Source organism: Canis aureus, chromosome 15, assembly GCF_053574225.1.
Source record: "Canis aureus isolate CA01 chromosome 15, VMU_Caureus_v.1.0, whole genome shotgun sequence".
NCBI classification, from domain to species: Eukaryota; Metazoa; Chordata; class Mammalia; order Carnivora; family Canidae; genus Canis; species Canis aureus.
In genome coordinates, this window is record NC_135625.1 from 53,289,042 (window position 1) to 53,349,989 (window position 60,948).

Below are 60,948 nucleotides of genomic sequence, written 5' to 3' on the forward strand. Positions count from 1 at the left end.
CCCCAAGCGCAGAGCCTGCCAGGGGCGGGATCTCAGGATGCTGAGACCATGACCTGAGCCACAACCCAGAGTCAGATGCCTAGTGACTGAGCCGCAGGCGTCAAGCCCCGTGTTCCTGCTGTGGGCACTCCTGCCACCGCACCCCCCCCCCGCCCCCCGTAGCCACTGAGAGCCCGGGCTTTGGTCTGCGCTCCAACTGCCAGGTGGTCTGGAGGCTACAGTGCAGGCTGCACGTCCCCTCTGTCCCACCTCAGGCTGAAAGGGCCTCAGCCCTGAGAAGGAATCGGATCTTCCCAACCACCCCTAGCCGGAGGGAGCTGCTGGAGCAGCAGGTAGAAGAACTGGTGCCCGCCTTGCTGTGCTTGGACGACCTTTCCATTGTTCAATTTATGGAAACGTATCCTGAATTTGGCACCACCGAAGAGATCCTGGACCTGCTGTTTGCAAAGTGAGCACCCTGACCCTCCACAGCCCAGGGGGATGGGCCACCTACTGGTTGGGAGTCTTGGGAATGTTCCTGAACTTCCCGGCCCCTGGGGCTGCTCCTCCGACTGGAGCAGAGTCACACGGGGCCTAGTGGGGTCCCGTAGGGCAGCCCCTAGGGCCTGGCCTGCGGCAGGTTGGCTAGAGGGGCTGTGATTGTGCTCATCAGTCGTCGTTCTCTCCCCATGACAAAGCCTGTGCCGCGTCCCCACCGTCACCAGGGTTTGAGCTGGCCTGTTTTCCCATGGAAAGGGAGGTTTGAGAGTCCATCTGGGGTCTGTGTCCTGGGGCAACCGGAGTAGGGGACCCCGGGGACACCGGGGCACCCTGGCCCACTCGGATGTTGGCCATGGGCCTGGCCGGAGCCCTTTCATTCCTCAAGCATTCAGGAGGACCCAGCAGGTGCAGGCGCTTCTCCAGGGGCTGCCTGTGGCCCCACGCACAGAGCGGATGGCCCCCCAGGGCTCCAGGCTAGTCAAGGGTCAGAGGGTGACAGCAGCTATGAGGAGAGGTCGGGTCCACAGGAACTTTCATGTGATGCCCCCATGCCCTCCTCTAGATATGGATGCAACAAATATCTGAATGATGACATCGTGGGATCCGTGGAGCAGTGCAAAGTGTGAGTGAGCTCTGGCTCATGCAGGAGGGCCTTCCTCTCCAAGAGGGCAGCGAGGGGGCTGTGGCCTGGAGGGGCTGCTGGACCCTCACCCCACACATCTGCAATTCCTGTGACAGGGTAAAGGTCTAATGGGTCCTTTGAGAAAAGAGGAAAAGAGAGCTGTGGATGGGGTGCGGGCTTTGTGGGAGAGCACTGGGAGCCCTAATGAAGTCCTTCTCCATGCCTGCCCCTTTCAAAGCCCTCTGTCTACCCCCCTCCTGGGACCCAGAGCAGAGGGTGTGGGGAGCATCGCACTCACCAAGCTGGTGGCACCTGGACCCAGGTGCACAGCAGGTGCTCAGGAGAGCCAGTGAGTGCTCACGGACCAGACGGCCCCTGCCCTTTGGGAGATTAGAGTCAGTGGAAGGACAACCCCTGGGGGCCCCTCGTGAGTGAGGCAGCGCTGAGCCACAGGAGGGAAGGCGGCAGTACCGGGCAGCTCCTGGCAAGGCCTGGCAAGACACAGAGCCCAAACCCTCCCCACTCGGACATTCCCAGAGCGACAGTGTGTGCAGTGAGGGCAATGAAAGGCCAGACACCCCCCTTCCCCGGATGCCTGCCAGTGGATTCAAGGGGCAAGTGGGCAGGGAGCCAGGCTGAGGAGGGAGTCATGCTTCCCCAGGGAAGACAGTGATGGTCACACCACTAGTCATGGGCTCCCATGCACAGAGGCTTCGTGCCAGCCCCTCCTCAGTGAGCAGGCTTGTGGCAGGCAGGACCACCAGGTGGCAGGTGGACAAGGAGCAGCACTGGCCTCCGACAGCCCTGAGCGGAAGGCCTGGGGCCCCATTCCTGCAGGGCTTCCCCGGGACACCTTGGTGTGAGGGAGCCCTGTCTTCTGACGCCTCTGCCCACCTGTCCCTCCCCAAGGCCATCTCCTGCATCCTGGACATCTGGCTGGAGTACTATCAGGAGGATTTTCATCAGCCACCAGAATTTCTCTTCCTGAGGAAGCTTCTGGCATTCATGGGGCTCAACATGCCAGGCTCAGACCTGGAAAACTGGGCCCAGCGTTACCTGGAACGATTCAGCTACCTGGAGCTCGTGGAATTAGACGATGAGGATGAGGAGGACTGGGGGTGGCCAAGCTTGGGACAGGGTGGGCCACACAGACCCAACCTCCATGCAGCTGGGCCGGGAGCAGTGGGTAGGCTCACACCCCATTCCCACGGGCTTCAGTCTGGGGAGACCTCCCAGGGCTCTTGTACTCACACACGTTGAGCAGTGGGAAGAGTGTCCTTGATTTGGGAGGGACGTGGAAAGTCCGTCCTGGTGATGATACTTTGTCTTCTTGGGGCTACAGCTTCGGCCCCGGAGCAACACCCTAACCCACCTCAGGAGCCCACCCCAGCTCCGACTGTGGGGCCTGTGGCACCTTCAGGGCCTGAGGTGACCGAGCCGGTCCCGGCTGCTGGAGGTGAGGGCTTGGCCCAAGCTGAGATGCTGGCTACTGAGTCCAAGTCAATGCACATGGTTTTGGCACCTATGATTCCCCACCCTGATGAGGAGCCACCTGCACCCTTGGCCACCCGGTGGAGGAGTAGGCCCTGGCGCCTGCAGTCAGGGTCCCCAAAGTGCCAGGGCCGCCACCTGCCTCTGGAGCAACTGGCTTCGACCCCTGAACAACCCCCTGAACCACCTCAGGAGCCACCCCAGCTCCTACCGCGGGGCTCGTGATGGCTGCAGCCCAATGGAGGCTTCCCTCCCCGTCATTGTGCTGTTTCCATATTTTGTTTTTCTTTAACCTCTATAATGGCTTATGAATTTTATTTGTAATAAAAGATAAGTTAACGGCAGAAAATTTACTCTGATGCTTTTAAATTATACATCGTGGTACTTTAGGTCCATTCACAGTGTCACAGGCCCCGGAGCCCAGGGCACTGGGGGACACAGCCTAAGATCGGCGCTCCCCCCAGGACAGGCAGAGGCCAGGAGGGTACAGGAAAGCAAGGACGCTCCTACCACTGGGCGGCCCCGAGCTGGGCCGATCGGCGCCCCCCAACCCCAGAGCATCCAGGCCCCTGTGGCCTGGGAGCTGCGGTAGTTACTGCGGGAGCTGACTCCAGGGCTGAACAGCTGGCCGCCACCAGTGTGGCTGTTCCTCCTCGTGTCACCCTGTGCCTGGGACTGGGCAGGGGCCTCACTGGATAAACAGCACCCACTAAGCCAGGCACCTGGCAGGGGGCGGGGCAGCTCCCCCAGCAGCACACACCTGAGAATCAGCACAGCAGGCCCCTACCCCAGAAGACCAGCTGGAAGGACAGGGGAAACCAAGTTATTGACCAAGCAGCACTGGAAACTTCTAGGGGAAGTTGAGGGATTTACAGTATATAGAATCAGAGGATACTCCCCCTTGTTTTTTCTTTTCTGTTTGTTTCTGTTGTTTCCCAACCCCCTTTTTTTATTTTTTTATTTCTTCTTTTTTTTCTCTTTTGCTCCTTTTTCCAGTATAACTTGTTTTTGTCCACTCCACACTGAGCAAAATGACTAGAAGGAACAATTCACCTCAAAAGAAAGAATCAGAAACTGTCCTCTCTCCCACAGAGTTACAAAATCTGGATTACAATTCAATGTCAGAAAGCCAATACAGAAGCACTATTATAAAGCTACTGGTGACTCTAGAAAAAAGCATAAAGGACTCAATAAAATCATGAATGAGAAAAGAGATATCACCACCAGCACTAAGGAAATACAAACGATTTTAAAAACTTATTATGAGCAGCTATACGCCAATAAATTAGGCAATCTAGAAGAAATGGACACATTTCTGGAAAACCACAAACTACCAAAACTGGAACAGAAAGAAATAGAAAACCGGAACAGGCCGATAACCCGGGAGGAAATTGAAGCAGTCATCATCAGAAACCTCCCAAGACACAAAAGTCCAGGGCCAGATGGCTTCCCAGGGGAATGCTATCAAACATTGAAAGAAGAAACCGTACCTATTCTACTAAAGCTGTTCTGAAAGACAGAAAGAGATGGAATACTTCCAAACTCGTTCTATGAGGCCAGCATCACCTTAAGTCCAAAACCGGACAAAGACCCCATCAAAAAGGAGAATTATAGACCAATGTCCCCGATGAACATGGATGCAAACATTCTCAACAAGGTACGAGCCAATAGGATCCAACGGTAAATTGAGAAGTTACTCACTGTGACCAGGTGGCCTTTACCCCGGGACGCAAGGCTGGTTCAACACTCGGCAAACACTCCGTGTGACTGATCAGATCTGCAAGAGAAAAAACAAGAACCAGATGATCCTCTCAAGAGACGCAGAGAAAGCATTTGACAAAATACGGCATCCACTCCTGATCCAAATGCTTCAGAGTATAGGGATAGAGGGAACGTTCCTCAGCATCTTCAAAGCCATCTACGAAAAGCCCACAGCAAATTATCATTCCCAAGGGGCAAACGCTGGGAGCCTTTCCCCGAAGAAGATCAGGAGAAGAAGATCAGGAACGAGACAGGGATGTCCACTCTCACCACTGCTATTCAACATAACACTAGACGTCGTAGCTTCAGGAATCAGGCAACAAAAAGAAATAGAAGGCATTCAAATTGGCCTAGAAGAAGTCAAACTCTCCTTCTTTGCAGATGACATGATACCGTACACCTAGAAAACCCAAAAGACTCCACCCCAAGACTGCTAGAACTCATACAGCAAATTCGGCAGTGTGGCAGGCTACAAAATCAATGCCCAGAAATCAGTGGCCTTTCTAGACGCTAACGATGAGACTGAAGAAAGAGAAATTAAGGAGTCAACCCCATTTACGATGGCACCCAAAAGCATGCACTACCTAGGAATAAACCTAACCAAAGAGGTAAAGGATCTCTACCCGAAAAACGACAGAACATGTCTGAAAGAGACTGAGGAAGACACAAAGAGATGGAAAAATATTCCATGCTCATGGATCCGAAGAATGAATATTGGGAAAATGTCAATGTGACCCAGGGCAATTTACACAATGAATGCAATCCCTATCAAAAATACCACGGACTCTCCTCAGAGAGCTGGAACAGATCATCTGAAGATTTGTGTGGAATCAGAAAGGACCCCGAATGGCCACGGGAATAGTAGCCAAGAAAACCAGAGCGGGGGGCAGCACAATGCCGGATTTCAGGTTGCGCTGCCAAGCTGTGCTCACCAAGACAGTGTGGTACAGGCAGAACTACAGACACATCCATCAATGGAACAGAAGAGGAATCCAGAAGTGGACCCTCAACTCGACGGTCAAGACCATATATTTGACCAAGCAGGAGAGACCATCCACTGGAAAAAAGACAAGTCTCTTCCATAAATGTCAGGGGAATACTGGACAGCCACATGCGGAGGAGGGAAACTGGACCACTGTCTCACACCAGACACAAAGATAAACTCAGAATGGATGAAAGATGTAAATGTGAGATGAGATTCCATCAAAACCCTGGGGGAGAACACAGGCAATGCCCTTCCCGAACTTGGCCACAGCAACTTCTTGCAAGATACACCCATGAAGGCAAGAGAAACAAAAGCAGAGATGAACTATTGGGACTTCACCAGGATGAGAAGCTTCCGCACAGCCAAAGAGACACTCAACAAAACCAACAGACAATCTCCAGAATGGGAGAACCGTTGTACAAATGACCCGTCGGATAAAGGGACAGCATCCAAGATCTCTAAAGAACCTATTCAACTCAACAGCAGAGAAACCAACAATCCAATCTGGAAATGGGCAAAAGACACGAACCGAAATGGCACAGAGCAAGACGTAGACGTGGCCAACAAGCCCATGAGAAAATGCTCTGCATCACTGTATTTCCATCAGGGAAATACAGATCAAAACCACAACGAGATCCCACCTCACAGCGGTGAGAATGGGCAACATTGGCCAGACAGGAAACAACAAATGTTGGACAGGATGTGCAGAAAGGGGAACCCTCCTGCACTGTTGGTGGGAATGTGGCCTGGTGCAGCCACTCTGGGAAACTGTGTGGAGGGTCCTCAAAGATTTAACAATGGATCTGCCCTATGACCCAGTAATTGCCCTGCTGGGGATTTACCCCAAAGATACAGATGCAGGGAAACCCCGGGACACCTGCACCCCGATGTTTCTAGCAGCAATGTCCACAAGATCCAAACTGTGAAAGGAGCCTCGGTGTCCACCGAAAGATGAATGGATAAAGATGTGGTCTCTGGATACAATGGAATATTCTGGGATCCCTGGGTGGCGCAGCGGTTTGGCGCCTGCCTTTGGCCCGGGGCGCGATCCTGGAGACCCGGGATCAAATCCCATGTCGGGCTCCCGGTGCATCGAGCCTGCTTCTCCCTCTGCCTGTGTCTCTGCCTCTCTGTCTCTCTCTGTGTGACTATCATGAATAAATAAATAAAATCTTAAAAAAAAAACAATGGAATATTCCTCAGCCATTAGAAATGACAATTAACCACCATTTGCTTCGACGTGGATGGAACTGGAGGGTATGATGCTGAGTGAAGTGAGTCAATCAGAGAAGGACAAACATTATATGGTCTCATTCATTTGGGGAATATAAAAGATAGTGAAAGGAAATAAAGGGGAAAGAGAAAATGAGTGGGAAATATCAGAGAGGGAGACAGAACATGAGAGACTCCTAACTCTGGGAAACGAACAAGGGGTGGTGAAAAGGGAGGTAGGCGGGCGGTGACAGGATGACTGGGTGACGGGCACTGAGGGGGGCACTTGATGGGTTGAGCACTGGGTGTTATGCTATATGTTGGCAAATTGAACTCCAACAAAAAATAAATTAATTAAAAATAAGTAAGATCTAACTGTTGGGGTGCCTGGCTGGCTCCGGTGGTGGTGCATGCGATTCTTTGTCTCAGGGTTGTGGCTTCGAGCCCCACCTTGGGTGTGGGGATTACTTAGAAATAAAACTTTTAAAAAAATAAAGCACTTTTTAGCACTTATGCAGAGGATAACCTTTGATCCTTTAGTTTTTGAAAAAATGTGGCAAAAATATAGGAATGTGAAATGATCTGGTAATATTAAAAGTAAAATTTTTTAAAGAAGTTTTAACTTTTACTATAGATCAACACCGAAAAATATTTGAAAAATAAAACCTCTTGCTAAAGAAGCTAAATGTTGGTATTCTAGTGTTCTCTTTGTAGATCCCGGTCTGTACTTCCGGGCATGTGGGTTAGAGACTCATCAGGACTCTGAGTCTCCCCTTTCTCCAAAGGCCCCTTCCATACAACTCAGCTCCACTTAGTCCAACTTCCCATCACCATGGTCTGTCTGCCTTAAGGCCCTGGCGGTGGCACAATGGTGACCTTCAGCCCCACTTGCCAGGTTTCTCAGAAGGTCATGGCCCTGGTCATACGGGGTCAGACAGGCACTATCAAAGATACCCAGTAAAGATTTCTGGTGGCCCTCAGCCTAGGTCTCTGCTACTGGAAGCAACCTGGTGCCAGAGAGACAGGCAGCTTTTCTCTCTCAGTCTCCAGAAATCTCTTTGCATTTTGCCTCCAAACTTCTGAATTGAGCTAAGAGTAGGAGAAAGAGTTTATTTTGTGACCACAGTCTATATATTATTATTAAGGTAATTCCTGAGTTATGCATCCTCCAGTCACCTCAGATAGCACCATGGCTGTTCACCACCCCACCCCCACAGACCAGAAAATAGGTTTAGGTATTTATCCTACCGGAGCCCTATCAGGCATCACTTAAGCTGTTTTGTTTTGTTTAAATAATTAGTGCAAAGTACTTTCCCCGAGTGAAATACACATTCTCACAGAGGCGATTTCCCTAGGGATTCCCGTGCTGCGGCCCCAAGCCTTGGAAATGTTTTCCCTCAACCAAAACCAGTACTGAACTTAAACATCAAGGGGAAATACTCCAAGGAGTCCTGAGCTGACCTGTACTCTTGCCAAACTAGCAAAATCCTAAAACCATGGGCTAGAGACCAAGTAAATGAGCACATCCCTGGTTGAAACTGATACATCATTTAAAAAAAATCTCCTCCAATGATTCTATGGTACAGTTAGGGTAGAAACACTCTGTCCAGTCATGTGTGAGGATGATGAGCAAACAATTCTATTGTCTGACTAAGGCAATACCTGTCCTACTCCCAAGCTCTAGTTGTATTGAACTGTAATTCTGGGAAACCACTTTATTAGAGACCCATCTGGTGGCTCAGCCAGGAATCGCACAGGGTGTCTCCAGGAAGGAAGGGGCCAGTCCTGGGGCCTCTGCTAGTGCTAGGACCCCTAAGATTTATGCACACACTCCCTTCTCAGAGGAGGCCCCGTTCTGGTAGGATTATCTCCACTGACCCATGGATGTGTGTTGGGCAGTTGTACTGAGATCAAGGGACTTCAGCATAGGGCTGATAATGTATAATTATATAATCACACTACGAGACTTATTTGGATGGCACGCTCACAGCTTAATTGAATGGAGAGGTCCCTCACAGGATATCTTTCAGTGGCAACAGTATAGGGCCACCACCCAGAAAGCTAGGATAGAAAAGAAACTCCCCAGAGGAGAGGGATTGAAGAAGGGCTTACTTAGGGAGATGATGTCTCGCATCGGGATATGGAGTCTCTGAGCCAGGGAATTATGAATGGATGACAGGATCTTAGAGACACTAATATTCATGATTTATCTTATCTACTGTTAGTAGATTCAGGTGGTGATTCACAGGATATGCACAGAAGATATGGCTAAGCTATAAATGGCTTAACCTCTACCAATCTGGGCTATGTTTAAATCAATTCAGTGTGTAAAAATTTGAGGTTGGTAACAGTGGTTTTTTGAGTTCAAGGTCTCTGCCTGCTGTGAAAAAATAAACAGAGGTCTGCTATGCAAAGATCATCTTTGGCTCATCCATAAACCTTGACTGATCATTTCAAATGATTTGTCTTTATGTTCATGGATTAGTTTTCCTCTTGACCAAATCCAATGCTAGAACCCTCTTCTTATATAGATTTTTTTCACTTCAACTATTGTACTTTTCAACTCCAGAATTTTTAACTCCATTTTAAAATCTATCACGATGTATTGAAACTCTTGATTTGGTAAAATTGAATCCTTTCTGGTTTCATTTTTTAGGAGGGAGAGAAGGAAAAGAGGAAGAGAGAATCTTAAGCAGGCTCCACACTAAGCATGGAGCCCATGGAGGGCTCGATCTCATGACCTGAGCCAAAATCAAGAGTCAATTTACCAACTGAGCCACCTAGGCGCTCCCTACCCCCAGGTTTCATTTCTTAAGCATCACTGAAATAGTTCTTTTAAAGCCACTTCCTTAGGAGCATGGTCCTCAGTTTCATTACCAATCTTTGCCCACTCCCATGAACGGTACTTCCTTTCTTTGAGTGACTGCCATCCTCTGTTGTTGAATATTGACATTTTGAATATCACAGCGTGGTAATTTTGCAAACGGCACTCTTCTGCCTTTTCTGGGTTTTATTTGTTTGTTTACAACTTGTGTGGATGGTGTTACTTGTTTAATGTTTTTCTCAACTTTTTGTAAAGGGTCTTTGTTATGAGTGCCCTGAAGTCTCTTCTGTTAGCCTAGCGGTCACCGTGTGATTTGAGAGAGAGCCCCTTAAATGCCGGGAGCCAAGCCACCACGAAGCACTCTGCTAGTCACTGCAGACGCCCCTGCGCTGCGCTCTGCCCCACAGGGCGCAGGCAGGGAGTTAACTCTGTCTTCCCTTCCCTTGCTGTTGCCCTGGTGCTGAAGGCAAACTCATGTGGTCCTCTCAAGGGTTTTCTAAGAATATGTCCAGCCACGGGCATCAGCATGGCCCTTGGATTGCCTGGCACACAGCAGATTTTCGGTGTCCTTCGTCCCTTGATAATCCCCAGCATCTTCCTTCCCAGGTGTTTCGGTCTGCCTGCCTCTGGCCTCTCTGGTTGGCCCCTTGCCCAGACAGGTGTGGCTAGTATGTTCACTGACATGCTCTTGGCAGTGTCACCCAGGAGCTCCTAAAAGCTCTGAGGCAGTTTGAAACTGCCTCAAACAAATGAAAGACCCTGAGTCAGTGCTTCTTGGAGTCCCCAAGGAGGTCAGAATACACCACCACAATTCTCTGAGAATAATCAGTCTTGCTGGCATGAGCACACTGTCCCAGGAAAGTAGACCACTGTCCTCATGGTGACCACAGAGCTGGGGAGTGTGGCATGGTAGGTGGTTAAGTTAAAATGTCATAAAGACTGTTTTACTGAAATTCAGTACCTTTTTCTTTTTTTCTTTTAAGCCCTTCCCCAGGTTTTGTGTTTTTTAGAAGTCAGAAAAAGTCGATTCCAATAGTTTTTGTCAGCTTGATCATTGCCTTCATGAAGGGATGGTGTGTCAGAGTTACTTACACTAGCATTTTAGGTGACATCATTCAACATATTTTATTTCATTTCATTTCATTTCATTTATTTTATTTTATTTTTAAAGATTTTATTTATGAGAGACAGAGAGACAGAGAGGGAGAGAAATGGGGGTCAGAGACACAGGCAGACGGAGAAGCAACCTCCATTCAGGGAACCCAATGTGGGACTCAATCCTGGGTCTCCAGGATCATGCCCTGGGCTGAAGGCAGCGCTAAACCACTGAGCCACCCGGGCTGCCCTATTCACCTATTTTAATTGTACATTCCTTTTCAAAGGTGATACTAGTAGGTCTCACCTGAGCATTCATACTTTTTCAATTTATTTTTTTCCTTTTGTTTAATTTCAAATTTGGAAAACATATGTATACATCTTGTTCAAGTTTTGTGTTCATCAACATATTGTCAAAGATAGATACTTGCTCTTGTTTGTAATAACCAAAGGGTCAGCTTTATAATAAGCATGCAGCTTTATAAAATATCAAGATGTTTCACTCGAGAGCTTTATTAACTTACTTCATATTGTTCAAAATGTCACACCACAGTGATTAGTTGAAAAAGCATTGTGATCCATTTGCATGAATATGCTTTTGATTTATACATATACTTTAACTTTGTCATAGAATTGCTTCCTGTAATCTATCTCTTAATCCTCAAAAGGACCTCATAAAGACAATATTATTCTGGTGGAGTTTAGGCTCTAAGTAGGCCCCAAAGAGCGTTAATACTAGAGGTTGAAGCAGTAGGGTTCAAAGAAGAGAATCTAGAGAAGGTACAGTATGTTTACAGAGTATGCATTATTTTCATTGGGGTGAAGTAAACTCAGACAAACCATGTAAATTCCCAGAACCAAATTAAATTTTCTAAACGTCTAGAATATCTATTCACATGGTTGTAAAAAGCTCCTAAATTCCAAGGTAAAAAATGATCCTTACTTCAGCTCATGAACTTGAATGTATGACATTGAAGGTAGACCCACTACTCACTAATCAGTCACTTAAACATGCATGCAGCAGCTCATTCTGGATCTCATGTTGCTTGCTTTCTTCTTTATAATTTTATTTAAATTCAATTAATTAACATATAGCATATTATGAATTTCAGGGGTAGAGATCAGTGATTCATCAGGTGCATGTAACACCCAATGCTCATTACATCACGAGCCCTCCTTGATGCCCATCACCCAGTTACCCCATCCCCCCACCCACCTCCCCTCCAGCAGATTCAGTTTGTTTCCTAGAGTTAAGAATCGCTTATGTTTTTTTCTCCCTCTCTGATTTCTTATTTTATTTTCCCTCCCTTCCCCATTACCCTGTTTTGTTTATTAAAATATGAGCAAAGAACTCCAGGAATTTGTGGCGGAGTGGGCAAATAACCGAGGCCCTCCCGGCTGCCCGATGCTCGCACCGCCTCGAGGCGCAGGCAGGTGGAACCCCAGCGCGTCAACTCGTAGGAGGACGGGGCCCAGTGACACCCCCGGGACCGAAGGACTGCACACAGGACACGTCGGGAGGAGACTCGCAGCTGTGAGAAATGCTGTGCAGAGCTCTCCAGCTTCTCGGGGTTCCTAGGACACGAGACAAATCGCACTGCCCCAGCTGTGCGCACATGACCGACGGCAGGGGCCGGGCTGGGCAGAGTCCCCGGGCGCGCTCAGCCGCCGCCGCCGGCCCAGGGGGTGCGGAGGGTCCCAGGGAGGGGGCGGCGGCCGGGGCGCTCAAGGACAAGCCGGGGCGAGTGTGTCGTGGACCTGAAGGCCGAGACCGTCTGCCGAGCGCGCCCCAGGATGGAAGCTACTACCCAAAGGCAAAGCGGCCGCCACCTGGTCATTGCGAGCCCCGCGGGGCACAGGGTGCGGGTGAGCGGCGCAGCGCCCGGCGCCAGCAGCCCCCGGGCCGGAGCAGATCCTGCGTCCGCAGCAGCCGCAGCTGCAGCACATCCCGCTCCCGAGGCCTCCGCCGCCGGGGAGCACGTGGGCCTGCGCGCCCTCCACTCGGGGGTGACCCCCTCCAGACCCTGGGCCGAGCAGGGACCCGCAGCTTTCTGCGACCAGCAAGTCGGCAGCCAGCGCCTGTCTCCGGTCGCCCGACACCAGCCCAGCTGCCTCACGCGAACACCCCTTCCCCGCAGCTCCCCGGGCTGCGCCCTTGCCCTGGAGCCCAACGGACGAGGGTGCTGCCAACGCCAGGTCGCGCCTTCCCCGTGCTTTGCTACCTCAGGCCCCGGGCTCTGTGCTCCTCCAGAGCCCTTCCTCCACCGAGGCGTTAGACCCGTCCAGGAAAGGGAAGGGGAAGCCGCCGAACGTGTCCCTGGGGCAGGCCAAACCCAGACAGTCCGTCCTCTGCAAGCACAAGCCTAAGTACTGTAGCAGGGCTTTGGGGACCCATAGCTCCCTGCAGATCCACCTCCGCTCCCATACCGGAGAGAGACCCTTCGTGGGCTCTGTCTGTGGCCGCCGGTTCACCACCCAGGGCAACCTCAAGTGCACTTGCATGGACATCCCCAGGGGAGGCCCACCCCCAGCTCTTTCCCAAGTTCCAGGACAAAGCGTCGGCAGGCCATGGCATTCCCTATGCACTCTCTGTAGCCATCCCCGTAGATGAATCGAGTCTCTCTTTAGACAGCAAACCTGTCCTTGTAACAGGGACCCCCGGTCTAGGGCTACCTCAGAATCTCTCTTCAGGGACTAACCCCAAGGACCTCCTGGGCGGCCCGCTGCCCAATGACCTGCAGCCCGGGCCTACCCCAGAAAGTGAGGACGGGTCCCTACTGTCTGGGGGGGTGGGAGCAAGCCACACTTCCCCGAGGGTTGGTGGTTTCCAAGGGAGTGGGACCCCGGAGCCGGGTCGGAGACCCTGAAATTACAGCAGCTGGTGGGGAACATTGACAAGGCCACCACCGACCCCAACGAATGTCTCATTTGCCACCGGGTCTTGAGCTGCCAAAGCTCCCTGGAGATGCATTACAGCCCCACACTGGGGAGAGGCCATTCCAGGGCAAGATCTGGGGTCGGGCCTTGTCCACCAAGGGCAACCTGAAGATGCACCTCGGGGTTCCCCGGACCAACACGTCCATAGAGATGCGGCACTCGTGCCCCATCTGCCAGAAGAGGGTCCCGAACGTGGCCCTGCTGCAGCAGCGCATCCAGATGCACATGGGCGGCCAGAATCCCCACACGCCTCTGCCCCAGATCCCCTGTGACTTCCCAGGTCCCGAGGCCGCGATGGTCAGTGAACACGGCAGCGCGGGTGCCACCTGTCACGATGATGTCATCAGAGCATCGACTTGGATGAGCGGGGCCCCAGGACGCTTCGGGCTGCTTCCCAGCGCGCACTCGGCATCCCCCACGCTCGGTCACACAATACACTCTGCGGACAGCAGACATATACAATGCATGTTGTCAACATTCTCCATCATTAACCACATGACAAAGCTCTTTTAAAGGTACAAGGGGAGGCTACGGAAGGAGTTGCTTCCACCTGTATTCCTGATTGCACTTTCTTCCTCATATTTGTCAAAACAGAAAGAAGCATTTTTTTTCTTTTCTTTAAGTCTTTAGTTTAAAAAAAAAAAAAAGGCAAACCTATAGGATTTTCAACTTTTGGTGACAGTCATGGAAATCTGAAGACTCATGAGTTCTAAGACTAGGGTTTCTGAACTGAAATTAAGAATTCAAGGATTACAGTTAAAGTCTCAGAGCGAAAGACATGAGGCCGAGTATTTTTCAACGAAAGCCCAAAGAGAAAAACAGAGGCTGACGACAGAGAAGAGCTGTGACATAAACCACAGACGATGTTGGAATTGTGATTTCTGTTAAATTTTGCCATGTATGCATGGATGTACCTACAGATACACACACATAGATCTCCGACAGTTCTTGTTCCTTAACGGTTATGCTCAAGGTTTGGTGGGGGGACCATCATTCTTTGTCTTGGCATATTTTGCTTACTTTTTGCTATGAGAGGACATAGAAAATTAAGTATAAAGATGATTTAATTTCAACTGTAAAAGAAAATATCAGTTTTTTAGTCCATAAAATCCAGACACCTACTGATAAAGCATCCTAGGAGGATCATCACTAGAAAAGTCCAATGGGACACACGGAAAAACTTCACGTTAACTACTTCCAAAGACAAAATTATTTTCACACTTTCTAGAGGTATTCAATATTTAATGTTGACGCCTGATAGAAAGGTCTGAAGTACTACAAACGCTCAGACATTGTAGAAAAGGATGTAGTACTGCCACATCTACCATCAATTCTATCTAAATAAGTGCTATTTTATGGTGTTAGTTATTACTGTATATAAAACTATTGAAGACCAAGATTCTTTGGACATATTCTTACAGTTTCCCCAAATGTATAAGATGGAAATAGGACTTTTTTGAGCATTCATTTTTTTCCCCTCCTGATTCACTAGCACCTCTCAAAATGAGCTCTAGAGAATCATGAAGTCCATTCGATAATTTCCTACTAAACACCCTAAATTACATATAAGACCGCCATGTTGATATAGATCTACACAGATTGTCAAGGAATTATTTAACTTAGATTATGAGCAGCTACATTTCCCAGTGCTTCCAGTCTGGGACCTCATTTCTAAGTGTGTGAGTTGGTTCTCCTGTTTCCATAATAACCAATTTAACAATCAGCTTGGCAGTCAACTACTTTAGAGTTAGTTTCATTAATGTTAGCTCTCATCTCATTAATACATGAATCGACTGACACTGTGGGACTAATTATTTTTCTAATATACTCAGAAAAGGGCTCTGAATTCAAGGTAACAAACCTTCTGGAAGAATTAGCTCAGGCTCTTTTGTTTAAACTCAATCTTGGGGATCCCTGGGTGGCACAGCGGTTTGGCGCCTGCCTTTGGCCCAGGGCGTGATTCTGGAGACCCGGGATCGATTCGCACGTTGCGCTCCCGGTGCATGAAGCCTGCTTCTCCCTCTGCCTGTGTCTCTGCCTCTCTCTCTCTCTCTCTCTCTCTCTGTGACTATCATAAATAAATAAAAAATTAAAAAAAATAAACTCAATCTTTTCCTTGTAGAACCTCAATGTATATTTTAGAATTTTCTTCCAATACTTTAGGACTCACTTAAACTTCTAGTCCTAATAGGACGATTTCCTTTTGTTGCTGCAGGGACCTAGAAATGCAACAAAGTTATGAGCCAGAAGTTTTTCAGTTTTTGAATGTCAGTAAAAACCAAAAAAAAAGGAAACAATTAAGAAATTCCAGGAAGTAAATTGGAATACAAAGTGGTCTTCATTTCACAGGACTCCCTCTATCGTTAATCCTCACGAGAATGAACACAGAAAGGAAGCTACTCCCTTACTGTATAATGAAAATCGTGATTTTTGGAATGCTTTTTCCAAATCAAAAAGCTCTCGAAACTAGTTCTTTCTCTTTCCTCTTTTCTGGTTTTGAGTAAAAGACCCTTCTTAGTAGATGATCTGGTACATACCGAGCACTGCTGGTTGGCTGCACACACATGTACAACAACATCAACCCAACAAGTAGAACCAAACGTCACTCTACTTTCACGGCCTTTGTCGTTTCTAATGGCTGAGTAATATTCCATTGTAAGCTGTAAGACCACACCTTCTTCTGTTGTTGTTCTTGTTGTTGTTTTCTCAACTTTATAGAGGTGGTGGGGGGAGTCAGGGAAGGAAGAGGTGTGGACTTGAAGGTTTTTGATTTTTTAATGCAAAATAATTTATTTTGTGTTTGATACCAGATGAGACGATAAGGGTGATGGTGCTCATGCCCATACGCCGGCTCCAGGTGAAGTGCTCTAGGCTTCGGGCTCACTCTGCTACCTAAGAAGGTCTTTCTCAGCTTCAGCTCTACACAATGCTTGTGACTCAGCGCCTTGCGGGTTTGGGCATTATGTAAACGTTCACAGACTTGCTGAAGGGAATGGTGCCCTCCATGCTGGTTTCCACCTGGGGGGACACTTTGCCACCTTCAATCCAGGGGGATTTTGGAATGCGGGAATTGGAGTTGTAGGCCAGTAGCAGCCTCACTTCCACCTGGCATGGTTCTATCCAGGCAGTATGGGAGAGGTACACCTGAGTGATAAGCCGGTGGCGCCCTGGGTGGGCCAGGATTCCGCAAGTCTGCCGGCTTAGGATGAATCATCTGAGCCTGGCCATCTGGATAGAAGACCTGGACCTTCACAGCACTCTCAGGGTCCTGCACATGTTCCAGGGTCGCATCGACATCCAGGGCCACAACCAATCCAGACGTAACCGCAAAGGGTTGTCTGACTTGCCTGCTGGCTCAATGATGGTGGCTGAAGTGTGTGGATCTGCTCTGGAAGGGGGAGGTGCAAGGAGGTACTCTGCCTCAGCATGGTCTGTCGAATTTTGACCACTTCCACAGGCTTGGATGTCATGAGTCGGGGCATAAGGTCAAGAAGTTTGTCCACAAAGCTGTCCTGTAGGTGGGGGCAAATCAGCAATAAAACACCTCTGAAAAATGTCCACTTCCTGTAAAAAGTTTTCACACATCCCAAATAAGGGGTCAACTCCTCGAGTAGTCCGTGCTGTTACTGTAAGTTGCAAGGCTTTGGCCTGCAGCCTCATGGGATGTATAATCACCACCTGTTTCTTCTCCACACCACTGTACATGAACTCCATTTTGTAGGTCTCTTCCATGATCTGGTTTTGCTGCTGCGGAGGCCAAGTCACTCTGCTTCAAATATAAAGGGGCAGGGATCCCTGGGTGGCGCAGCGGTTTGGCGCCTGCCTTTGGCCCAGGGCGTGATCCTGGAGACCCGGGATCGAATCCCACATCGGGCTCCTGGTGCATGGAGCCTGCTTCTCCCTCTGCCTCTCTCTCTGCCTCTCTCTCTCTCTCTCCGTGACTATCATAAATAAATAAAAAAAAAATTTAAAAAAAAAAAAAAAAAAAAAAAACAAATATAAAGGGGCAGCCACATTGCACAGCTTTCCTTGCAAGGCCTTGATGAGAAGAAGCTGACACCGAAGATAGGTAGCCGAGAAGTCAGCAACTCCTGCTAGTTCAGACTGAAGTTCTCCAAGTCTTTGCAGATCCCGGATGGTGAACTCCAGCAGCTTCTGGGTTCCCTGAGGGGCCCGGTGCTCTGAAGACTGTACACCCTTTCAGGGCTCTGCTGCAGGAACTGATGGGACGGGTCCTCATGGGGTGCAACACCTGGAGAAACGACCGATGACACTAGTTTTCTACCTGGTAACCTTAAGGCAGGAACAAGATGAGAAAGACTGTCTCGGAGGTAGGCATAATGTCTGAAGGTATGATCTGAGAACAGTACTGGCATTGTGGGACAGGTTGTAGCAGCATTAAAAATAAGAACCAAAACTGCAATGTAAGCTGGGTCATCCATGTCTGGTTCAGCTGGGTCAAAAAATGGATGGGTGCTCAGGCGCTATGGCACCAAGGGAAGCACCAGGGTTGGATGCCGACTTCCCAGAAACTTCAAGCACTTCCATATAGAGTCCCTATCAGTAGGGGACTTGGTTAAATTTTCAGCAGCTCCACCAGTGCGAGATGAATCCCTTCTTTAGTCGAAACATTAGTACAGCATAAAAGTTCGTGAAGAGCCAGCCTCTCGAATATCTCTGGACGAATCCTCTAACACAGCCAGGACACTGCCAAGCTGATCCTCTCGGAGAGTGATGTTTTTAGAAATTTTTCTCATGCTGTGTATGGACTGCAGACGTACTTCCTCAATTTCATCATTAAACATGTCCACCGGGAAATCAGGGCGGCACTTCTTCGCAAAAGAAGGTGAAGATTGGGCCAGCATGCAGAGAGCCTCCACAGCAGCAATGCGGACCTCATACATCTCATCTTCCAATCCAGGAACAAAGGCTCCACAAGCTCCTGACTCCATCAAGTTCACAGCTCCTGTATCTATTTCTTCTTTGGGAGCATCACCTCCCCACTTTCTGCCACTGGAAAACTCTTCTGACCTGTAAAGTTCCTCAGCACGTTCATGTGTAGTGCGTTTTCTCCTGAGATCTGACATGAGCTTCTTGTCGAGCGTCTGCTCCAAGATATGAAAACTGAATTGTTCCATCGAGCCCAATAGCTTTGCAGCCTGAACTCGAACCACCCAGGAGCCATCACTGACCATGGGACAAATTGCTCCAAATGCATCATCAACTAAACGAATTTCTTCATTAGAAGAAGGAATGGGGACAGTGCTTTCAGGATAGAGCTGACTGATAGCCCAGGTAAGTTGGACTGCAGCACTGCGCACTTGTTCACAGTCATCAGACAACAATTTACAGGCCTGATTATAAATTGCTTGGTGTAATTTCAGTCCTCTTTCATGAAGCTGCAACATGGCTTTTATAGCCGCTCTTCTGACACGTGGGTCTTGGTCACTGAAGTAATCCCCTATAATCTTCTGGACATCTCTGACAGCTAGGCCTTCTCCATCTTTTGTGACACTTGTCTCCAAAGAGCCAAGATTGCCAAGTAATTGCAGGCACTTATTTCTTACACCAGGAGACGTATCTGTGAGGTGTTTGCAGGCTACATCAACTAATCCCATCTGGATAGCTTGATTCTCTGGGAGTTTGGTGCCAATTGCAAGCAAGGTGTCCAACAGTTGAGCAAGGACTTGATGAGACTTTTCATTCTGCAGGATGTTAATGGCATCATCCATAATGCAGTCTGGTGAAAACGCTGCAGGCTTTGATAATAAACCCAACAATGATGCAATTTTCAGTCTCACAGATGGATCATTCTCCTTGTAACAATGTTCCAGGAGAATCCTGACTAGTCCTTCCACACTTTCTGCTTCAACAGGCTTTCTGGCAAACTGGAGTAGATACTGCAAAGCATCCGCTGGGGAGGGAGCTTTACACCGATCTACGTGGAGTGCTGAGATTTACTTGGTTTTGTCAATCGCAGTTTCTTGGTTGCAATTTCCTCCTGTTGTTGCTGGACCACCTTAGTGAATTCCTCGTACGCTCGTTTCTTTAGGTGAGCTGCCATGACTGCCCGCCACACCACAGCTTCCTGATCCATCATATTTTGATGGACACCGAGGCTCCTTCCACAGTTTGCCTATTATGGACATTGCTGCTAGAAACATTGGGGTGCAGCTGTCCCGGCTATTATGCTGAGTAAAAACAGTCAATCGGAAAGGGACAGACATTATATGGTCTCATTCATTTGGGAAATATAAAAATTAGTGAAAGGGAATAAAGGCAAAGCAGAGAAAATGAGTGAAAGTATCAGTGAGGGTGACAAAACAGGAGACACCTAACTCTGGGAAACAAACAAGGGGTAGTGGAAGGGGAAGTGGGTGGGGGGGTGGGGTGACTGGGTGATGGGCAATGAGGGGGGCTCTTGGCGGGATGAGCACTGGGTGTTGCGCTATATGTGGACAAACTAAACTCCAATAAAAAATTAAAAATTCAAGAAAAAGAAAACGGGCGCTTTATGTAAAATAAGCAAACATTTAACTGATGGATTCAGTAGGTCCAATAAATGGAAATGTATGACACTAAAAAAAACAAACAAACAAAACAAAACACCAGGTAAATCTTCAGGGTTCTAAAGAATGTCATTGTTTTTCAAAAGATACCCGAATGATAGAAACAGGAACACCACAAGTACAGAAGGAAAAGTTGCCGGAGGCACCGATATGAACAATTTCCCTACTACATTAAATGCCGTAGATCATTATGAGAAAGATTTAAATGCATCAGTAAATAAGAATCTTTAAGTCTTGGACACAGTTATTTTTTTAACATAAGCAAATAGGCAATAAGGTATTTCAAATGTGAAAAAGTACCTGTACCCACGGCCACCCTGGAAGAAGAGCACGCCAAGGGGCATGCTATCGGGATCCCCCACATGACGGAGCAGCCACCTGCCTCAGTGGAGCAACCGACTTCGGGCACTGAGCAACATCCTAAATGAAATCAAGAGCCCGCCAGAGCTACTACACTGGGGCGAACTGAAGCTTATGGGCCTGAGCAGTTCGAGCCGGGCATGGCAGTTGGTGCTGAGTGCTTGGCCCGAGCCGAGATGCCAGCTGCGGAGGCCAAGCCAATTTACATGGCAGTCACACGTCTGATTCACTGTCCCGACCTGGAGGAGCCACCTGCACACTTGGCCACCCTGCAAGAAGAGCTCCCCCAGGCACCCACTATCAATGTCCCCGGCATGTCATGCCAAAGGAGTCACCTGCCTCAGTGCAGCTCCAGCTTCGGCCCCTGAGCAACATCATGAACCACGGCAGCAGCCCACCCCAGCTCCGAAGGTGGGGCCTGATGAAGCTTCTGGGCCTGAGGTGATCGAGCTGGGCAGGGCTGTCGGTGCTGAGTGCTTGGCCAGAGCGCAGATGTCAGCTGCTGAGACCAAGCCAATGCACGAGGTGGTCACACCTCTGATTCACTCTCCCGACAAGGAGGACCCACCTGCAATCTTGGCCACCCTTGTGGTACATCATGTCCCGGCGCATGCTATCAGGGTCCGCCACATGCCGGAGCGGCCACCCAGCTCAGTGGAGCAACTAGTGTCTGCCCCTGTGCAATATCCTGAACCACCTCAACAACCGGCCCCAGCTCCTACCTCGGGGCCTGCTAAAGCTTCAGAGCCAGAGGTGATCGAGCTGGTCACGGCTCGAGCCGAGAAGCCAGCTGCTGAGACCAAACCAATGCACGTGGTGGTAACACCTCTGACTCACTGTTCCGACATGCAAGAGCTACCTGTACCCGTGGCCACCCTGGAGGAAGAGCACGCCCAGGTGCATGCTATCGGGTTCCCGCACATGCCGGAGCAGCCACCTGCCTCAGTGGAGCGAACGACTCTGGCCACCGAGCTACATCCTGAACCAAAACAAGAGCCCGCCACAGAGACTACAGTGAGGCCACCTGAAGCTTCTGGAGATGGAATACTTCCAAACTCGTTCTATGAGGCCAGCATCACCTGAAGTCCAGAAGCAGACAAAGACCCCACCCCACCAAAAAGGAGTGTTATAGACCGATGTCCCCGATGAACACGGATGCAAACGTTGTCTACAAGATACGAGCCAATAGGATCCAACGGTACATTGAGAAGTTACTCACCGTGACCAGGTGGCATTTATCCCCGGGACGCTAGGCTGGTTCAACACTCGGCAAACACTCCGTGTGACTGATCAGATCTGCAAGAGAAAAAACAAGAACCAGATGATCCTCTCAATAGATGCAGAGAAAGCATTTGACAAAATATGGCATCCTCTCCTAATCCAAATGCTTCAGAGTATAGGGACAGAGGGAACATTCCTCAGCATCTTCAAAGCCATCTACGACAACCTCCTGGCAAATTATCATTCCCAAGGGGCAAACGCTGGGAGCCTTTCCCCGAAAAAGATCAGGAACAAGACAGGGATGTCCACTCTCACCACTGCTATTCAACATAACACTAGACGTCGTAGCTTCAGGAATCAGGCAACCTAAAGAAATAGAAGGCATTCAAATCGGCCTAGAAGAAGTCAAACTCTCCCTTTTCGCAGATGACATGATACTGTACACCTAGAAAACCCAAAAGACTCCACCCCAAGACTGCTAGAACTCATACAGCAAATTCGGCAGTGTGGCAGGCTACAAAATCAATGCCCAGAAATCAGTGGCCTTTCTAGATGCTAACGATGAGACTGAAGAAAGAGAAATTAAGGAGTCATCTCCATTTACGATGGCACCCAAAACCATGCACTACCTAGGAATAAACCTAACCAAAGAGGTAAAGGATCTCTACCCGAAAAACGACAGAACATGTCTGAAAGAGACTGAGCAAGACACAAAGAGATGGCAAACTATTCCATGCTCATGGATACGAAGAATGAATATTGGGAAAACATCAACGTGACCCAGGGCAATTTGCACAATTAACATAATCCCTAACAAAAATACCACGGACTCTCCTCAGAGAGCTGGAACAGATCATCTGAAGATTTCTGTGGAATCGGAAAGGACCCTGAATGGCCACGGGAATAGTGCCAAGAAAACCACAGCGGGGGGAGCACAATGCCGGATTTCAGGTTGCGCTGCAAAGCTGTGCTCACCAAGACAGTGGGCACAGGCACAAAAACAGACACATCCATCAATGGAACAGAAGAGGAATCCAGAGGAATCCAGAATCAAGTCGATGGTCAAGACCATACATTCGACCAAGCAGGAGAGACCATCCACTGGAAAAAAGACAAGTCTCTTCCATAAATGCCAGGGGAATACTGGACAGTCACATGCAGAGGAGGGAAACTGGACCACTGTCTCACACCGTACACAAAGATAAACTCAAAATGGATGAAAGATGTAAATGTGAGACGAGATTCCATCAAAACCCTGGGGGAGAACACAGGCAACGCCCTACCTGAACTTGGCCACAGCAACTTCTTGCAAGATACACCCATGAAGGCCAGAGAAACAAAAGCAGAGATGAACTATTGGGACTTCACCAGGATGACAAGCTTCCACACAGCCAAAGAGACACTCAACAAAACCGACAGACAATCTCCAGAATGGGAGAAGCTACTTGCAAATGCCCCGTCAGATAAAGGGCCAGCATCCAAGATCGCTGAAGAACCTCTGCAACTCCACAGCAAAGAGACCAACCATCCAATCTGGAAATGGGCAAAAGACACGAACAGAAAAGTCACGGAGGAAGACCTAGGCGTACATGGCCAACAAGCACGCGAGACAATGCTCTGCATCACTGGCCATCAGGGAAATACAGATCAAAACCACAATGAGAAACCACCTCACAGCGGTGAGAACATTAACAAGACAGGAAATACCAAATGTTGGACAGGATGCGCAGAAAGGGGAACGCTTTCAAAATGCAAAACTTTCAGAGGTAGCCATACTCACCTGATAGGGACCAGGGCGGGGGGCAGGCTCCCGACCAGGCTGGGGCACTTAGGGTGGGACCTGAGAGCGGGGAGCGGGGAGGGTGGCGGGGGGCGGAGGAAGAGCCAGGGCCTTGGGGGGGCTCCTGGGGCCCAGCAGCCCAGGCCCTCAAGCCACCGCCCCAAGGCCGTGCCCTGACGCTGGATGGTGTCTGCATCCAAATCCCTCTGAGCGTACGCGGATGGGCTCGGCACCCTCCCTGAGCCCTGGTGGAGGGGCCCCGCACCCTCTCTGAGCCGCCGGAGGAGACCTGACCCGTAGGAGGCCCCATCGCCAGCCCCCTCCGCGAACAGGTCCCACCACTCCTCCCCCGCGCAGCCCTTTGTCTCTCGGTCTCTCCCTCCCTGTCTCTGGGTCTGTCCCTCCCTGTCTCTCTGTCTCTCCCTCCCTGTCTCTCGGTCTCCCTCCCTCTCTGTCTCTCCCACGCTGTCTAGATCTCACCCTCCTTGTCTCTGTGTCACCCTCTCTGTGTCTCAGTCTCTCCCTCCCAGTCTCTCGGCGTCTCCCTACCTGATTCCCTGCCTCTCCCTCCCTGTCTTTCTGTCTCTCCCTCACCGTCTCTCTCTCTCCGTCCCTGTCTCTCTGACTCTCCTTCCCTGTTTCTGTGTCTGTCTCTCCCTGCCACCCCATCTTGGTCTGTCCCCGCACCCCCCGCCCCCCGTCTCATTCTCTCCCCCCCTCTCTCTGACTCTCGCTCCCTGTCTCACCGGCTCTCCCTCCCTGTGTCTCTGTCTCTCTTTGTGTCTCTATCTCTCCACCAGTCTCTGTGTGTCTCCCTTCGTGTCTCCCGGTCTCTCACTCCCTGTCTCGTTCTCTCCATCTTGTCTCTGTGTCCCCCTCACTGTGTCTCGGTCTCCCTCCCTGTCTCTCTGTCTCTTCCTCACTGTCTCTCGGTGTCTCCCTCTCTGTCTCTGTCTCTCCCTCCGTGTCTCTCTGACTCTCCTTCCGTGTCTGGCTCTCTCCCTCCCTCCCTCAGTCTCCCTCCTTGTCTCGGTCTCTCCCTCGCCATCTCGCTGTCTTCTCTCCCTCCCCTCCCCGATCTCTCCTCCCTGTCTGTGTCCCCCTCCCTGTTTCTGTCCATCCCTCCGCTTCTCTGTCCCTCCTTCCCTCTCCATGTCAATCAAATAAAGGATGACAACCGTAGGATTCTCTCAACAGATGCAGAAAAAGCACTTGACCAAATAGACCATCCTTTCGTGATGAAAACCTTCTGCCCGGTACGGATACTGGGAACAAACCTCAATTCTCATAAAACCCGTCTCCAAAAGAGCCAGAGGGAAAGTCCTCTTCATTGGGAAAATCCTCGAGCTTTTAACTTAAGGTCAGGAACACGACAGGGTGTCCACCCTCAACGCTGTCGTTCGGCACAGTAGTAGCGGTCCCAGCTTTCGCAGTGACATTCCGAAACAGAGAGAAAAGGCATTCCGATCAGCCAAGAAGTCAAACTCTCACTCATCACAGAGGACATGACACTCTACGTGGAAAACCTCAAACAGTCACTAGATTGTACTTAAAGGATCTGTCCAACAAGACCACCTAACAATCGTGGATATCTATGCCCCGAATGTGGGAGCTGCCACGGATATCAATCAGTTGCGAAGCAAAGTTAAGACATACTTAGATAATAAGACACTTTTACTTAGAAACTCGAACACGGCGCTTTCTAGGATTGATAGATCTTCCAGGCACAGTATCTCCAAAGAAACAAGCGCATGAAAGGATGCAGTGTACCACATGGATCACACAGATGTTTACAGAACTTTACCTCCAAATGCAACTGAATTCACATTCTTCTCAAGTGCATGTGGAACTTTGTCCAGAAGAGACCACATACTGGGTCACAAATCAGGTCGTGATCGATACCAAAAGACTGGGATCGTCCCCTGCGTATTTTCAGACCATAATGCTCTGAAGCTAGAACTCAACCACAAGAAGAAGTTTGCAAGGATTTCACACGCGTGCAGGTTAAGGAACATCTTGCTAAAAGGCGAAAGGGTCAACCAGTACATTAGAGAAGAATTAAAAATATTCACAAAAACCAACGAGAATGAAGATACAACCAACCTGTTCCAAATCTTTGGGATACGGCAAAAGCGGTCCCAGATAGGGGAAATACATCGCAATACAAGCGTCCATCCAAACACTGGAAAGAACTCAAATACACAAGCTAATCTTGCACCTAAAGGAGCTGGAGAAGGAACGGCAAATGAAACCTTCACCCAGCAGAAGACAACAGTTAATAAAAATTCGAGCAGAACTCCAAGAAATAGAGAGCAGAGGAACTAGGGAAACACATCCACAAACCAGGAGGTGGATCTTTGAAAGAACCAGTTAGAGAGAGAAAAACCATTAAGCCAGCCTTATAAAAAGAAGAGAGAAAAGACTCCAATTAATAAAATCATGAATGAGAAACGAGAGATCACCACCACCACCAAGGAAATACAAACGATCTTAAAAACTCATCCTGAGCAGCTACACGCCAATAAATTGCGCAATCGAGCAGAAACGGACGCATTTCCTGAAAACCACAAACTACCAAAACCGGAACAGGAAGACACAGAAAACCCGAACAGGCCAATATCCAGGGAGGAAACTGAAGCAGTCATCATCAAAGACCTGCTAAGACACAAGAGCCCAGGGCCAGATGGGTTCCCTGGGGAATGCTATCAAACGTTTAAAGAAGAAACCATACCTATTTCTACTCAAGCGGTTCCGAAAGATAGACAAGAGATGGAATGCTTCCAAACTCGTTCTTGGAGGCCAGCAGCACCTTATGTCCAAAAGCAGAGAAAGACTCCACCCCACCCAAAAGGAGAATTATACTGCGGTGTCCCCGATGAACACGGATGCAAACGTCCTCAACAAGATACGAGCCAATAGGATCCAACGGTACATTGAGAAGTTACTCACCGTGACCAGGTGGCATTTATCCCCGGGACGCAAGGCCGATTCAACACTCGGCAAGCACTCCGTGTGACTGATCAGATCTGCAAGAGAAAAAACAAGAACCAGATGATCCTCTCAAGAGACGCAGAGAAAGCATTTGACAAAATCCATTCCTGATCCAAACGCTTCAGTGTACAGAGATAGAGGGAAAGTCCCTCAGCATCTTCAAAGCCATCTTCGACAAGCCCCTGGCAAATTATCATTCCCAATGGGGAAACACCGGGAGCCTTTCCCCGAAGACCAGGCACGAGACGGGGATGTCCACTCTCACCGCTGCTATTCTCAACATAGTATGAGACGTCACGGCCTCAGCAATCAGGCAACGAAAAGAAATAAAAGGCATTCAAACCCACAAAGGAAAAGTCAAACTCTCCCTCTTCGCCGATGACATGATACCGTACCTAGAAAACCCAAAAGACTCCACCCGAAATTGCTGGAACACCTACAGCATGTTAAGCAGTGTGGCGGGATACAAACTCAGGGTCCAGAAACCAGTGGCGTTTCTGTACGTGAACAATGAGACCGAGGAAAGGGACATTGAGGAAGGGGTCAATCCCATTTATACAACCGCAGCACCCATAAAAAGCATGAGCTACCTAGAAAGAAACCTAACCAAAGGGGTAAAGGATCTCTACCCGAAACATTGCAGCACACGTCTGAAAGAAACTGAGGAAGACACAAAGAGATGGAAAAAGGTTCCATGCTCCTGGGTTGGAAGAATTAATATTGGGGAAAATGTCAACGTGACCCAGGGCAATTTACACAACTAGTGCAAAATCTGTCAGAAATTCCACAGACTCTCTTCAGAGAGCTGGAACAAATCATCGGAAGACTTGTGTGGAATCAGAAAAGACCCCAAACAGCCACGGGAATTATAGCCAATAAACCCACTACGGGTGGGGGGGGGGGCAGCACAATGCCCTATTTCAGGGTGTGCCACAAAGCTGTGACCATCAAGACGGTGTGGTAATGGCACAAAAACGGACACATGGATCAATGGAATAGGGCAGAGCATCCAGAAGTGGACCCTCAACTCTACGGGCAACTAAGATTCGGCCAGGAAGGAAAGACCATCCACGGGGGAAAAAAAGACAGTCTGTTCGATAAAGGCTGCTGGGAACACTGGACAGCCACATGCAGAGGAATGAAACTGGACCATTCCTCTCACACCAAACACAAGGATAAACTCAAAACGCATGAAGGATGTAAATGTGAGACAAGATTCCATCAAAACCCTCCGGGAGAACACAGGCAACAACACCCATCTTGAACTGGGCCACAGCAAATTCTTGCAAATGACATCAGCCACGAAGGCCAGAGAAACAAGAGCGAAATGGACTGCTGGGACTTCATCAAGATGAGCCGCTTCCGCACAGCAAAAGAAAAACTTGTCCCCGAAGACAAACAGTAACCTCCCTGATAGTGGCCATAGTAATTTCTTCCTAGACTTGTCTCCAGAGGAAAGGGAAACAAAGCTAAAAGTGAACTATTGGGACTTCATCAAGATAAAAATCTGCACAATGAAGGAAACAATCAACGAAACTAAAAGGCAGCCTACAGAATGGGACAAGATGTTTACAAATGACATACCTGATAAAGGGTTAGGATCCGAAATGTATAGAGAACTTACCAAACTCAACACCCAAAAAACAAATAATCCAGCTAGGAAATAGGCAGAAGACACGAATAGACATTTTTCCAAATAAGCCACACAGATGGCCAACAGACACATGAAAAGATATTCAACATCACTCATCATCAGGGAAATACAAATCAAACCATGATGAGACATCATCTCACACCTGTCAGAATGGCCAAAATTAACAACACAAGAAGCAACAAGTGTCGGTGAGTGGTAAAGAAAGGAGAACCCTCTTTCATTGCTGCTGGGAATGAAAACTGGTACAGCCACTCTGGCAAACAGTATGGAGTTTCCTCAAAGAGTTAAAATAGTACTACCCTAAGATTCAGCAATTGCACTACTAGGTATTTACCCAAAAGATACAAAAATACTGATTCGAAAGGGTATATGCCCCCTCGTGTTTAGAGCAGCATTATCAATAATAGCCAAACTATCAAGAAAGCCTAAATGTTGATCAACGTGCATGGATAAAGATGTGGTCTCACCCCAGTGAGAATGGTGAAAATTAACAAGACAGGAAACAACACACGTTGGAGAGGATGTAGAGAGAGGGGGACCCTCCTGCACTGTTGGTGGGAACGTGAACTGGTGTAGCCACTCTGGAAAACTGTGTGGAGGCTCCCCAAGAAGTTAAAAATAGAGCTACCCTACGGCCCAGCAAATGCACTGCTGGGGATTTACCCCAAAGATACAGATGCTGTGAAACGCTGGGACACCTGCACCCCGATGTTTCTAGCAGAAATGTCCACAATAGCCACACTGTGGAAGGAGCCGAGATGTCCTTCAACAGACGAATGGGTAAAGATGCGGTCTATGTATACGATGGAATATTACTCCGCCATCAGAAAGGACAAATACCCACCATGTGCTTCGATGTGGATGGAACTGGAAGGTATTATGAGGAGTGAAAAAGTCAACTGCAGAAGGACAATCATCATATGGTTTCACTCATATGTGGAATATAAGAAATAGTGAAAGGGATTCTAAGGAAAAGGAGGGGAACTGAGCGAGTAAAATTAGAGAGGGAGACAAACCGTGAGAGACTCCTAACTCTGGGAAAGAAACAAAGGGTTGCAGAAGGGGAGGTGAGTGGGGGGATGGGGTAACTGGGTGACTGAGGAGGGCACTTGGTTGGACGACCACTGGATGTTATACTATATGGTGGAAAATCGAATTTTAATAAAAGCAAACGTAAAAACAAAAACAAAAAAGATGTGGTCTATATATACAATGGAATACTACTGGGCCATCCAAAAAGAATGAAATCCTGCCATTTGCAACATCTGGTTGGAGCTAGAGCGTATTATGCTCAGTGAAATAAGTCAGTCAGAGAAAGACAAACACCATATAATTTCACTCATGTATGGAATGTAAGAAATGAAACAGATGAACACAGGGAGAGAAAAGAGAGAGACGCAAACCAGGAAACAGATTCTTAGCTACAGAGAACACGCTGAGGGTTGCCAAGGCGAGGGGAGAGAGGGAGTGGGTATTAAGGCGGGCACCTGTGATGAGCACTGAGCATTATGTGTAAGTGATGGATCACTAAATACTACCCTGGAAAGTAATAATGGCTATATGTTAACCATCGAATTTATATAAAAACTTGAAACCTAAAAGAAGTAATACAACAAAGAATGCAGCTAGTAAAAAGAGGAAGGGAAAAAAAAGAGGGAGAGCGAGAGAGAAAAGGGAATGTATGATGTAGTAGAATAAAATTCTTTGTGATAGGATTTGTAAAAACAAGCAAACCTCAGAGGGTGTCTGGGGCAAGCTGCTTCGTCACCTGTAAAACGGGAACAATCCCTACCTCCTGGGGCTGCCATGAGAGGAACGGGGGAGGAAGAGGACGCCTACCGCAGGCCCTGGCACCAAGTGGAATATTGCTCAGCTGTTATCCTGACGTGGGCCAAGATCCAGCTCAAATGCCACCACCCAAGCCAGTGCAGAGACACAGTGCCAACCCTCTCCAGCCCACGCAGGACATGGGAGGTGAGGAACAGCGGGAAAGAGCAGCTGTGACACCTATCACCCAAGAAAGAGTTCGCCACCCCCCCCCTCCATGGGACCTGCTTCCAAGCCTGCAGGTGCTCACCTGGGCCTCCTGACGCACACCCGCTCCCTCCTCTCCTCACATTGAGGCCTTCCACCCCCACCTGCCCAAGGCCTCCCACCTCTGCCACTACCTGCACTGCACACTTACTCCTCACCTCCTGCATCACCTCCACCTCCACCAGCACCTCCCATTTCCATCACTGTCACTTCCATTATCTCTCACCCTTACGCTCACCACCTCCTCTACAACCTCCCACATCACCTCCCATCTCAATCACCTCCTCGCCAACCACCACAGCCAACCACCACAGCCCCCGTATCCATCACCTCCACTTCCATCACTTCCCACAATCACCCTCACTGTCTCCATTATGCCCACCCCGGCAATCACCTCCACCACTTCAACATCCACCTCCTCCACCTTCCTCCTCCTCCTCCTCCACCTCCAACTCTTCCCCCTCCTCCTCCACCTCCTCTTTCTCCACCCCTTCCCCCCCTTCTCCACCTCCGCTCCTCCCCTCCTCCTCCAACTGTACTGCCTCCCCTCTACTCCTCCACCTCTTCCACCTCCTTCTCTATCTCCTCCTCCTCCTCTTCCACCTCTTCCCCTCCTCCTCCACCACTTCCACCACTTCCCCCTCCCCCCTCCCCCCCACATCCACCGCCTCCACCTCCACCTCCATCATCTTCATCTGAGCTCCCCAAGGCCCAGCACCTGGCCGCATCAGCCCTACCTCACATTGTCATGCCGCTGGATGTAAATCTTGTGGAAAATCCTTTCGGGGGGCTTCAGGAAGTCCTCCTTCATCTCCATGGCAACATACCGGGGCAGAAGGCTCATAAGCAGCCGCTCCTGGACAGGAGAGACAGGTCTGTGTGATGCAGCAGGACTCCCCTGCGAGTCCTCGATCACCCCACCGAGGTGGTGTGAGGAGCTGCCCTGCACAAGGGGCTGCAGACCCTCCTCACGGGCAGCAGGCGGCCTGGTGCTACAGACCCTGCCTGGCCCCTGGGCCCCTGCAGCCTGTGCCCAGGCCTGGAGTGGCATTACACAGGAAACTCGCTCCCGGAGCACTGGCAAGGGGCCTGCATCACCTCCACGACACCCGGGCCACCACGGCAACCTTCACCCACCGTCCACCCACTCGTGTGCCCCCGCTTCACCGAGCAGAGGTCACAGGGAGGAAATGCCACCGGCCTCAACCAGGATGGCCAGGCCTCACTCCGCATCCCACTGCCCAACACGGCCCCAAAAGGAACCTCCAGGTCGGCCGTAAAACCCGCCCCCCTGGACAGACGGGAGTCCCGTGACCTCACAGAGATCGGTACACAACGTCTCATTTCCCCCCGGTCCTATTTTCCGATTTCTTCCTTCTCTCTGGGGGTCAGATGTTTTCTTCCCTCTCAGAGAATGGAATAAACATCTAGGCTTTTCCAGAGGTGCCCTGCCGCACAGGAGACTCCATCCCTCTTCCGGGGACTCAGTTTCCCCACCTGCCTCATTCTGCCTCTCCTCCTCCCAGGGATCCTCACCCGCCGCCAAGCCCCCTGGCCCGTGACCACAGCTGGCCACACCTGCATCTGAGGCCCTCCCCTCAGGGCCTCTCACTCCCCTTCCCAGCCTGCTTCGGGAAGCAAAGAGATTACATTGAAATCCCAGTAGACTGAGGAAGGAAGCCTGCTCAGAAGAGCAAACACGGCAGAGACTGGGCAAGAGAAGCCGCTCCCTCACTCCATCCCTCCAGCGCCAGGCTCTGCTCCGGGCCCCCTGCCCTCAGCTGCAGCCTGTCCCATCAACGCAGCAGCTCTAGTGAAGCCCTCGACCCCTGGCATCCCCCAGCCCACAGCAGGCATCGGGAGACCTCCTGGACCACAGCCCCATTCCGTGAGGCCACGTCCCACGTGATGACCTCAGGATGATGATGAGAGCGGCACAGTGACAGGAGTCCCCCGGAACCCAGGGGGCCTCTGGGAGATGGCCTCGGAGGCCTGGGGCAGGGGTGTGAGGGCTTCACCCGTCTGCTCTGGATTCCACGGAGCACGTCACAGGCCTAACACATGGAGCCCACACCCCTCAGGAGCCTCCCCAGGTCATGCGTCTCCACGTAAACCGCAGAGGAGAAGGCCGGCCAAGCGCCGCTAGATGCTACGTGGAGCCAAGCAGACGAGGCCAACCTGAGTCCCGGGCCTGGAGCCTGTGCCCAGAGCCATGTGGCCCGAGCAAGGCCTGGCTCTGCCCTGAGACCCACCCCCACGGCGGCCAAATGGACAGACTGCAATGCCGCGGCGGGACTTCACGCTACTGCCATGGCCTGTGACCACTCTCAGCACTGGGACCCCTGGGAGAGAGGCTCTGAGTGCTGGCGAGCACACGGACGCCATGCATGGACACGTCCAGGCTGACATGTGAGGGGCAGCCCCAGCGCACGGGGTGTGGGAGCTGCTGTGTGACTGGTGCCTGGCCAGCAGACGCCGACCCCTTCCTTGGCCGGGGGGCCTCTGGGGCGAGGCTGAGACACAGGCAGAGGGTGCCAGACTGTGCGGGCGGTGGAGGGAGCTTGGGCAGGGCCTCACCCAGGCCACCTCGCGGACAGGCCAAGGGCAGCATCAGCAACAAGAAGACACCTGGAAGTTGCTGGAAATGCCTTGAGGCACGAGGCCGGGACACGACAGAATGCTGCCCCAGAACACACATGGGGCTTCACGCTCTCCTAGGAAGACCCAGCGTCACAGGGCCCCACGACCCTGGGCCGCCTGGGCTGCCGAGCTGCGGTTAGGGGCTCAGGGGTGGCTCCTGCACCAGTGTGCCCCGCACGGAGGGTCCCTGGAGAAGTGCACGGTGGCCTGGCCTTGCATCGCACCTCTGCCCTGTCTGAATTCCATCACACCAGACAGGGAGATAGGCGCACAGTGTCCTCAGCAGGTGCTCTGTGAGGGGGTCATTGCCCCCCAGACCCTGCTCCCCCTTTGCCTGCCACACCTCCAATTCCCACTGCTCAGGGCTCAGGTCTTAAATCCCTCCCCTGCACCTACAAATACGCTACATCAGATCAAACAAGGGAGGCTGCCCCCCACACCCGCCGTGCCCAGCACACCCTCCTCCCCGTTCAGTATTCTCCTAATGCCCTGGAACCCCTCCCTCTCCAAGGACCCCAGCTAAGGGCACACCTCCAGGACCTGGTCTCTCCATCCCGTCAGCTGCCCTGCACCGTGGAGTTAGGACAGGGAAACTGAGTCAGTCATAGACCACAGGAGAGCACCATGCTGGGAATGCTGGGCAGTGGCATCTGGTGCTGGAAGTGAGGCCAGGGCAGAGCTGGCCGCTGTTCCCACATCCCTTCGTCACCACGAGCACAACCGTTTAGCCCCTTACTTTCATCTGGGGCTCAGAGACCTAAGATAAACACCCCGTTATCCAGCCTGCTCTTGCAGCTAGATGTGGCCCAGGAGACAGGGGGTGAAAGGACACGTGAGAGCTTCTGGAATGGCTCTTAAAGAAGGCCTATTCTTCCTTTCGTCCCTCTGTTGCTGGGGACATGGTCTTGATGTCCAGCCCTCTACCTACCATCTTGATTCACGAGGACGAGGGCCACACACCAGCAGTGGCAGACCAGTGAAGAGATGGAGACTGGGCTGGAAGGGCTGCATGGATCAGCCCTGCCACCTCAGCCATAAAGAGGCTCCCTGGAACCCGCACACGAGGGGGAAAGAGTGCTCACACTTGCATAAGCCACTGTCATATGAAATTCCTAAGGACAGGCTGTGGCTGTACTTCTGACCAGGGGCTCAGCATCAGCTGCACCCACGAGATTAGGGATGGTCCCTAAAGCCGACACACATAACCAAGAGTAAAAGCACACAGCTTTCCCATAGGGAGCAAAGCGCCATCTGGCAAGATCAAGCACCCATCCCCTATTAAAAACAGCAAAACCTGGAACAAAGTAGTTTTCTGACATCATAAAGGTATTACCTGCAATCCACGTCCAATCTCAGACCCAGCCCGAAAGCCCCAAGCGGCAGTAAACACTGCATCAGGAGCCGACAAGCCTGATGTGGTCTGACCAGCAAAATAAAACACAAGCCAGAAATCCAAAGGACAAACTCATGAACGTGGATCCTACAAAGTCTTCCAGCGTCCTACAAACACCAAAACGTGACTTAAGATAAATGTATTAGGGACGCCTGGGTCGCTCAGTGGTTGAGCGTCTGCCTTCCACCCGGGGTGTGACCCTGGGGTCCTGGGATCAAGTCCTGCATCGGGCGGGCTCCCTGCAAGGAGCCTGCTTCTCTCTCTGCCTCTGTCTCTGCATCTCTCTGTGTCTCTCATGAATAAATACATAAATAAAATCTTAAAAAAAAAAAAAGAAAATCATGCAGCACAAGAGAACCAGAACAATCTCAACAAATGAATAAAGACAAATCAATAGACACCAACAGCACGATTAACAGAATAATCACCATACGTAACGAGATTTTAAAGCAGCTATTGTAAGAATCATTCGATAAACAGCCACAAACACACCTGAAAAAAATGAAAGAAGAAAAAAGAACTCCAGCAAAGAGATAAAAGATACAAAAGAGACTCAAATACAAATGTTGGAGCTGAAAAAAAAATGAAATAAAAAGCTCGACAGGTGGCAGAGAACAGAGGAGAGACAGCCTAGTGACCTTGCAGGCGGAATGACAGAGATTGCCCACACGGATAAAACAGAGCAGAGACTGGGGAGGAAATCCCAAAAATACAGTGACCCGTGGGACCGTAACAAAAGATCCCACATTCATGTCCACGGAGTCACCAAAGAAGGGTAAGAAAATGGCTAGAAAACTTCAGAGAATTAGTGGATGAAAAGACCCCAAATTTGACAAAAGACCTAAATCTCCACACTCAGGAAACTGGAAAGACCCCAGTGCAGACAAACCGAAGACATCCACACCAGGACACAACACAGTCAAACCTCAGAAACGTCACGACAGCGGACGAGGCCAGAGAGCAACGGGGGAGTAACGGTGCCTCTCCCACGAGAAACACGGTTCGAATTACCGCAGATTTCTCATCGGGGATCGTGGAGGCCATGAGACGGTGGCCGGCTTTTCGAGTGCAAGAGAAAAGAACTGTGTACCCAGAGCCCTTCGGGAATGAAAGAAATCAAGAGGGAAAAGTAGGAGGCCTTGTCACCAACAGACCTGCCCCAAGAGAAAGACCTGTAACCAGAAAGAAAAGGAGAAAAGGAAGCATCTGGGCATAGGGGAGGAAGAAATGACATGACATAAGCAAAAATATCCATGAATAAAATTGACTTCCCTTCTCCGCTACGTGCTGGTTGACGCGAGCCATACAGCACTGCCTGGTGTGGCTCAAATGTATGCAGAAGAAATATTTAAGACCATGTTGTCGCAGGTGAGGCTGAAGGCCACGGAGGTGGGGTTTCTGCACTTCGCCCTACCCGGTAACATGTCGACAACAGTAGAATGTGACGTTACGTGTCTTTAGTATAAAACCTCAAGCAGCACTGAGAAAGATACGCACTCATGGGCACAATGATATAGCAAAGCTGAATTCTAAAAACGCGTTCGACTAACACAGAGGAAAGCAGGACAAAGAAACAAAACATAAAATGACAGGTGGATGCTCTGACATGATAATTACATGAAAGACAAGTGTTCTAAACATACAAAAGAGACACATCGGCAGAGTGATTTTTAACAAGTATGACCCAGGGACGCCCGGGTGGCTCAGCGCTGGAGCATCTGCCTTTGGCTCAGGGCATGATCCCAGGGTCCTGGGATCGAGTCTCGCATCAGGCTCCCCACGGGGAGCCTGCTTCTCTGCCTGTGTCTCTGCATCTGTGTGTGTGTGTGTGTGTCTCTCTCGTGAATAAGTAAACTCTTTTTTAAAAAAAAATTTTAAGAAGAAAAATAAATGATAGAAAATCTGGACAAAGATTAGCAACGATACAGAGCACTCAAGAAGACCATCAGCCAACAGTTATGTCAACAACAAGTATAAAACACCTCGCCCAAGAAGTGCAGAAAACACGTTGTCTTCAAGCACCCACAGAACTCACACCAAGACAGGCCATATCCTGGGCCATGACACGAAATTCAGCGTATTTACAAGAATTCAAATTCTAGAGCATGGTCTTTGAAAATCACGGACTCAAACTAAAAATCGGTAGCAGAAAACAGCAGAAAAATCTCCAAGTATTGAGAAACTAAGCAAAACGATTCTAAGCAATCCAGGAGTTGAAAGGAGATGTCATAGGAAAGTTTTAAAAATACACAGAACCGAATGAAAGTGAAAACACCACACACCAATATCGGTGGCGCGCAGCTCTGAAAGGGAAATTTATGAGACTATTTGCTCATACTAAAAAAGAGAAAGTTGTCAAATAATCTAAGCTTCCATTTAAATAATCTGGACAAAGAAGAACAAAGTAAAGCAAATTTAGAGGAGGGAATATCATAATAAATGCAAGAAAAAATCAAAGAAACTGAAAACGGGAAAAAAAAAAACCAAAATCAATGAAACAAAAATGTGATCCTTTAAATACAGCAAATAAAATACGCAAACCTCTAGCAAAATGAGTGAGAGAGAGAGACTGATATGACATAATTAACAAAATCAGGAAGGAAACGTTATCATTACAGACCCTGCAGAAACCGAAAAGATAAAGGGAACAGTAGTAACACTTCACACATGAATTTGACCATTTCAAAGATACAAACAAGCTTCTCAAAAATGTACAAGCCACTACAACTCACGCAGTAAGATATAAATACTGTGAATAAAACAGGCTGGTTGACACCCACCCACTGTAACGTATTAAGTAAACTGAATTCTTAATTGTAAAATTCATATACCAATAAAAAATAAAGAAATAAAAAAATAAAATTCATATAGAAGAAATCTCCAGATCCTGATGGTTTTACTAGATATGCCTGCCAAGCACTGAAGAAAATTTAACACCAATTCTACCTAAACTTTTCCAGAAAATATCAGCCTTAGCAAGACTTTTCTAGATATGTCTCCTCATGTGAGTGAAGCAAAAGCAAAAATAAATTATTGGTCCTGTACCAAATAAAAAGCTTTTACACGGCAAAGGAAATAATTAACAAAATGAAAAAGAAATGAAACCTACTGAATGGGAGAAGGTATCTGCAAATGGTAGATTCAATAAGCGGTTAGTATCCAACATATATAAAGAACCCAGACAATTCCACTTCGGAAACCCAAATTATGCAATTAAAAAACGGGCAGAAAATCTGAATATGCATTTCTCTAAAAAAGACATCCAGATGGCCAACAGGTGCATGAAAAGATGCTCAACGTCATTTATCACCTGGGGAATGCGAATCAAAACCACAATGAGATACCACTTTACCCCAAGGGAACACCCCCCAACTCCTGATATAAAGTCAATATTATCTGATACCAAAACTGGATCAAGACAAAAAGTAAACTTTGTCAGGGAGATCCCCGGGTGGCCCAGCGGTTTAGCGCCTGCCTTCGGCCCAGGGCGTGACCCTGGAGACCCGGGATCGAGTCCCCCGTCGGGCTCCCTGCATGGAGCCTGCTTCTCCCTCTGCCTGGGTCTCTGCCTCTTTCTCTCTCTCATGACTAAATAAGTAAGATTTAAGAAAAAAAAAAGAAAAAGAAGACTTTGTCAGCTCTGCTTCCACGGTGTCCAGGCAATCATGGGGATGACAACACACGGGGTAGCCGCAGCCCCTGCAGAGCCCCACACGTGGCACATGGATGCGCCAAGGCGTCCAGACAAAACCCGCTCCCCGCTCAGCGCCAGGAAGGGCCTGGGGGTGACCGCCCAGGAGCACAGCGCCGGGAACCGGGGCCACTCCCCACGTGTGTGCGACCTGCACGTCGGCGACTCTGGAGAGTCACCCTGCGCCCACATCCCCGGGACAAGCGGGAGCGGGAATGGCGCCTTCCCCGGACGCCCACACGGCTCAGGGGTGACCACGGGCCCGGAGACGACGGTCACTGCTAAGTCAACATTTGGGTGGCCACGGGCTTTCCGAGCCCTCTATTTGCTTCTCGAACCAGTTTCGATCCTGGAAACTGTGCGGGAACTGGTGCATCTCGGAGTTTTCAAATCTCCTGCTAGTGACGAATCCTGAGTGTTTCCCTTGTGTCTGCTTTTAGCACGGCTCTATCTGCCGCCGAGCCTTCCGTCCCTAACACCCGCCCTATGCCCATTCTTTCTTCTTGATCAGCTGCCCTAAGGCTTTCCCGTTTCGAAGACCTAAGGTTGGACGTCTTTGTTCTGGAAGCGAAAGACCCTCCAAGTCCCTTTGGAGTATCTGACCCCCGGGGCCGCAAGCCCTCGCCGTGTGCCAAGCCTACTCCCGTGTGACAGACCCGACCCCCAGGCCCCAACAGAGAAGACATGGCAGGTCAAAGTCCGGACTCGCCCGCTCTGGGCCAGCCAGAGATGCATGGACGTGACCCTCACCCTCCTGTTCCAAAAGCACTGTGTGAACCACCAAGAAAAATGACGGAAATGTCTGAAATATGGAACTATTGAGTTTTAACACCAGGAGAAGCAAGGCGAGAGAAACACACGTGGGGACACGGGGACCACCCCGGAGGAGACACCGGCCTCTCCACGGTGAGCGGCCCGTTGGCACCCACGGGGCCAGAGCGTGGGCCAGGAGGGGTCAAACACATACGCCACAAAGAAATACGAAGGGCAACCGTGTGGAGAGGCCGTCCCGCGTCAGTGAGGGCCAGGAGGCGCAGCAAGGCCCGCCAGGGAGTGGAGGATGGACAAAGAAGACCAGACTCCTCTCCGGGACGCACGCCGGGCCCCCGACCACCAGGCCCGCCTCAGCCGGCCCCCCATGGACTGGCGGGCCCCGGGGCCCCGCTCAGAGGCCACCGCTACCGGAGCCACGCGCGATCGCGGATAACTTCGAAGGAGAACATGGAACACGGCGTAACCGGGAGACCCCCCCGGAGCCGGGGCGAGGCGCGAAGTCGCACCTGCTCTCCCGACAACACAGCTGAGGCCTGCTCCCAGGCGATGAACCAGGATGAACTCCTCCTCGGGATGAGTCACGTTTTCAAAACACGGCGTCTAAACGTCGGGGCCGAGAACACAAAGTCCCGCGCGCACGCCGGGGAGGAAGGCACAGCGGCCTCAAGCTACATTCAAAGCACCGGTGGATCCGTCCGTGGGAAAATGCAGAAAATCTAAATATCCGGACCCAGAGTGACAACACGGTAACAGCAGTCACCGGGCTGACGGGTCAGGGTGACATCTGCCATCTTGCAGAGTTGCTGCGCCCACACGCCGGCCCTGAGCCTCCCGGTGTCTGGGCTCCCCCCTCTGTGGGATGAGCCCTTGCTGGCGGAGCTGACACGAGCACGCAGAGTGGCCCCGTGACGGCAGGAGGGAGTGTGACCGCTCGCCCCTGGGGCCGGGGCCGGGGGTGCGGTTAGAGCGCAGGCCTGGGAGTCTGCATGCACGTGCGGTCCACGCCGCGGCCACCACTGCAGCATCGCTCGCGGCCGACCCCAAGCTCGGGGGCCCAACAGGCCCAGAGCCTCACGTGGTCGTCGGGAAAGGCAGCCACGGGAAGAGAAGAGATGAAGACAGACACACGCCGAGCACGGAAAGAAAGACATCCGAAAGGAAACGCAGAGGAGATGGAAGACAGGAGGAAGAGCAAAGGGAAACTCAGAAGAGGAAGACGCAGCGGCGGCCCCCAAACGTCGCTTCTTCAAGGATGTCGGGGAGGCATCCAAGGGGGGTCCCCGCGCTGCGCGTGCAAGCGTCTCAAAAACGGCCAAGAGACCCTCAGTTGGCGGGGCTGATGTCGCAGGAGACGCTCAGGGACCAGCCCCGGGGACTCCGGATCGTACGCACGTGTGTGCCTGCATGCACACACACACTCAGCCACACACTCGTCTGCACACATGCGCACACTCACATCCACACACGCATCCACACGCATCCACACATGTGCAGTTACGCACACATCCACACATATATGCACACACCCGACGTTTGCATGCATATGTTCACATATCCCCACATACATGTACACACATGCACACACTCACGTACAGACACTGGCATGCACAGAGTCCACACGAATGCAAATCCACACGCGTAGACACACACAGGCATGGACACTTGCACACATGCTCCACATAGACACATACACGTGTGTACAGACACAAATGCACACGTTTCCGCACATGTGGCCCACACACACGCATACCAGCTCTGCAGCTCGCCCTGCCCCCTCCCAGCCCTACAGTGTCACCTGGCCACACCGTCTGACCAATGGGGAGACTGACGCAGGGGCCACAGAAGGTGGCAGGTCCTCCCCCTCCACGTCTACGGAGTCCCCACTGCCGCTGCCCTGTCTCCTCTTCCTGAGGCTCCTGAGCATCTCCACCCCGAGCTCCGTGCTCCCCGCTGGGTGCTCCCGGCCCTGCACCCCGGGCCCACACTCCGCTGTCTGCACCCCCCACCCGGCCCCATGCCCCCAGCTGTGCTCCCCACCCCGTGTCCCCCGCTGGCCCCGTGCCCCTGCAGGTGAGAGCCCCCCGCGCCCACCTGCTTCTCGTTCTCGTCCTCCAGCCTCAGCCGGTCTTCAGTGTAGCTGCGGGCCTGCAGGAAGGCTTTGCTTTGGGAGCGCTCGGCCAGGACCCTCACGAAGACCCCGTACGTGTTCACGCTGAGGAAAAGCAGGGCGTTGGCTCCGAGCTGGAAGGGAGAGAGCACAGGGCACCTGACGCGGGGGGCGCGAGCTCGGCGGGGCTCCTCAGCCTCCACACCCAGCCCGTGTCCCCACCGCACTGCCCAGGTGGCCGCGGGTGCCGGCGAGGCTGCTTCCCGGACCAGGAGCCGGGGCGGCAGGTGCACCCTTCGTCCCGAGTGGGCCGCCTCATGCGGTGGCAGCACAGCACGCAGGGAGCTCTCTGACCCCGGAGCCAGGCTCACCTGCTGCGCTCTCCTCCCGGCACCTGGACGGCGCCTCCTACACACCACGTAGCCAGAAAACCGCTGTCCCGCGAGGGTCCCCGGGAGCCGCCCGAGTCCCCGTGTGACCCGCTCCCCGCCCTGTGACCGGCCGGGCCGTGCTGCTGCGACCCTGGTCATCTCCAGTCCCGGGAGCCCACCGCTGCGCCCTCGCTGGAGCGCTCCTAGCCTGAAGCAGGCTCCCGGCACCGGGGAGGTGCTTCTGTGTTGCCTGCGCAGCCTCCCACCGGGCCGGGGGGCAGCAGGGGCGGCACAGCCGTCGGGGGCCCGTGCCGCGTCCTGGGGCGTCCGCTCAGGCCACCTGCTCAGCCGGGGCTCAGCTCGTGCCAGTTGCTCCTGAAGCCACGAGTCGGGGGCGGTGGGCAGCGCGGGTGCGAGAGGCTGCGGACGGGGTTCTGCAGGGTCAAGGTGCTCCTTCACGTGCCCCGGGCGACGTCGTGGGCGCCTTTACACCCCCCCCACACGCTGACAGGTCCCCGCGCGGACCACACGTCTTTCCCAGGCCGACACACGACCCATCTGGCCTCCCCATGCCCCCGCCCAGCCACGACCACGCGTTTGGCAGCAAGGGGACCGGCGAGCCACGCGCCCCCCCAGCCCAGTGCCCCACAGCCCCCACGCGGGCACCCCGCTCAGAGGCACAGAGTGGGAGGTCGGGACCCCACGCGCTGCCCTGCCTTGGGCCAGAGGCGGGACACGGGCCAGCAGGAGGCCGTCGGGCCAGGGGAAAAGCAGACAGCAGAGCGGCGGGGCCCGGTTACCGCCCTACACGCACCTCATCACTCCTTCCCTTCCCTCCCGCCACGATGATCCACCAGGGAAACTGAGGCCCCCTGGCCGGTCAGCCCCGTGAGCGCTGGTGAAGCTGCCCGCGTGCAGGAGGAATCCGTGTCCCGCGGGCCGGCGGGAATGCTCTTCTGCCTGGCGCTCTGCATGCACCTGGCCCGGGGCCTCCCCGAACCCCCACCTGCCGGCCGGCGCTCCCCTCCCTCCTGGCATCGCCCACACCCCGTGGTTGGGCACAACCCTCCCCAGCGGGCAGCAGGGCGCCCTCAGCATCGGCCACCTAACCAGCCACCAGTGATGGGGGTGATGCCCTGAGGTCACCTGCCGGACAGGTGTGACCGGGGGCGGGGGGAGTTCCCATGGGGAACTGCGGGGGGTGGGAGACACCCCACCTGGGGCTGGGGCAGGGCCTATCGGGGTCCAGATGAGCACTCCAAGACCCACAGTTTGGCAGGGCCACAGGGCAGGGGGGCAGGAGCCACAGGGCCGGCCAGGGAGGGCCCGGCGTAATCTGCTGCCTGTCTCGTCCGGCCTCTGGGTCCCCGCCAGGAGGCCGGCCTGTGGAGGAGGGAGCCCCAAAACCCTGCTCGCCCGTGCCAGTGCCCTCCCCCCGTGAGGAAACCCAGCCCTCACGGCCGCCCCATCCCGCTGCCCACTCGAGCCCCCGGCGCTGCCCTCCTCGTTGCTCCACAGCCACGTCAGAGCAGCCATGCCCACTGCTGCCCCACCTGGCACCTGGCGCAGGCTGGGCCGAGCCACAGGAGCGGGGCGTCCGCACCCCTCACGCACCATGCTCCGGCCTCCCTTGCTGCAGCGTCCCCCAGAGGGGCTCCAGGCAGGGGTCCCAGGGAGCGAGACCCCTACCCTGGCCGCTTTCGGGCCACTGCCCCAGTCACCACCTGCAGAGCGGTGGCACCTGGCTGCACAATCACACGGGTTCCCGGCAGGTGACTGGTCCTCGCTGCCCCCACCGTCATTGCCACCAACGGACACAGCAGCGCTCAGGACGTGCGGCCCCGGGCTGAAGGGACTGCTGCACACTCTGCAGCCCTGAGTTTCTGGCCCCGAACACCTGCCCCACAGCCCCGGCCTCCTGCACCTGCCCCATGACCCGGCCTCCTGTACCTGCCCCCCGCCCCGGCCTCCTGGACCTGCCCCACGCCCCAGCCTCCTGTACCTGCCCCACGCCCGCGGCCTCAGCACACAGGCTCCTCAGGACTGCCCTGCCCTCCGCTTTCCCAAGCCCACACTTCTCTGGACACAGGGCCCTGTCAGGGCCTCGAGGCTACAGGTGTCCCGCCCTGGAAGCCCCACTCCGTGTTCTCTCCTCCTCCCGCCTACCCCCTTCCCGCCGCTCTCCTACTCTGGGAGAAACACGCAGTCCACGTGACGGGCCCTGCTCGGTCCACTCCAGGGCTCGGGGTGCTGCTCGTGCGGCAGGAGAGTCCTGCACTCGCCCCTCCTCCCTCGGGGCCCGCACCTGCCACCCAGGCCACAGGACCCCCTCTGCCCTCCGGCTGGGACCCGCGGGCTCCGCTGCATCCCCCTCGGCAGCTGACACACCGACCTGCGGTTCTTCCTCTCGTCTGAGGACAACACGCTTCTCCGGGCCCCTGCTGTCCCAGCCCGCTCTGCACCGACCAAAGGCAACACCCCGGGAAAGGCCCCCGACTCCTCGGCTCCGCCAGCCCACCCACCCTCGCGGCGGCCCAGGCTCTGCCCAGGTCAGGTCCCAGCACCCAGCACCCCACCCCGCCCCTTGGGCCCATGCACATGTATGGGGCCTCTCCACCGACAGCACCCTTCCCCACTCGCTCCCCGTGCCTCTGCACTCCACCTGGGACCCCACACCCGGGCCAAGGAGCCACACCTCCAGCCTGGCCCGCCCCAGCCCGCTGCACCCCTCCTGCCCCGCTCGGGACAGACCCCCGAAGGACCCCCGACCCCTCCCGCTGCTCTCCCCAGCAGACCCCTGAGCCTGGGATGAGCCACTCCCAAAACGGGCACCCTGGTGTTTGCCAAATGAATAAGGAAGGGCACGGGGGTGGCAAGGGATAGATGTGCGCCACCGCCTGCTCCTTGCTGTCTCGGATGAGACCCCACGAGACGTTTCCCGGTCCTCACATCTGCGGTCAGGTGGGTGGGTGGGCAGGGACCCCAGCTGTCCCATGACCCACAGGACATACAGACGCAAGGCCTGGAGGCAGCCTGACGTCTGAAGTGACGAGCTTCTGGAGCATGCTGAGCCTGGGGGGAGGCCGGGGGGCACCACGGGGGTATGGGGACACGGCCTGCACACACGTGCATATGTGGACAAGGTCTCTGAGCCCCGGGAACAGCACTGGGGGAGGGGACAGGACCGCGTCCCTCCCAGGCACTCCCTGTCTGTCCCCCGCAGGCCTGCTAGGCCAAGGAGCCTCTGAGTCCACTCGCACCCCAACCCTGCCTACGTGGGCCGCAAGGACAATCCCAGAAGAGCTCTAGGCCTGTGCCCGCTCGTCAGGGTCTGCCGGCGGCCCGAGGCCTCTCCTGGCTCCTGAAAGCACCAGCACCCCATGGCCCTTCCTCACTGGCGGGGGGGCGGGGCAGGGTCGGCGTGGAACTATCCCCAGTGTTCTTCCTGACACTCCTGATCCCCCAGGTCACAGGTGGGAGAAGATATGGTCCCTGTGCTCAGCCCATACCCCACGCGGGCTCCCCGCAACCCCGCCTGGCCTTACAAACATGAGACGGAGGTTGGGCTGAGGAGCGTGGGCGGGCTCTCACAGCTGGTGCGTGAGCAGACTTGGGCCTGTGTGGTCTGGGCCCAGACCCCTCACTGCGCTCTCCCGCTGGGCCCTGCTTCCAGTGAATCCTCTGGACGATCACTGGCCGCGAAGTCAGAGGCCCGGGTTCAAATCCAGCTCTGCCCACTGCCAAGGGACCCCATGCAGATGGGACCACCACCCTCACCTGCAGGGTGCTGACGTGGGTAACACCCCGCCGTCCCCGTCTCCCTGCCACTCACTTCTCAGTGAGTGAAGAAACCAAGGAACTGCTCCACCACAAACACCATCTCCTTCCATAATCAGGGTGTCACCAGCCGGAATCAAATCTGTAGACATACACCCCCCATTCAAAACATCCCTGCATCCATCCACCCACTCACCCAGCCATGGACTCATCCAGCCAGGGTCTTACCTACTCGCCCACCCACCCATCCACCCACTCACCCATCCCCCACTCACCCATCCATCCACCCACACATGCATCCACTCGCCCATCCATCCACTTCCCCATCCAATCCATCCATCCACGCGTACATACATCATCTACCCACTCACCTATCCATATCATCCATCTATGCCCTCCCACCCATCCATCCCCATGCACCCAACCATCAACCCACCGACCCATCCATCCGCACCCACCCATCCACCCGTGCACCTATCTATCCGCCATCCATCCTTGCATCCGTCCATCCACTCAAGCACAACAGGAGCAAGGCTTTGAATCTGAGTCCACTCCAGGATGGGCTGGCAGGGCCTCCTCGCCTCAGACGGGCCAGGTGGCTCCAGGAGTCCCGGGAACCTCAAAGGACAAGGGTGACAACTGAACATCGACGTCAAAGCACTTCTGGAGGGGACGACGCATGCGAGATCTCTGGCTCGGAGGCACACGGGGCCCACCCCAGTCCACACGGCGCAGCCACGCACATCCGCTACAGAGAAGACCCCTCCGTCAGATAGAAGCTGAGGCCACAGTCAGGGGATGATCTGTCCGAGGCGGAGCTGAATTACGCAGAGTGGGAGCAGCGCAGAGCTCACCGCCCGCCCCGCGTGGGCACCACACCGACACCTGTGCGAAGCGTCCCGGGCCTGTGTGAAGCGGTAACGGACGTGGCTCAGGGGGAAGCCGCCCCTGGCCGGGGAGGCAGCGCCACTGTGAAGGACCAGACTGAAAGCCGTGAGCCAGGGCACCTGCCTGCTGCAGGAAAAGCAGCCACAGCGCTGCCGCGTCTCCTGCCCTCGCACCTGACCGCAGAGGACCAGAAGCGTGCTCTTGCGCTGCCTCGGCTTCCAGGAAGCCCCATTCCTGCTCCCGGCAGCTCCACTGAGCGGGGCACGCAGGCTGGAGGTTCAAGGGCCACACGCAAGGCCAGAGCGGCGGGGAAAGCCGCCCAGGGCGCCTCCTGCATGGCCGCGAGGTGCAGGAATGGGTCGAAGCAGACCCCTGCCCCGTGGACCTGGGCAGATGCCAGTGGGACAGGCATGGGGCCGGGGTGGGTGGGGGGTCACCTGGAGACGAGTATGTGTGGCTGGGCAGGCGCACGGCCCTCTGTCCCCGGGTGAGCAGCCAATCCCCGCCCCACAGCGGGCCCCCGGGTCCTCACGCTGCCCTGGGGCTCCCGGACGGGGGCCTGGCGCCTTCCCCTTGCTGCTGCAGCACGGGCTCCCTGCCCCCGGGGTCACGCCCCGTCTGACGCACACCTACTCCAGAAGCCACGGGCTGCACCACGCACAGAGTGACGCCGGCCGTGCCGACCACAGGCATCACCTTGAACCTCACAGCCACTGACAAGTTTTGAGACGGAGAACTCAACCACAGAACACGCTTTCAAAGCCAGGAGCCAGGGTTCGAGGCGCGGCAGGAGGGCGGGCCGCCCCCAGGAGGCCGGGCAGGGGCAGCAGAGCCAGCACCCTGCCAGCCCGGAGCGGCGGGAGTGTCTGCAGACCCACTGGGGACACGGCGACCCGGGGATGCAGGGGGCCAGGCGCCACCGCGTCCAGATTGCGCGGAGCCTGAGGCACAGCCTGCCACCCCACCGCCCACACCTAGCGGCAGGATGCGGCTGTACGGAGGCTGGCACACAGCCCGAGCGCCCGCCCCAGGCCCCGCACAGCCACCTCCGGATCCAGGCACCGGGCGGGCCTTGGGGTCCCACGGCTCCAGGGTGGCCAGGCTCATTGCCAGTGGGGGGCTGGCCTTGGCCTCACCCTCCCCTCATCCTCTGTCCAGGACAAGAGTAGAGGCTGGGAGGAGGGGGACCAGGCCCGAAGGTGAGGGGTACCTAGCGGTGGAAGAGGGACCGCCCAGAAGCGGGAGCGGGTGATCTCGGGACAAGGGGACTGGGGATAAGGACCCAGCGGCAGGTTCTGGGGCGTCAGGAAGTGCAGAGGGCGCGGGACTACGCGAATGTAAGCCGGGTGTCCAGGCTCCTGAGCTTTAGTGAGGGGTCTACACGGCAGCAGAGGCCCTGGCATTGGGCTGGGCATGAGGTCTGGAGAGGCTCAGCGTGGGTGGAGGGAGCTGGGGCCGGCACCCACCAGGAGGGGGGTGGGCTGCAGCTGCCGTGAGCTTCCCAGAGATGAAGGTGACCCCAGGCTGCAGGGTCAGGGGTGGGAGACGGGGAGGCGTCACTGGCCGAGGTCCCGCGCTGGGCCCCTTCCCAAGAGGCCCGGCCCCTGTGCCCACGGGGACGGGGACGGGCTGTTCGCACACGGGGAGAGGCGGCAAGGGCCGAGGTCACCAGGTGGGCTCTCAGGACAGGTGAGCGAGACGCCATCCGGATTGAAGGGCCATGTCCGAGGGGAAGAGCCCAGCCCGGGGAGCCCCAGGCTGCTTCAGAAGGGGCCCCGGGCGCCGCCACGGACGACAGGGGCCACGCACATGACCAGCCCAGCCTCCCCGGGGGCCGCACTCGGGCTTTACAGTGGGGCGGGGACCTGGGAAGGAAGCTCCCAGATGGCCGCCCGCTTCGCCGTGTCCCATGGTCACGCGGACACAGGGCCCTAGGGAGACTGCTGGGGGGCGGCCCCCCGAGGCCATGGGCGCCAGAGGGCCGGGGCAGGACGCAGGCCTGGCTGCCGGCCACGCTCTCCTCTCCCGGGCGTCGGGCCTCACGTCCGCACACTGGGGCACACGGTGCCAACCAAGAGGCTGGTCTGTGCCTCGGAGGTGGCCTCGCTCCTGGAGGCCGGGGTCCGCGTCACCTGAGGAGACGCCCGCTTGGCCCCGCAGAAGCACCACCGGTGCCGCTGCATGCCCAGGAACGCACGCCCACGCACACCTGCTCTGCTGCACGACGCCAGGAGGAGGAGGGCTCCCAACCCTTCCTGTGACCCCGCCTCGCCCCGGGCCACGGCCCCTGTCCTCAGGTCCCCCGCCTGGATGGACACCCTGTGCCCGTGTGCAGGGGATCCTCTCACAGACGTCCTGTCCTCCCACCCAACAGGTCCTTCCATGGGCGCCCGTCCCCCCCCCGGGTCCTTCCATGGGTGCCCCGTCCCCGTTCCACCCCCGTGTCCCTCCACCCCTGGGTCCCTCCATGGGTGCCCCATCACCCCTCCACCCCTGGGTCTCTCCATGGGCACCCCATCCTCCCTCCACCCCAGGTCCCTCCATGGGTGCCCCGTCCCCCGCTCCACTCCTGGTTCCCTCCATGGGTACCCCATCCCCCCTCCAACCCCAAATCCCTCCATGGGCGCCCTGTCCCCCCAGTCCCCGGTTCCCTCCATGGGCGCCCCTTCCCCCCTCCACCTCCAGGTCCCTCCATGGGCACCCCGTCTCCCCCGCCCCCAGTTCCCTCCATGGGCGCCCCATTCCCCCTCCACCCCCAGGTCCCTCCATGGACACCCTGTCCCCCCCGGCCCCCGGGTCCCTCCATGGGCACTCTGTCCCCTTGTCTCCTTCTCTGGAATCTCCTCCCTGGGGATCCCTGAGCAGCTCGATCAGGACGCTGGGCCTGAGCAGCCACACTGCCCACACAGTCACCGTCACCGTGGGCCGCTCCAACCTGGTCAGGCTCCCCGTCCAGCCCTGCTCCCCACCAAGGGAAGTGCCCCTAACTGCAGACCTAGACCCAGGACAGCCATACTGCGGTCCCTCCACCCAAGCTCTCGGGCCACAGACACTGCAACAAGCCCAGAGCAAAATGGGCCTGGGTGCTGAGAGAGAGTGAGCAGCCTCAGACCCAGACATCCAGACCTGCAGGTCCTGGTGGGCCTCAGGGCTCCGAATGCTACCAACACACGCACTTGTGCACGCAGCGGCCTCACAGGGACAGCACCGGGGAGCAACGAGCCCTTCTCTGATCAGCAGGGAGCCTTCCTCCGGGCCTGAGGGCAGGAGGCAGCCCGGACACCAGCAGCTCAGAGACCACAGCAGGTCCAGCCACCCGAAGTCCCAGAGCACAGGCTCCAGGGGCCAGGAACACAGGAGGATCCAGGGAGGGTCCTGAGGCGGGAGCGAGGGACAGCCTGCCGCCCCCTCGGCCCACACATCGGGGAGCAGAGGGTGGGAGCTTCAGGGGCACGGTACCAGGCTGGGCAGGGGTCCCGGCCCTTGTCGCTGACCCACGTTCTGCAACCCCAGCCCCCCCCAGACGAAGCCCAGGCTGGTTCACTTTCTGGGCCGTCTCTGAGGCCGCTCAGGGTCACGAAGCTGGAGGGCCCGGGTCCCATATCCTTCAGGTAAGAACGCGGCGACGTCAACACGGGAACGATGTGTGGGGTGCGCAGCACGTGCCTGTGTGTGTATGTGGGGGGGTGTGAAGGTGGACAAGTGTGAGGACGTGCGCGTGAAGCGTGAGGGCGTGGATGTGTCTGCAGGTGCATCTGTGGGAGGCGTCAGTGCATGTGTGCATGCGTGTACACGGGCCACAAGGGGGGCCGCACGTGCCCAGCCCTACTAAGCGGGTCCTTCCTGCCTGCCTGTCCAGCCCCGCGGTGTGAACCGAGGCACCTGGAGCCAGGCAACGTGGGGTCTGTCCCTCTTGCCCCGACCCGAGCCCCCTGCCTGGCGGGCAAGTGGACCACCTAAGCCCTGAGGCCACAGACACAGGCCTCCGTGTGGCTGCCACCTTGGGGCACCCTGGCCGCACTGTAGGAGGGGGAGAGCGGCGACAGCACAGCCGGAGGACACAGTCTGCACAGTCTGGCCACCACCAGCCAACGGGGGCGTCACTTGACCAAGCCCAGACACGGGGGCACTGAGTCAGAGAAAGCTGGCGGGTCACAGGCCCCGAGCAGTAACAAGAGGCGGCTCTCACCTGGCCGAGCGCTGGCCCCACACCTAGGGCACAAGAAGCTAGCTGCTCGCGCTCCTACAAAGCCCCGGAGCCACCCCAGAAGAAACTGAGGCACGGGATAAGTACCCACAGCCAGGAGCTTCAGCACCCCTGCACACCGGCCCACCACGCCGTCTGAGTCGGGAAACGGGATGAGGACGTTAAGGGCTGAATCTGCAGGGACACAGCACGGATTGTCTGTCCCCCTGGGAGATGAGCCCTGGCCCTGGGGACCTGGGAGAGGGGACAGGAGACGGGCATCGCCCAAGAACAATCGCCTCTGGGCAGGCGGCTGGGCAGCTCCCACAGCAGGTGGGGGCAGTGGCAAGCAGACACGGCCCCAAGGATGTCGCTCTGGTCTGAGCCAGGCACAGCACCCATGTCCACTCGTGTGATCCCTGCTCCCCACTGCATCCCAGGAATCCCCAAACAGAAACCCGATCAGACCACTCTGCTAAAAAGGCTGGCAGAGTGGTGGAAAGGGAGGTGGGCGGGGGGTGGGGTGACTGGGTGACGGGCACTGAGGGGGGCACTTGATGGGATGGGCACTGGGTGTTATGCTATATGTTGGCAATTTGAACTCCGATAAAATATAACAAAAATAAATAAAAATAAACTTAAAAATAAAAAATAAATAAAGAGGCTGGCAGCGCCTCGACACGGCTTTTCAAAGAAACTAAAGCTGCTCCACGTGCCCTGCAGCCCTCACCTGCCCTTTCTGGCTCGCCCACCCCCTGGGCTGAGCCTGACCCCAGGCCCCGAAGGCTGCCCTGGGCCTCATCCGTCCAGCCTGGAGCACACGGGCCTCAGGAAGCCGCCCTGAGCCCTCCGCCCGCCCCGTCCCCTTCACGCACCTCTGAAGGTCACAGGCTCCCCGGCACAGGCCAGCGTCCCCCCACAGACAGTAAGTTCCTAGAGGGCAGGGGGTCTCGTTCCCACTGGGCCCCCAGCCCCTAGCCCGAGGCCTGGCACCCAAGCGTGGGTCACAGAGCTTCCCAGGGAAGGCGGCACAACCGGGACAAGTACCGAGTCGTCACAGCTGTCTGCCCAGCCTGTCCCCTGCGCCCCCACCAGGTCCCCAGGTGGGGCCAGACTCCAGCCCTCACAGTCCCTGGGGCTTGTCGCAGTCCCAGGACCCATACCTGGCACCTGCTGGGGCAGCAAGAAACAGTCCCTGGCCTGAGGCCAGGATGTATCCCCTCAGCGTGCGGGCCACCTGCCCAATTCCTGCTGCCCTGGCCCGGGCCATTCCCGGGCTGCTTCAGGTCAGGGCCAGCCGCCCTGGAGGGAGAACAGCAGACCAGATCCTGGGGAGGGGACCCGAGGACCAACAGGGCAGGTGTGGGAGTGTCGCCTGTGAGGAATCAGGTGTCCCGCTGGGATGCCCGCTGGACACGGCCCTGGAAGCCTGGAGGACACCCCGACACCTCCCGGGCCTCGGGGAGCGTCTGGGCTGCGAGTATGCAGTGATGGGAGGCTGAGCCCTGCCCAGGACCACAGGCCTAGGGACAGGGGGTCGAGACCCAGGAGGCTGCCTGCGGGCTCCCTCCTCAGCTCCTCAGAGGCGGAGAACCGCACTCCCCGCCCCCAACTGCCCCGGAGCCAGGGGACCCCACCCGCCTCCCTCCCCCTTCCAGCCCGCACCCAGCAGCACCTGTCCGCCGCGGCAGGTGGAGGCGCCAGCAGGTGAGCCAACGAGGTGAGGAGGCCCGGGGAGATGGAGCAGGAGGACGCGCGTCCCTGTGGCGGGAGGGGCCCGGCTGGTAAAGCGCTCGGCTGTGGGGGCGCAGGGCGGCAGGGGCGGGGCCCGTGGGGGGAGGGGCGGGGGACCTAGAGGAGGCAGGGGGAGGGGTCCGGAGGCAAGGAGAGGGGCCGGGGGGCAGGGGAGGGGCCCGGGACCGGGGCGGGGGGTGGGGTCCTGGTATGGGGGCGGGGGCCGACGGGGGTCAGAGAGGCCCCGGGATGGGGGGCGGGGGTCCGGCCGAGCTGCGGTGGAGGGCGGGGCGGCCTGCAGCGGGAGGGGGAGTCGCGGCTCGGGCGGGCGCCCAGAGGGTCCCGCGGCGCACACCTGGGCACACGTGGGCACGGGCCCTTCGGTGCGCAGCAGGTCGCCAGGGCTCCGGGCCCTGAGGGCGGGGACAAGGCCGCCCCCCCCTTCGCTGCAGCACCGGAGCTCCCCGCAGAGCTCAGGCGACCGAGGAGCCGGGAACCGCCAAACCTCACTTCCAGGGTCAGGGTGCCTTGTCCTGTCCTGCCCGCGGCCCAGCACCCGGGACAGGGGGACACGAAGTACATGTCACCCCCACTGACAGGCCACCGAACAAGGCCATTCTGCACACGGCAGTGGGCCCTGGACGCGTGCAGGAAAACCCAGGCTCTTGCTCCCCCCTGGCCAACAAGTGGTCATTTGGGGCCCTGGGGGTTGAGGCCGCAGGGGAGGAAGCTGGAGGAAGGGAGGAGGCTGGTGCCCCTACGGGGACAACCCAAGGCAGGGGTGGGCAGAGACCCCCCTGCTGCTCCTCTGCAGACAAAGCCCGCTGCCCCAGCCACCACTCCAAGGCCAGGACCTGGACACGCACACTAACCCTACTTCCCCACCACTGCACCCCTGTCCCCAAACACAGCCACTCCCTCCTCAAGCTGTACCCCTCAAGGTCCCAAGTGCCACCCACCCCAAGGGAGCAGGGATCACACCTGTGATGTCTTCCTCTTCCCCCCACCACCCCCCCACGTCCTAGACCCCCCCAAGCCCTGCCCCTGAGCAGGCCTCAAGGGTTCTGCAACAGGTTGGTTCCCCCACGTTGCTGGAATGAATTTCTGCGCTGTGTTTAGATACAATGGGGAGGGGGGGAGGGGGACAGGAAATGGACCCAGTCTGGCTGATATTTACAAGGCTCCTCCTGGGGGCTGGGGAGGGGGGATGAGACTGACTCTGTCCCTAAACTCCTTCTGCCAGAGCTGAGCACAGCAGCAGGCACCCCTCCTGGGGAAAGGCAGTACCCCATATTTCAACTGTCCAGTCAGGGCGCTCCTGGGTGCTCTCAGGCCGGGCCAGCCTGGTGCCACAGGGTCCCCAAAGCACATGGTTACATCCCAGAGCTCCGCACACCAGGGCAGTGCAAGACTGCTGCAGGAACCTCCCTGTGGAGGCGCCCAGGCTTGGGGGCTGGGGCTTGACCCCCCCCATCTCAGCGCCCCCAGCAGGAACGGCTCTCTCCCACCGCACTGACACAGAGGGCCTCAGTCACCGTCCATCACCCGGGCCTCCCACAGCCTCCTGAGGGCCTCACAGATGCAGTGAAATGGCAGGACACCTGCACCCCAATGTTTATAGCAGCAATGTCCACAATAGCCAAACTGTGGAAGGAGCCTCAGTGTCCATTGAAAGATGAATGGATAAAGATGTGGTTTATGTATACAATGGAATATTACTCAGCCATTAGAAACGACAAATACCCACCATTTGCTTCGACGTGGATGGAACTGGATGGAGGGTATTATGCTGAGTGAAATAAGTCAATCGGAGAAGGACAAACATTATATGGTTTCATTCATTTGGGGAATATAAATAATAGCGAAAGGGAACAGAAGGGAAGGGAGAAGAAATGGGTAGGAAATATCAGAAAGGGAGACAGAACATGAAGACTCCTAACTCTGGGAAACGAACTAGGGGTGGTGGAAGGGGAGGAGGGCAGGGGGTGGGGGTGAATGGGTGGCGGGCACTGAGGGGGGCACTTGATGGGATGAGCACTGGGTGTTATTCTGTGTGTTGGCAAATTGAACACCAGTAAAAAATGAATTTATTATTTAAAAAAGAATTATAAAGAAAAATTATTATCAATCCTGAAATTGTTTCTAGATTCACTTGATTTTTAAAAAGATAACATCAGGGTGCCTGGGTGGCTCAGCGGTTGAGCATCTACCTTCAGCACAGGGCATGATCCCAGGGTCCCAGATCGAGTCCCACATTGGGCTCCCTGCATGGAGCCTCCTTCTCCCTCTGCCTCTGTCTCTGCCTCTTCTCTCTCTCTCTGTGTCTCTCATGAATAAATAAATGAAATCCTTAAAAAAAAAAAAAAAAGATAACATCAGTCCATAGCTCTGTGGTTATATGTATTCCTAACCCCTCACAAGGCTGAAAAGTAATCTCATAGGAATACTGTCTCTGCCCTGTTTTAACGTTAGAATCATAGTAAAATATTGCTTGTTACAGACTTTATGACCGGATGCCCTAGAAGGTTGTGAGGTCTTCCTGGAGTAGCCCCTGCCCCTCTCATTCTTGCCTCTCAAGGAGAATTCATTCTCCTTTTCAGAACTTCAATGTCACTTATTTTGTATTATGATTAATTGTCTCCTCATTATATTGTAAGGGTCAGAAGCTCAGCTTAATCATCTTACTACACCCACTTGCCTAGCATAGGACCTTGAACAGGGTAGCCATGAGTTGAATGCTTCTATACCTGGAGTTATTGTTTATCTTTGGAAATCTGTTTAAAGACTTTTCCATTATTTCAGACTTCCTCCCCAACACTGCTCCTATCTCAAGGTAAAAAGAGAAAAATTTCTCTTAAAACCATGATTTCCTACAATTTGTTGCATAGGAAAAAAAAATAATGTTGAAATCCTGAGGTCCGACCACACTTCATCCCCGATAATATTTTCCTTCTTTCATGTACGTATCAATCATTAAGAGAAAAAACTATTTATTACATTCAATTCATTATTCATTCCTCGTAAATATTTGAATGGAATCACTCCAAATGAGATTTGGTAATAAAATATGCAATTTGAAGTCTTGCTTTCTATCAGAATAGTTGATATCAGAACTTTTCAGAGCTTCAAGTGTACTCTTGTTCTAAACTGTACAATGAACAAATCCAGGTTGACCCTCATACTGGTAAGCATTTGTTCCTTAGAATTGGAAAAGTATATTCATTTAGCTTCTCTAGACTGCATGACCAGAAGGTGCTATCTGCCATTTCTTTTTATAAAAGCGTAGTACTATAAAAGTATGAGTGTGCTGGTGAAAGTATAAATCAGTTCAATTTGAAATATGTAGCAAAAATCCTTTTGTTAAGTTATTCATTTATTTATTTACTTAAGTAATGTCTATATCTGATGTGGGACTCAAACTCATGGCCCTGAGGTTAAGAGTCACATACTTTTCTGACTGAGCTAGCCAGGCACCCCACAGCAAAAATTTTAATTGCATGTAGACGTTTGACCTCAAAATTCTACTCTTAAACTTTATTTTATGGAAAAGTATGCACAAATTTAAATAATTGCATATGCACAGTTTTTTCAAAAAAAAATCATAGCAGTAGTTATGATAGCCAAACAAGTAGAAATAACCCATAAACCAGTACTAAGTTTGCTTAAGTAAAATGTGTTGTGATCATGTAATAAAATGCTATGTAGCCTTTAAATATTCTCTTGTCAATAGGTGAAATACTAAGTTTCAGAAGACAAAAAGAGGAAGAAGGAAAGAAGGAAGGAAGGAAAGACCTGAAAGTCTATATACCAGAAGTTTATATTTCACTGTTTTTTTCCTGAGTGAGAGTGCGGGTGATTTTCATTTTCTTCTAGGTGTTTTTCTGCTTTTCTAAGACTCTAGACAATACTAGGCAACAGATTTTCTATGTAAAAATGCAAAGCAACCCAGAGCATCCCCTAATGTCAACTATGGACTTTGAATGATAATGCTGTGTCATTACAGGTTCATCAGTTGTAATAAATGTACCACTCCGGTAGGGAGTGGTGATAGTGGGAGAAGCTATATATGTGTGAGAGTAGGGAGTATATGGGAAATCTCTGTACACTCCACTCAATTTTGCTGTGAACCTAAGACTGCTCTAAAAATGGAAGTTTATTAAAATAAATATAAATAAATAAATAAATAAATAAATAAGGAATAAAAGGGGAGGAAGTCAAAGCATTAGTACTGGTGTTGGGTAAAGTAATGGATCCAGTAACTAACCTCCTGATTTTGTTAATCATCTCTATCCTGCTTGTCTCTTCTCTCTGAATTATATCTTCTTTAAAACATTGGAACTATGCATAGCTATAAGTTTACCTTCTATATGGTTCTTTAAATAATTTATGAAACATTTTACTATTTAAGAGAAGTAAAACTGTCTCAAAATTTTTTTTTATTTAAGGGTGCTTGCCCTTTGTTGACTTTTTTGAAAAAATCAAGTTGTAAACTTTTATCACAAATTAAAAATGAGGTTCTTAAAAATCTCAACTTGACCAGATATGAAACAATTTTAAAAACCTTTAAAGGTGTATTGAGAAAAAACAGGCTTTTTTTTTTTAATTTTTATTTATTTATGAGAGTCAGAGAGAGAGAGGCAGAGGGAGAAGCACCAGGAGCCCGACGTGAGATTCGATCCTGGGTCTCCAGGATCGCGCCCTGGGCCAAAGGCAGGCGCCAAACCGCTGTGCCACCCAGGGATCCCGGGTTTTTTTTTTTTTTTTTTTTTTAACACGTTTATCATTACCAAAAAGAGACGTCTTTAGGTAAAAATAATAAAAAAAACTCCACGCTGCATAGATAATGCAGATAGTTCTATTTATCTGGTCAATGGGCAAAAAGCAAGCACTTAAGGTCTTCAGCTCCAATCTTTCGTTCATTTCTTTTTTTTTTTTAATTTTTATTTATTTATGATAGTCACAGAGAGAGAGAGAGAGAGAGGCAGAGACACAGGCAGAGGGAGAAGCAGGCTCCATGCACCGGGAGCCCGACGTGGGATTCGATCCCGGGTCTCCAGGATCGCGCCCTGGGCCAAAGGCAGGCGCCAAACCGCTGCGCCACCCAGGGATCCCTCTTTCGTTCATTTCTTACTGCTGGAATTTCATCTTCATTTCTCCACGTTGGATGCCTAACCCGGATGGCGGTAGAGACGGTAAGCCGGCACGTACTCAGCCCCGGCCCGCTCAGCCTCGCGGACCAATTCTCAGCTGGTGGATCGGCCGCTTTCGTCTCTTTGCCACCTTGTGGTTTAGGGTTTTCTGGGCGTCTGCGTCCGTAATCGAAGTTGCGGCGGTACCGACCTTGCGGTGGCTGCGGACCTTGGGTCTCCTCTCCTTGATTGTCCGAATCTTCCTCCTTTCCATCCTGTCCAGGCTGTCTTTGGCGAGGAGGACCCCTACGGAATCGTGGTCTATAACCTCACGCATGCTGTGTCTCACTGGGCCACCTTGCTCTCCTGCACCCCGGTTGTCAGCACCTTTCCTCCCTTGTCCCTGCCCAGCAGGGTTGGAACACCGTGGTGGACGCCGGGGGCCTCGGCTGTGCTGAGGTGGGAGCCGCCGCCTGCGGTAGGGCCGGCGCGGTGGGGCGGGCCTGCGGGAGCTCGGGGATCCCTCCTCCTTTTCCCCACTCATTATTCTGGTAATTCTCTGGCGGCTGCGTGGAGGAGCCCTGCGCCGCGGAGAGCGCCTATCACGGTTGCGGGCTGCTGCCTATCAACTGCCTGCCCTGGAACTCCACCAGGGCCCGTGCCAGCGGCTGCCTCCGCACCCTCTTCTCCCTCAACAACGTCCAAGTCCACAGTCTCTCCATCTCCGACACTGCCAAGGTACTTCCTGGGCTGATCCTTCTTTATGGCAGTCTGGTGGACAAATACATCTTCCTGGTGTCATTCCTGTTGATGAAACCATATCCGTTTCTTACATTGAACCATTTTACTGTTCCCAAAACCTTCGTTGCGATGACCTTGTTGTCCCCGCTGGCAGGCGCCGCCGATGTGAGGCTGCCCCTGGTGCAGGCCTTGGGGTCGGCGGCGCTGAGGGCGGGGGTGGGGGTGGGGGTGGCTGCTGGGTCTCGGCCTCGCTGCTCCTGGTTGCGGTGACGAGGACGGTGACCGAGGCCGGCTGCGGCAGCTGCGCTCCTCCCGGGCTGTGATGGTAACTAGGCCGGCGGCGGCCAGGGGGCTGCTTAGGGCTCTCTGGGGTCCGCTCTCCGCGCCCCCTACCGATCGAACTCAAGTGTCTCAAATTTGAGAAAAAGTTATTTAGAGCAGAACTTTGTTGTGATATGATAATTAAACCACCTTCTGGGAAATATCTAGGATTTCTTTTTTTTTTTTAATCTAGGATTTCTAAGAATTTCTAAGCAATTTTCTGATAGACTTTGATTACCTTTTTAAACCAGGGCTCCTTGAGAAATGACTGATCTCAGATTAGGAGCGGGAGATGTATAAGCTGAAACTAGAACATCTTGTCCTAACCAGAAGGCAAAGAAACTGCGAAAGACTACTATAGTCACATCAAAAGGATACAGGAACCAACTTGAAGAGACTCCCATTGACCAAAGTGATAATTTGAACATTAAACAGAAGAATGATAACCACAATGAATTGTTTAATTCATTGTTTATGTTTATATGTATATATGTATATGTTTATATCACCATGTGTGAAAGTTCAAGTATTCTCATGTAGTTAACAATAAACCACTGATCATCTTTGGAGCATGCCAGAGGACCAACCCATTTGCCCACTAACATAAGTTATCCCACCTCTCCATAAAAACTGTGCCTTCTCCTACATGTAAATCATGCAGGAAAATTCTTCCTTATGGAAGAATTCCAGATTATAAATATAGAGGAATTAATGCAATTACAACATCACCACACATCCCTTAATGAAATAATAAATCTAGGAAATGATCATCAATGGCTGTGAAAATCACTAGGTGGGAAACTATATAATGAAAATATCAGGCCAACAGCAACAGAAACCAAAGATCAATCTTAACATCATGAAAGAGAGAGCATTAAGTATATTACATGCTTCCTGATGTAATAGAAAGTGTACATTACCACCAATAAACTATTAGAAAAAAATTTAGACTTGAGTATGATCAAGCCCTTATGTCTAACTACCAGTTTACTGGAAATTCAGAGAATTGAAGAACATTGCAGGGAGGAGAGAGGGGAGATGCAACTGGCAAAATTCAGAAAATGGGAAATTTTATACAAATACAAATAACCGGGACACCTGGGTGGCTCAGTGGTTGAGCATCTGCCTTGGGCTCAGGTGGTGATTCCAGGATCCTTTAGGGAGCCTGCTTCTTCCTCTGCCTATGTCTCTGCCTCTCTCTGTGTGTCTCTCATGGATAAATAAAATCTTAAAAAAAATACAAATAACCTGGATTCTTCAACATCTACAACAACGTGACAGAGAGGAGACTATAGTTAAAAGAAACCTAAGAAATATGTCAATCATGTGCAATGGGAAGAACTTGTTTGTATCCTGTAGAACAAAACAATTGTAAAAATCAAACATGATGAGATAAATTGGAACCTGGCTGGATATTATATTACTTAATGATATTAAAGAAGTATTGTAAATGTTTCTTAGTGATATTGAAGGGGAGAGAGAGAGAGAGAGAAGAGATCTTAGAAATACAAACTCAAGTTCTGTAGGGGTGGATAATTTCCCTCTATGCTCTTAGATTCTCCAGCTGGATCTGCAAAATAAACTGACAACAGACAGATTAACATGACAAAAAGCACACACATTTATTTGATATTAAGAGATTTGCACAGCATGAGGGGACTTCATAGAAGAGAGGCTTGGAGACATTTATACCATTTTGGCACAAGAGGAAAAATTAAAAGAGTGACAAGATTCAGGAAAGAGACTTTGAGCTTCAAGAGGTGGCAAATTGTAGGAAGGCAAGCATATGGAGGGAACTAGTGGTAAATAAAGGCTAGTTAGCAAAGTTTGTGTAAACTCTTTCTTGGTGCCCTCTCCTCTCATGTCACAAGGTTGTTATCTCTTTCTGGTATGGGAAAGGGGCATGCACCTTCCAAAAAGAGGATTTATGATCATTTCAGGAAGGTAGGGGGATAGCAGAAAGCTCATCCTGTGTCTGCTTTTTCTCCATTGCCTTCAGCTCAAAATAATCCTTATGCCAAGAGTGGCATATTTTGGGTGGCATATTCTGATCTTCTATATATCCATAGATGAAATTTGGAATTTACTTTAAAATGATCAGTTTGAAAGAAATTAGTAAAATAAATAAATAAATAAATAAATAAGCAACCCAGTTTGGAAGGGGGAGTATACAGGAGTATATATGAATAAGATTGGTGATATGTTGATACCTTTTGAATCAAGGTGATAGGTACTAGGTCATTATATTATTCTCTCTTATTTTGTATATACTTAAACCACAATAAAATGTTTTAAAATAAGGAGCTCTTATAAACATTAGATTTTCCCACATGGTGTTGTAAAGAGTAACTTGCACATGAGAAGTGTAATAACTTGTGTCCAGATATTTTCCTGTACTTAGTCTAAAAAGGTTATCTACCCACCTACTCTTGTTAGAAAAAACTGTCTATGAAAGAAATCTATGAACTGACCTTCTTCAAATTCTCTTGAGCAAGGTTTTTTTTAATTTTTTTTTTATTGGAGTTCAATTTGCCAACGTATAGCATATCACCCAGTGACTTGAGCAAGACTGAAGGTAACTTTGACTATGCTTGCAATAAGCTGTTGCCTTGCCAATTATTTGAACAACCCTGAGAGGTAAAATATTAGCATGCCTATTTTTCAGATAAGGAAACTGAGATTCCGAAAAGTTGACTTTCTGAAGGAGAAAGAGTTCTTGAAAAATTCAAAGACTGTCTAGTCAAACCCAGGTAATGTAGCACTTAGTCAAGTGCTATTTCTTCTGCACCAACTCCTTCTCCCCTACCCTCACTTCTTTGTTTGGTGGAGGAAGATGTCAGTGATTTCAGCCCCACAGAAAGCAAAGTCTCTTCATCATCCTGTGTATCTTTCTTAGCTTGGTGCTGTTCATTTGACTTGAGATATGCACAGTGAAAGAACAATCTTCCTCTTACTCTTTGTAGGTCATTCTATATGTGATCATTATATTATCACACATTGTAACATTATATTACTAGAACTTTAGTACGGGCAAGATTACTTCATGTATGAGAGGCTGTTATAAGGTAACTCAATTCTGTTCATTTAGGGGAAAATCAATCTTTCAGATGGGAGGCAAAATGAATATGAAACTGTGGCTTGCAAAATATGACATTTCTTCTCTGCCAGCCAGATCTTTGA

General features: G+C 52.8%; 1 protein-coding gene and 3 pseudogenes across 1 annotated transcript; 1 reads left to right on the top strand and 3 right to left on the bottom strand.

Moving 5' to 3' along the window:
- Nucleotides 1-2,017: 2,017 nt before the first annotated feature.
- Nucleotides 2,018-53,051, bottom strand: LOC144284174 (uncharacterized). The gene is made up of 6 exons (XM_077848499.1): nucleotides 52,955-53,051; nucleotides 51,519-51,694; nucleotides 40,606-40,755; nucleotides 30,754-30,872; nucleotides 26,287-26,363; nucleotides 2,018-4,370 (listed from the first exon to the last, which is right to left on the bottom strand). Exons 1-5 carry the CDS (start codon nucleotides 53,049-53,051, stop codon nucleotides 26,327-26,329), a joined length of 579 nt encoding a protein of 192 aa, XP_077704625.1. The 3' UTR covers nucleotides 2,018-4,370; nucleotides 26,287-26,326.
- On the top strand, nucleotides 12,087-17,188 carry LOC144284173 (sal-like protein 4 pseudogene; annotated as a pseudogene).
- On the bottom strand, nucleotides 15,527-19,475 carry LOC144284806 (integrator complex subunit 4-like; annotated as a pseudogene).
- Nucleotides 53,052-56,207: 3,156 nt separating the features above from the next.
- LOC144284175 (Y-box-binding protein 1 pseudogene) lies at nucleotides 56,208-60,736 on the bottom strand (annotated as a pseudogene).
- Between the last annotated feature and the right edge of the window lie 212 nt (nucleotides 60,737-60,948).

Bases quoted from the DNA above. Each gene is read 5' to 3' on its own strand.
- LOC144284174 (XM_077848499.1), bottom strand. From the start codon at position 53,051: ATGGGGGGGGTCAAGCCCCAGCCCCCAAGCCTGGGCGCCTCCACAGGG. The intron at 51,695-52,954 runs GTAACCATGTGC...TGCCTCCTCTAG, and splicing joins GGTGTGCGGAGCTCTGGGAT to GTCCCCCGCCCCTCCCCCCA. The intron at 30,873-40,605 runs GTGGGCGCGGGG...TCTCCTGTCCAG, and splicing joins AGGACGAGAACGAGAAGCAG to GAGCGGCTGCTTATGAGCCT.